This window comes from Sciurus carolinensis, chromosome 7 (genome assembly GCF_902686445.1).
Source record: "Sciurus carolinensis chromosome 7, mSciCar1.2, whole genome shotgun sequence".
Taxonomy (NCBI): Eukaryota; Metazoa; Chordata; class Mammalia; order Rodentia; family Sciuridae; genus Sciurus; species Sciurus carolinensis.
Genome location: NC_062219.1, coordinates 106,125,408 through 106,197,496, shown reverse-complemented (window position 1 = coordinate 106,197,496; position 72,089 = coordinate 106,125,408). Strand labels below are relative to the sequence as shown.

The 72,089-nt window shown below is 35.4% G+C and overlaps 2 protein-coding genes across 2 annotated transcripts; both read right to left on the bottom strand.

Moving 5' to 3' along the window:
* Nucleotides 1-26,170: 26,170 nt before the first annotated feature.
* LOC124988836 (phosphoglycerate kinase 2-like) lies at nt 26,171-27,424 on the bottom strand. The gene has a single exon (XM_047558617.1). It carries the CDS (start codon nt 27,422-27,424, stop codon nt 26,171-26,173), a length of 1,254 nt encoding a protein of 417 aa, XP_047414573.1.
* A 10,085-nt stretch (nt 27,425-37,509) lies between these two features.
* Nucleotides 37,510-53,916, bottom strand: LOC124988881 (cysteine-rich secretory protein 3-like). The gene is made up of 8 exons (XM_047558697.1): nt 53,869-53,916; nt 47,470-47,543; nt 46,716-46,832; nt 45,868-45,955; nt 44,189-44,334; nt 43,692-43,786; nt 41,498-41,586; nt 37,510-39,135 (listed from the first exon to the last, which is right to left on the bottom strand). Exons 1-8 carry the CDS (start codon nt 53,903-53,905, stop codon nt 39,008-39,010), a joined length of 774 nt encoding a protein of 257 aa, XP_047414653.1. The 5' UTR covers nt 53,906-53,916; the 3' UTR covers nt 37,510-39,007.
* Between the last annotated feature and the right edge of the window lie 18,173 nt (nt 53,917-72,089).

Genomic DNA, 72,089 nt, shown 5'->3' with positions numbered 1-72,089 from the left:
GTCTGATCCTAAGCCAACATGTTGAAGATTTGGACTTCCTTTTTCTTCTATAAGATGCAGGGTCTCTGGTCTGATTCCAAGGTCCTTGATCCATTTTGAGTTGAGTTTTGTGCAGGGTGAGAGATAGGGGTTTAGTTTCATTCTGTTGCATATGGTTTTCCAGTTTTCCCAGCACCATTTGTTGAAGAGGCTATCTTTTTTCCATTGCATGTTTTTGGCACTTTTGTCTAGTATGAGAAAATTGTATTTATTTGGGTTTGTGTTCATGTCCTCTATTCTGTACCATTGATCTACCTGTCTATTTTGGTGCCAAAACCTTGCCATTTTTATTACTATTGCTTTGTAGTATATTGAATTTCTGGTATTGCGATACCCCTGTTTCATTCTTCCTGCTAAGGATTGCTTTAGCTATTCTGGGTTTCTTATTCTTCCAGATGAATTTCATGATTGCTTGTTCTATTTCTATAAGGTGTATCACTGGAATTTTAATTGGAATTGCATTGAATCTTTATAGCACTTTTGGTAGTATGGCCATTTTGACAATATTAATTCTGCCTATCCAAGAACATGGGAGATCTTTCCATCTTCTAAGGTCTTCCTCAATTTCTTTCTTCAATGTTTTGTAGTTTTCATTGTAGAGATCTATTACCTCTTTTGTGAGATTGATTCCCAAGTATTTTATTTTTTTTGAGGCTATTGCAAATGGAGTTGTTTTCCTCATCTCCATTTCAAATGTTTCATCACTTGCATATAAAAATGCTTTAGATTTATGCATGTTGATTTTATAGCCTGCTATTTTGCTGAATTCATTGATAAGGTCTAGAAGTTTTCTGGAGGAGATTTTTGGATCCTCTAAATATGGAATCATGTCATCAGCAATTAGTGACAACTTAAGTTCCTCTTTTCCTATTCGTATCCCTTTAATTTCTTAGTCTGTCTAATTGCTCTGACTAGAGTTTCGAGGACAATGTTGAATAGAAGTGGTGAAAGAGGACATCCCTGTCTTGTTCCCGTTTTTAAAGGGAATGCTTTCAGTTTTTCTCCATTAAGAATGATGTTGGCCATAGGCTTAGCATAAATAGCCTTTACAATGTTCAGGTATGTTCCTACTATCCCTATTTTTTCTAGTGTTTTGAGCATGAAGGGGTGTTGTATTTTGTCGAACGCTTTTTCTGCGTCAATTGAAATAACCATATGATTCTTATCCTTAAGTCTGTTGACATGATGGATTACGTTTATTGATTTAAGGATGTTAAACCATCCTTACATTCCAGGGATGAACCCCACTTGATCGTGGTGCACGATTTTCTTATGTTTTTGGATACAGTTTGCCAATATTTTGTTAAGGATCTTTGCATCTATATTCATCACGGATATTGGTCTAAACTTTTCTTTCCTTGATGTGTCTTTTCCTGGTTTGGGTATGAGGGTGATATTAGCTTCACAGAATGAGTTTGGTAGGTTACCCTCCTTTTCTATTTCCTGGAGTACTTTGAGAAGTATTGGAATGAGTTCTTCTTTGAAGGTCTTGTAAAACTCGGCTGAGAATTCGTCTGGTCCTGGACTTTTCTTGGATGGTAGGTTTCTAATGGCTTCTTCTATTTCATTGCTTGATATTGATCTGTTTAAATTGTGTATGTCCTCTTGGTTCAGTTTTGGAGGAGCATATGTCTCTAGAAATTTGTCAATGCCTTCAGTAGTTTCTATTTTGTTGGAATACAGGTTTTCAAAGTAGCTTTTCATTATGTTATGTATCTCAGTGGTGTCTGTTGTGATATTTCCTTTTTCATCACGAAGTTCAGTAATTTGAGTTTTCTCTCTCCTTCTCTTTGTTAGTGTGGCTAAGGGTTTGTCTATTTTGTTTACTTTTTCAAAGAACCAAGTTTTTTTTTTCAATTTTTTGAATTGTTTCTTTTGTTTCAATTTCATTGATTTCAGCTCTGATTTTAATTATTTCCTGTCTTCTACTACTTTTGCTGTTATTCTGTTCTTCTTTTTCTAGTGTTTTGAGCTGTAATATTAGGTAGTTTTGTGGTTGACTTTTCGTTCTTTTCTGGAATGCTCTCCATGCAATGAATTTTCCTCTTAGTACCACTTTTATAGTGTCCCAGAGATTTTAATATGTTGTATTGTCATTCTCATTGACCTCTAAAAATTTTTTTTATCTCCTCCCTGATGTTTTCTGTTATCCATGTTTCATTCAATAGCATATTATTTAGTCTCCAGGTGTTGGAGTAATTTCTGTTTTTTATTTTGTCATTAATTTCTACTCTCAGTCCATTATGACCTGATAGAACACAAGGTAGTATCTCTATTTTTTTGCATTTCCTAAAAGGCTGCTTTGTGGTATAACATATGGTCTATTTTCAAGAAGGTTCCATGTTCTGCTGAGAAGAAAGTGAATCTGCTGGTTGATGGAAGGAATATTCTATATATGTCTATTAAGTCTAGGTTATTGATTGTGTTATTGAGTTCTATGGTTTCTTTGTTTGGTTTTTGTTTGGAAGATCTATCTAGTGGTGACAGCGATGCATTAAAGTCACCCAGAATTATTGTGTTGTGGTCTATTTGATTCCTGAAATTAGGAAGGATTTGTTTGATATACAGGGATGCATCATTGTTTGGGCCATAAAATTTACTATCATTATATCTTCCTGATTTATGGTTCCCTTTAGCAATACGAAATGTCCTTCTTTATCCCTTCTGACTAACTTAGGCTTGAAGTCTACTTTATCTGATATAAGGATGGAAACCCCTGCTTTTTTACTGAGTCCATGTGCGTGGTAGGTTTTTTCCCATCCTTTCACCTTTAGTCTGTGGGTGTCTTTTTCTATGAGATGAGTCTCTTGCAGGCAGCATATTGTTGGGTCTTTCTTTTTAATCCAATCTGCCAGTCTATGTCTTTTGATTGATGAGTTTAGGCCATTAACGTTCAGGGTTATTATTGAGATATGATTTGTATTCCCAGTCATTTGGGCTTATTTTTGTTTTTTAACTTGGCTTGCTTTCTCCTTTGAGTGTTTTTTCCCTAAGGTAGTTCCTCCCTTTGCTGACCTACATTGTTTTTTATTTCCTCTTTATGTAATATTTTGTTGAGAACATTCTGTAGTGCAGGCTTTCTATTTGTAAATTCTTTTAACTTTTGTTTATCATGGATGAATTTTATTTCATCTTCAAATCTGAAGGCAGGTTTGCTGGGTATAGGATTCCTGGTTGGCATTCATGTTCTTTCAGAGTTTGAAATATGTTGTTCTAGGCTCTTCTAGCTTTTAGAGTCTGGGTTGAGAAGTCAGCTGCTATCCGTATTGGTCTCGCCCTATATGTAATCTGATGCTTTTCTCTTGCGGTCTTCAAAATCCTATCTTTATTTTGAATGTTAGGCATTTTCATTATAATGTGCCTTGGTATGGATTTGTTGTGATTTTGTGCATTTGGTGTTCTGTAAGCCTCTTGTATTTGATTTTCCATTTCATTCTTCAGGTTTGGGAAATTTTCTGATATTATTTCATTGGATGGGTTGTTCATTCCTTTGGTTTGTATCTCTGTGCCTTCCTCAATCCCAATAATTCTTAAATTTGGTCTTTTCATGATGTCCCATAGTTCTTGGAGATTCTGTTCATGATTTCTTACTATCTTCTCTGTTTGGGCAACTTTATTTTTAAGATGAAATATTTTGTCTTCATTGTCTGAGGTTCTGTCTTCCAAGTGGTCTAGTCTTTTGGTGATGCTTTCCATTGAGTTTTTTATTTGGTTTATTGTTTCCTTCATTTCAAGGATTTCCGTTTTTTTTTTGAATCTCTATCTCTTTGTTGAAATGATCTTTTGCTTCCTGCACTTGCTCTTTCAGCTTATTGGTATTATCATTCATTGCCTGCATTTGCGCATTTGCTCTCTTATCTCATCCTTTGCTTTGTGAATCATCTTAATCATGTATAATCTGAAGTCCTTTTCTGACATTTCTTCTACCATACTGTCATTGGATTCTATTAATATAGAATCTAGACTTGTTTGGATCATTTTCTTCCCTTGTTTTTTCATGTTGTTCATGTATCTTCCCCTCTAGCTGTGCAGATCTGGGATATTGCAGATTTCACCCTATAGGCTAATAGTGGCCCTATAGGTTTCCAGAACCTTTTCTTTAAGGGAAGATCAATATTAGCAGTGCCCAATTCAGACACTATGCAATCCTAGACCAAATAGCCCTTATGAGGAGAATAACAATATTGTCATAATAAATAGAATGAGTTCACCTATTATCTTCAGTAATATGAACAGATTTGCAATAAGGTCTGCAATTTCTAATGGAGGACAAAGAAGATGCAGGGGGATGTAGAATGTAGCTGTTAATGGAATAAGAAAAGAATATACAGAAGTTCTAGATAATAGAAAGGGTAAGAATGTAATCAAAAGAAATTGGATGTTAGCATGCAAAAAGGGAGAAAGAGACTCTGAGGGAACAGGTAAACAAAAGGAAAAGAGAGCAAGAACAGTAAAGAAATAAAACTTAAATTTTTTCAATAAAGAGAAAAAAGAAAATCTACAGTATAACAGTCATATAGTATTCAAACCTCCCAGTCTTCAGTAGCCTGATGCATGAGAGGTACCTGACAATGAGCTTCAGGTCTACAACAGGATGGGATTTGCCTCACCTAAAGATCGGTGCTACGGCTTCCAGGATTATCCAAGATGGCCACTCTAGCTTCCAAATGTGTTGGCAAATGGAGAGCTGCAGCTCAGGGTGTGGATGTGGTCAACTGCAGGTCCTGGAGGCAGGGTGCTGTTGGTTAGGCAGGGGTCCTGGAGATTAGGTGTGTTTGGTGTGGTTGCGGGATTCTGGAGGCCTGGTGCAATCAGTCGGTCTGGGGTCCCGGTGATAGGGCACAGTCAGTTGATCTGGGGGTCCTGGCGGTAGGGAGCAGTCAGTCGATGTGAGGGCCCCAGAGGCAGGGAGTGATCAGTCGGGCTGAGGGATCCTGGAGATGGGGCTCAGTCAGTCTGACCAGGGGTCCTACGGGGCCTGGCTGTTGTCTCAAAATGGTGGCAGCCACGTGTAATCAAACCTGCAGATACTGTAACAGTGAACTTCCAGACAACAGCAGGCAGCTGGTGCTCCACTGGCAGTTGGCGATCAGTTTGCTGACTCTTGTCAGACGATCGGGAGGTGAACCTCATGTGGTGGGTGATGGATAGGTGTAATGCAGGCGATAGACAGGCAAGAGGCAGGCAAATGGCCTCAGGCATTTACTTTTAAAAAAGTTTAAAAATGTAGAAGTGGAGACAGATAAAAGAGGTGATAGGTGATTGGAAATGGTCATAAAATTGATATTTTTCAGAAAGAAATGGAAGAGTCAGCAAAATATTTGAATGCAATCTTAGGTAATAAATAACTTGCCTAAGGAATCCTAGGAACTTTCCTGTACCCAAAGACAAACAAGGTTTTGAGATCAGGCAGCGATGCCCATTGATGTTCCTCCCTCCTTCCCTCCCTCCCTCCCTCCCTTCCTTCCTTCCTTCTTTCCTTCCTTCCTTCCTTCCTTTTCTCTTTCTTTCCTCCTCCCTTCCCTGTCTGTACTGGGGTTTGAATCCAGGCCTTCAGAAGAACTTGCTAAACATGTGCTGTACCCTGAGTTACATCCCCAGCTCACAGCATCAGAGCTTCTAACAATCAGAGGCTTTCCGACCTAGGGACCCAATCCTTCTGGGGCCCTACACACCCACACACCTGGTCTCAAAAGAGAATGATTGATGTGGATTCTGGGATTATTCGAGGAAAGTAACACATTAAAATTGACAATAATATTTATCTCCTGCATGTCATATTTTTAAGATTATAGAACAAAATTCACAACACTTTTATAATTTTTAAAAATTATGTGCAGGTGTAATTTTTTTCACACACTAAACAAGAAAATTAGATAAAGCAATACCTGTTTAGAAGTCATGCTAATTTGAGATTATGTAAATATATTGTCAATTTTATGAGGGGATTATGTTGAAAGGGATTCATAAAAGCAAATTAGAAAAGTTTGGGGGTGTAATACATATTTCATTGGTTAAACACATAGGGCTGTACTGTCCAATATAGTTCATAATCAATTGCAATTATAAATTTTCAATAATGACTAAAATAGGTGAAATTGCCATCAATATTAAACTTATTATGAGATATTCAGCCTCCATTTTTTTTTGGACTGACTTTGAAAGTCGCAATATATCTTAAATAAATGACCTTCTGATGACTATTGTACTCACAAGGCTTGGGATCCTCCACTGGTCACAACAGATTTAAGCTGTGTCAACTGCTCTGAGCTGGTTATGTGCCAGACCCTCTAGTCCTGTTCACTTTTGGAGATGGATCCGGGAGCTGGCTGTCCCTCCTGGTTGCCTGAATTGTTCTGCCAAGGTGAGTGACCTTAGCCATAAGTCATTCCTTTGTGCAGGAAAGGATGGACTCAACACAGCAGCCAGGAACAGCAGCACTGGGAATGATGCCATCCCTGGGAGAACAGAACACAGGGAACAAAGACCTGCATCAATGTGCTCAGTACACAAACTTCAGGGTAACATAGGAGCAGGGGTAATGGGCTGCAGTATGCCAGAGTGGTAAGTAGGGGAACAAGGTGGGATTCACCACATGCAGCAGCAGAATGATAATGGATTGTGCTGCTGAATTTCATCTTCGGTAGGGCCAGAAAGAACAAGGGAAGTATTGAACTGAAGCCCTTCTAGCACACATATTAGTGCTAAGGACACGTATTCCCTGCCCCTCAATCAAAGACACACTGACCCGTGAAGCTACTCTCTTCTGCAATTTCTACAAAGAATTGATATTATTGTAATTATAGTAATTCATAGAGCAGAAAACCTTTATTAAAAAGAAAATTAACTGAAAACTAATATATTATTAAAATTAATAATTAACTGAAAATTAATATATTATTAAAATATATCTGACTGCTAAAACTAATTCAGTTACATTTCATGCAACCTAGTGAAACCAATGGTTTAAGCATTTTGATATTGATGTATCAGAATAAGCTGAGGGACAGAGGTACTGAGTGACTTCCTGATGACTTCCTTGCTAGTTAGTATATTTTGGGGGAAATAATCCAGGTTTCCTTTTAATGTCACAATTCACATCTCACTATGTTTTGCTCTTAGAGCAGGTGCTTATACAATATTTTGATAGTATAAGTCATATATCATTAAGATTTAACTAATAATAATGTGAAAAGGTTGACTTTGTTTCTTATAGGTTTTAGGAGGATCAGAGGAAGTGGTAAATCAACAACATGAAAATACTGAAGGCAAAAAGGAAAAGCATGGAAAAATTAATTTATTTTGTAGAAAGCAGACATATTATTTAATGTTCCATGCAGGTATTTTTAGGTGTCACAGGTACCTGATCCTATATTGATTAAACCCAGACTTTGGCATGTGGAAGCATCATGTGGGTTAGAACACTTTAAATATTTTTTTTTTGTGTGTGTGTGTGTGTGTGTTTTATTGTAAACAAATGGGATACATGTTGTTTCTCTGTTTGTACATGGCGTAAAGGCATACCATTTGTGTAATCATAAATTTACATAGGGTAATGTTGTTTGATTCATTCTGTTATTTTTTCCCTTCCCCCCACCCCTCCCACCCCTCTTTTCCTTCTACACAGTCCTTCCTTCCTCCATTCTTGCCCCCCTCCCTAACCCTAACTCTAACCCTAACACTAACCCCTCCCACCCCCCATTATGTGTCATCATCCACTTATTAGTGATATCATTCGTCCTTTGGTTTTTTGAGATTGGCTTATCTCACTTAGCATGATATTCTCCAATTTCATCCATTTGCCTGCAAATGCCATAATTTTATCATTCTTTATGGCTGAGTAATATTCCATTGTATATATATACCACAGTTTCTTTATCCATTCATCAATTGAAGGACATCTAGGTTGGTTCCACAATCTGGCTATTGTGAACTGAGCAGCTATGAACATTGATGTGGCTGTATCTCTGTAGTATGCTGATTTTAAGTCCTTTGGGTATAGGCCAAGGACTGGAATAACTGGGTCAAATGGTGGTTCCATTCCAAGTTTTCTAAGGAGTCTCCACACTGTTTTCCAGAGTGGCCGCACTAATTTGCAGCCCCACCAGCAATGTATGAGTGTACCTTTCTCCCCACATCCTCGCCAACACCTGTTGTTGCTTGTATTCTTGATAATCGCCATTCTAATTGGGGTGAGATGGAATCTTAGGGTAGTTTTGATTTGCATTTCTCTTATTACTAGAGATGTTGAACATTTTTCCATATGTTTGTTGATTGCTTGTAGAACACTTTAAATATTAAGAAGTTGGAGAATTTTCATTGTTGATGATGATGTTGTACACAACTCACCTCTAACTGTCTACCTGGAGCAGAGAATCTTTTCATGTCAAATAGGAATAAAGGTTTACAGTCACCCATGCTGTTTTTGGGAGGTATGAGGAAATATGCAATTTGAAAACATAAAATCATCATATATTGCAAGTATTAGCATTAACCTTTCTTACCATACTATTTGTCCCTCAGTCAAAAGGGATTTAAAACATTTCTTATTTCAAGTGTTTGTGTTTTACTATGAATTAGAGAGCTAGAGAAGAGCATATTTGGATCTACTTTTTCTTCTATAAGATGCAGGGTCTCTGGTCTGATTCCAAGGTCCTTTATCCATTTTGAGTTGAGTTTTCTGCAGGGTGAGAGACAGGGTTTTAGTTTCATTCTGCTGTATATGGATTTCAGTTTTCCCAGCACCATTTGTTGAAGAGGCTATCTTTTCTCCATTGCATGTTTTTGGCACCTTTGTCTAGTATGAGAAAACTGTATTTATTTGGGTTTGTGTCTATGTCCTCTATTCTGTACCATTGATCTATCTGTGTATTTTGTTACCAATACCACGCTGTTTTTGTTACTATTGCTTTGCAGTAGAGTTGAATTCTGGTATTGCGATACCCCCTGTTTCATTCTTCCTGCTAAGGATTGTTTTAGCTATTCTGGGTTTCTTATTCTTCCAGATGAATTTCATGATTGTTTGCTCTATTTCTGTAAGGTACGTCATTGAGATTTTAATTGGAATTGCATTGAATCTGTACAGCACTTTTGGTAATATGGCCATTTTGACAATATTAATTCTGCCTATCCAAGAACATGGGAGATCTTTCCATCTTCTAAGGCGTTCTTTAATTTCTTTCTTTAGTGTTCTGTAGTTCTCACTGTAGAGGTCTTTCACCTCTTTTGTTAGATTGAGTCCCAAGTATTTTATTTTTTTCGAGGCTATTGTGAATGGGGTAGTTTTCCTAACTTCTCTTTCTGAGGATTCATCACTTTTGTATAAAAATGCATTGGATTTATGAGCATTGATTTTGTAACCTGCTACTTTACTGAATTCACTTATGAGTTCTAAAAGTTTTCTGGTGGAATTTCCTGGTTCCTCGAAATATATAATCATGTCACCAGCAAATAGGGATAATTTAAGTTCTTTTTTCCTATTCATATCCCTTTAATTTCTTTGGTCTGTCTAATTACTCTGACTAGAGTTTCAAGGACAATGTTGAATAGAAGTGGTGAAAGAGGGCATCCCTGCCCTGTTCCAGGTTTTAGGGGGAATGCTTTCAGTTTCTCACCATTTAGAGTGATATTGGCCGTGGCCTTATGGCATAGATGGTCTTTACAATGTTAAGGAATGTTCCCACTATCCCTATTTTTTCTAATGTTTTGAGCGTGAAGGGATGCTGTATTTTATCAAATGCTTTTTCTGCATCTATCGAAATAATCATGTGATTCTTGACTTTAAGTCTGTTCATACGGTGAATTACATTTATTGATTTCTGGATGTTGAACCAACCTTGAATCCCTGGGATAAAACCCACTTGATTGTGGTGCACTATCTTTTTAATATATTTTTGTCTGTGATTTGCTAAAATTTTTTTGAAAATTTTTGCATCAATGTTCATTAAAGATATTGGTCTGAAATTTTCTTTCCTCGATGTGTCTCTGTCTGGTTTAGGTATCAGCGTGATATTGGCTTCATAGAATGAGTTTGGGGGGTTCCCTCCTCTTCTATTTCATGAAATACTTTGAGGAGTATTGGAAGGAGCTCTTCTTTAAAGATTTTGAAGAATTTGGCTGAGAACCCATCTGGTCCCAGACTTTTCTTTGTTGGTAGGCTTTTGACGACTTCTTCTATTTCATTACATGAAATTGATGTTTTTAAATTGTGTATGTCCTCCTGGTTCAGTTTAGGTAATTCATATGTCTCTAGAAACCTGTTGATGTCTTCAAGATTTTCTATTTTGTTGGAGTATAGATTTTCAAAATAGCTTCTAATTATGTTTTGTATTTCACTAGTGTCTGTCGTGATATTTCCTTGCTCATTCTGAATTTTAGTAATTTGAGTTTTCTCTCTCCTTCTCTTTGTTAGTGTGGCTAAGGGTTTATCAATTTTGTTTATTTTTTCAAAGAACCAACTTTTTATTTTGTCGATTTTTTCAATTGTTTCTTTTGTTCCAATTTCATCGATTTCAACTCTGATTTTAACTATTTTCTGTCTTCTACTACTTTTGGTGTTGCTCTGTTCTTCTTTTTCTAGGGCTTTGAGCTGTAGCATTAGGTCATTTATTTGTTGATTTTTTTCTTCTTTTAATGCATGCGCTCCATGAAATAAATTTTCCTCTAAGAATTGCTTTCATAGTGTCCCAGAGATTTTGATATGATGTATCTTTGTTCTAATTTACCTCTAAGAATTTTTTTATTTCCTCCCAGATTTTTTCTGTTTTCCATTCATCATTCAATAGCATATTATTTATTCTCCAGGTGTTGGAGTAGTTTCTGTTTTTTATTCTGTCATTTATTTCTAATTTCAATCCATTATGATCTGATAGAATACAAGGTAGTATCTCTATCTTCTTGTATTTGCTAACATTAGCTTTGTGACATAAAATATGGTCTATTTTAGAGAAGGATCCATGTGCTGCTGAGAAGAAAGTGTATTCACTCTTTGTTGGATGGTATGTTCTATAAATGTCAGTTAAGTCTAAATTATTGATTGTGTTATTGAGATCTATGGTTTCTTTGTTCATTTTGTTTGGAAGATCTGTCCAGCGGGGAGAGAGGTGTGTTAAAGTCACCTAGTATTAATGTGTTGTGGTCTATTTGATTTCTGGAATTGAGAAGGATTTGTTTGACGTACATGTATGAGCCAGTGTTTGGGGCATAGATATTTATGATTGTTATGTCTTGCTGATTTCTGCTTCCCTTAAGCAGTATGAAATGTCCTTCTTTATCCATTCTAACTTTGGCCTGATGTCCACATTTTCTGATATGAGGATGGATACTTTGGCTTTTTTGCTGAATCCATGTGCATGGTATGTTTTTCCCCATCCTTTCACCTAATTTAGTCTGCGTGTATCTCTTTCTATGAGATGAGTCTCTTGCAGGCAGTATATTGTTGGGTCTATCTTTTTAATCCAATCTGCCAGTCTATGTCTTTTGATTGATGAATTCAGGCCATTAACATTCAGGTTTATTATTGAGGTATGATTTGTATTCCCAGTCATTTGGCTCATTTTTATTTTTTGACACAACTTGGTTTCTCTTTTATTTGACTATTCCTTTAGACTAGTTCCTACCTTTGCTGATTTACATTGTTGTTTTTCATCTCTTCCTCATGGAATATTTTGCTGAGAATGATCTGTAGTGCTGGCTTTCTTTTTTGTAAATTCTTTTAGCTTTTGTTTATCACAGAAGGATTTTATTTCATTGTCAAATCTGAAGGTAAGTTTTGCTGGGCATAAGATTCTTGGTTTGCATTCATTTTCTTTCAGGGCTTGAAAAATGTTGTTCCAGGCCCTTCTAGCTTTTAGGTTCTGGACTGAAAAATCTGCTGATATCTGTATTGGTTTCCCCCTGATTGTAATTTGATTATTTTCTCTCACAGTCTTATAATTATGTCTTTATTTTGTATGTTATTTATTTTCATTATAATGTGGCTTGGTGTGGGTCTGTTGTGATTTTGTATATTTGGAGTTCTATAGGCCTCTTGTACTTGATTTTCCATTTCATTCTTCAAATTTGGGAAATTTTCTGATATTATTTCATTAAATAGGTTGTTCATTCCTTTGGTTTGTTTCTCTAAGCCTTCCTCAATCCCCAAAATTCTTAAATTTGGTCTTTTCATGATATCTCATAATTCTTGTAGATTCTGTTCATGATTTCTTACCATCTTCTCTGTTTGGTCAACTTCATTTTCAGGATTAAATATTTTTTCTTCAGTGTCTGAGGTTCTGTCTTCCAGGTGTTGTATCCTATTGGTTATGCTTTCTATGGAGTTTTTAATTTGGTTTATTGTTTCCTTCTTTTCAAGGATTTCTCTTTGGTTTTTTTTCAATATCTCTAACTCTTTATTGAGATGATATTTTGCTTCCCACATTTGCTCTTTTAACTGTTGATTGGTGCGATCATTCAAAACCTGCATTTACTCTTTCATCTCATCATTTGCTTCTCTGATTATTTTATTTATGTACATTCTGAACTCCCTTTCTGACATTTCTTCTGTCATGCTTTCATTGGATTTTATTGATTTAGCATCTAGGTTTGTTTGGGCCATTTTCTTCCCTTGTTTTCTCATATTGCTCAGGTATCTTCCCCTCTAGTAGTGAAATTCTGAGAGATTGTAGATTTCCTCTATTGACTTATAGTGTCCCTATAGATTTCCAATAACTCACCTCCTAGCCTTCAGTAGCCTGAAGTCTTGGAGGAACTTGATAATGCAGTGCTCCACAAGGAAGCTGCCCCTCTAGGGTTGGTGGCCTTCAGGTGGGGTATATTCCCTGCTAGTGTGCAGAGATGCTTCCACTTGTTGACCGATGGTCAGCCCAAGGGGGACTAGACTGAGAGCTGGGGCTTGGCTGGTCTGGGTCTGTGTCTCTGGTTCTACCACCCTGGTGGGAAAGCCTCGCCCAGCAGGGAATACTCACCTAGTGTGGAAATCTCGCTGGGTAGCTCTCCTCCGAGAAGTTCCCTTTGTTTCAGAACTACCACCTGGGCTGGGCAGCCCTCCTCTGTGATGTTCTCAGGGGTCCGGACCTACCTCCTGGGCCAGGGAGCCTCATCCTGTGAGTGAGTCTCTCGCTGGGCAGCCTTCCTCTGCCACATTCCCTGGGGTCCGGAACTACCACCCAGGCTAGAGAGCCTCACTTTGCACGGAATCGTCTTGCTAGGTGGCCCCTCTTCGGAGAAGCTGCCTGTGGTCTGATCCTGCCACCTGGTCCTGGGACTCTTGCTCTGCTTGGAAGCTTCTCACTGTGCAGCCCTCCTCTACAATGGCTCCCGGTTGTCCAGGTTCACAGCTCCAGCGGGGGAGTCTTGCGGGCAACTGTACTCCACAAAGTTCCCTGGATAGGGTACTGCCGCCCAGTCTGGGTTTCCTCACCCAGTGGGAAAGACTCACCTGGTGGCTCTGAACTGGTCCCGAGTCTCTCGATACCTCCTCTTCTTCAATCCTGACTCAGTTCATGAAGACGAAACAAACACTGAAGAAGGTACAAAATTTCAGGGGCGCCCTGGGAGGTGCGGCGTGCGGGACCTCAATGAGGTTTTAATGTTCATTTTTTTGATTGCCAGAGATGTTGAAAATTTTTTCATATATTTGTTGGCCACTTGTATTTCTTCTTTTGAGAAGTGTTTATTTTTTGGGTTATTTTCCTATTTATAGGCTATTTGCCTATTTATTTATTGAGTTATTTTCTTTTGTTGGTGTAAAGTTCATTTAATTCTTTATGTATTCTGGATGATAATGCCCTGAAGAGCAGGAGGCAAAGATCTTCTCCTATTTAGTAGGCTCTATCTTCACACTCTTAAAATCTACATGACATTGACAAATTTCTAGAGATATATGACCTACCCAAATTAAACCATGAGGATACAGAAAACTTAAACAGATCAATATCAATAAAGAAAATTGAAGAGGTTATCAAAAACTTCAAATAAAAAAAAACCCAGGGAGGGATTTTCAACTCTGATCTACCAGACATTTAAAGAAGAACTAATACCAATTCTGCTCAAATTATTCCATGGAATAGAGGAGGAGGGAACACTCTCAAATTCATTCTGTAAAACTAGTCTCACCCTGATACCAAATACAAAGAAACATCAAAGGGAAAAAAAGAAGAAAAAAAAAAAAACTTCAGGTCATTACCCTGATGAACATAGATGCAAAAATTCTTAATAAAATATTATCAAACTCAATAAAAAATACATTAAAAAGATAGTGACCCATGATCAAGGGGTTCCATCTCAGGGATGCAAGGTTAGCTCAACATTCATAAATTCAATAAATGCAATTTATCACATAAATAGAGTTAAGGACAAGAATCATTATTTTATCAATAGATGCAGAAAAAGCATTTGACAAAGTACAGCACCCATTTATGTTTAAAACACTTGAGTAGTTAGGATAAAAGGAACTTATCACAATAATGAGAAGGCTGTATATGATAAGTCCAAGGCCAACATCATACTGAATACACTAATTCCATGCAATCCCCATAAAAATACCAATGACATTCTTCACAGAACTAGAAAAAGCAGTACTAAAATTCATTTGGAAAAATAAGAGACCCAAAAATAGCCAAAGCAATCCTGAGCTCAGAGAGCAAAATAGGAGGCATCACAATACTAGATCCCAAATTATTCTATAGTAAGAACAGCATGATACTGGCACTGAAACTGAAGGGAAGACCAGGAGAGTAGAATAGAATACATGGAGACAAAGCCACATCAGTACAGCTATATGATACTAGACAAAGGTGCTAAAAAAATATATGTTGGAGAAAGGATAATCTTTTTAACAAATGGCACCAGGGAACTAGATATTCATATGTAGAAGAATTAAACTGGACCCCTATTTCTCACCCTGTACAACTAAACTCAAAGTGAAGTAGAGACCTAGGAATTAGACCAGAAACTCTGTAATAAGTAGAAGAAAATGAAGACCCAATATTCCAACATGTTGGCACAGGAACTGACTTTCTTAAAAAGACTCCTAAAGTGTAAGAAATAAAACTAAAAATTGATAGGTGGGGCATTATCAAACTTAAAAAATTTTCTGCCCAGAAAAGAAAATACTTTTTAATTTTTAGAAATTTAATTTAAAAAATAGAAAACCATTTTAATGAATACAATTAAAATTTGTATTGTAAAATGGTTACAACTGCACAGAATATTACATATAAATATATTTGTATACATAGTATATGCATGTGGATGATAGACAACTGTTTCAATATTCATACAGATGTATGTATGAATGTTTATTTCCAAATCTGCTTTTCATTGTTTTGCCCAATATTGTATTTGTAATAGTTGATTTGAATTGTCAACTTGATTGGATTAAGAGATGCTGAAGTTTAAGAGGCTTCTGGGTGTGTCAAATAGGGTGTGTCTAGGAATGATTGGCATGTGGGATAGTGAACTGAAATGGAGTCCCTCCCTAATTGTGGGCAGTACAAAAGGATCGTGGTTTGAATGGAATAAAAGTTGGAAGAACAAGGAAGAAGCAGCAGATGCAAGTCCAATTCTCCTTGAATGGGTTCTTGATTGTTTTTGCAATCATTTGAAGACACTGGACTCTCATTCCTTCACTCTTCCAAAGCAGATTCTGCCAGTGATTCCACAGGAAGTTTCCAGAAACCTTAGGTCGTGGAGTGGGGTAGCACTATTGATCCCTCTTGTCCTGAGACTTCAGATTCTTGGACTGTGCTGCTACTGGTTCCTCCAGCTCTCCAGCCTGCAGATAGCCATGGTGGACTATCCAGCTTCTGGTCATGTAAGGCAATCTAAGAAATTCCCTGTTTATAATCATACTTCCTATTGTTGTTCCTCTAGAGAACCCTGACTAATACGGTATTCCTAGTCAATAAGTTCTCTCATTACCAGTTCTCTTACTTTCTCCTTTTAACAATAACTATTTTGTACTAACATTTGAATCTGTGATTTTTGTAAATATCTTCGTCAGTTTATTTTCCATCTCAAATTGTTGTCATTTTCATTTTAACTATTTCAAGACTTTCCCCCCCTTCAATATATACTTGTTCTCTAAATGTTCTTCTTTCTTTTAGGGTAAATCATCTACAAAAGCATGCTCTCCATGGATCTTCCAGTGTATTGTAAAGTTTACAGAGATTCCTCTTTGGGCTACATTTTTAAATTCATGGAACTTTATTTTTCTTCCTTTTACTAACAGCTTTAACTTGGCCCATGAACACCCAGCCAGAGAATACGTTGCCTATCAGTTGGATGTACTTATATTACTGAGTTCAGGTGGAGGGCATGTAAGCACAGCTTATGTGGATGACATCAGATGCTCTTTCTTGAAGACAGGATGCCTGCTCTAGATCTCTTAATCCCTATTTAGTGGTGTGGAATATGTCAACATTCAAATTGATCTTCTTGCTTCTAGTGATGAAGTCAAGTACAGATGATAAAAGAGCCATGTTTTGTTCACTGGGTCTTTGAATTAGCCCAAGCAGTGTCTACTGACCCATAGCAACCTTATAATGTTACATTAGAAAGAAAAATTTCTATGATTTTTGAGAAATTTTATTTTTAAGTCTTTTTATTATCCTAGTTCAGTCAAGGTCAAGATTTCTCAACCATTATCACTATTGACATCTTAGGCTGACTAAGTCTTTGTTGTGGAAGGCTATCCTGTGATTTGTGGGGTTTTAGAAGCTTCTTAGACATCACTACTAGATACCTAGAGCATCCCTCTGGACATGACAAGCAGACACATTTCCAGAGTTTGACAAATGTCCTCTTTGGGAAAATTATCTTTGTTTTAGAACAACTAGTGTATAGACTGCACAATGTAGAAATTGACCATGTTGTGGTTTCTGTCTTAATAAAACCCACAAGTTACATTCACTTAAGGATCAGGTGAGAGAAGAAAAGTAAAGAGACATGGAAAGCCGGATGGTAGTGATTGCTCATTTTTCTGCTGGAACATTTATAAATCTTTGACCTGTTATGTCTAAGTAAGCATGACACATCCCCAAAGAGAATAAAGTTGCAAGTGAAGTGTTTAGAAAGTGGCCACATATTAGTATATTCTAGTTATAACTTTTTTTTTATTCTGTTGATTTTTTAGAAATTATTACAATGCAAAATGAACAGAGCTAGGAAAAATGAAGCACTTAGAACCAGAAATATATGCAATATAGTTTTGAATAAGAGAAAGAACATCACTCGTGCCTTTTCTAAAAGATTTGCCACTTGTACTTTTCAAACAAATTCATGAGGAAGTCACAGGCAAGATCACAGGCCTTCCTGCCTGCTTGTCAGATAACCACAGCTTGCCTGGCATTGAAGTACAAGGTAGTTCCAGCAGACAAATTAATTAAGTAAAAACAAGAGTTGGGGGGTTCAGAAGTATAATTAAAAGAGATTTTTGAGAATTTTGCAGAGGATTAGATATACCAGAAACTTGGATTTTTTTTTCTTGATACCAGGAATTGAACCCAGGGTCACTTTAACCTGAGCCACAACCCTAGTCCTTTTTATTTTGAGACAGGTTCTCTCTAAGTTGCTTAGAGTCTTGCTTAAGTTGCTGAGACTGGCTTTGAACTTGCAATCCTACTGTCTCAGCCTCCAGAGGTGCTGGGATTATGTGTGTGCCACCACATCCAGGTCCCAAAAACCTGGTTTCTTGAGAAAGTTAAGAAACCACTAGTCTGGACTTCCAAAGCTTTAAACTGTAATAAGTAAAGGCATCCTTGGTTTCCTTAAAGTGCACCAGAAGAAGGAATCTGGGAAATCTTTGCAGAGACAGATGTAGCCCAGGTCTCCAATATCTGCTTCAGAAATTGTATGGGAAGTTAGGACACACACAAAAAAACTTACCTGCTCATAGTAGGGTCCAGAAAAGAAAAATGAATAGGAAATTTCCTCCAGTCTAACCATGGAAAGTCTTCCATTCCCAGGTCAAGTGATTCCTGAAATTCTGGTCCACCATAATTTGTTACAGTTTTAATGTACCAATGGAATTGTTGTTGAGTATTTTTATCAAGGTTACTTATTTCTTTTTTACCATTTGGTTTGTACAGAGTAGGGAGAGTGAGGACCATGAGAATGATGACTCTGCTTTTCACTTTGCCAAACTATTGAGTTCTTCCAGAGACCTAAGTTTCAATAGCACGAAGTAACTAAATAAAATGTAGTATTGCCCCTCTTGACATAGTTATGTTTTCTTATGTGAGAAGTACAGTGAATACTTGAATGGTTATAGGACAGTCTGTCAGAAACTGTTAATTTTCTTTCAGTGTTTGTTCTCCGCCTACTTCCTGTTATTAATATATTCTACTGACTTTTACTTGGGTACAAAGTGCCCGGCTAAAGAGAATATATTATTAAGCTTCCCTTGTAAAATAGGCTTCATCTCACAAGTCATTGCCAATAGCATAAGTGAAAATAATTCTTGGAATGTTGGAATCACATGTTTGAAATAAAACAATGCAAAAACATGGCAGATTTTTGGCACTCATCAATTACCGACTGCTCCAGGAGACTGAGTCAAATCAAAAGATGTGAGACTGCATGATGAGGCAGGGGGCCATGGAGAGCACTGGCATGCAACTCAAGAGTCAGTGGCTGGATGGAACTCAGAAGTATTGGTTTTTAAAATAAAAAGAAAAATAATAAGTGAAATGGAGCACATCAGCAATGAGGGCCTGGTGCCTCTGTCTGGGAAGGGGCACTCCTTTTGGGGTGGAAGAGAGTTCCTTCCTCCAGGAACGCAGACAGTGCTATTGGGTGGATATGCAGTCTGAGCAGGCGGAGGACCTAGGTTCTGTGCAGTGAGTGGCATGGGAGGAGAGGTTTCCTATACTTCCCAGAGATTCAGATGGTGATGTATTTATTAAAATCCTTAAATGGATTTTTCTATTTATTTTCTTCTTTCTCATTTTTATGCCCTTCCTTTCTCCTTTTTCTTTCTTATTTCTTCTCTTTCTCTCCCCTCTTTTCTCTTAAATGTTAATATTGTTTACGTTCACTAATGCTCTGTTTTAGACTATTCCACGTCGTTCTTCCCCTTCCTTTTACTTTGGTTAGAGTTGCAGAGATTGTGTTTAATAATTTTTTAACAGTATGTTGAGATCTGTTTTGCATCTAACTTTTTACTGTTGATTATTCTCTCTTAGCAAAGTGGTGCTGGGGATTAAATTTGGCACTTTGGATACACACAGCGGATCCTTTATGCTGCTCTCTACCCATAGTCGAGGATACAAGAAAAGCCCAGAAGCAGATGGATTTGTGCTGAACTTTTCCACATCTTTGAAGAACTAACACCTATGGTCCTCAAACTAGTCCATAAAACAGAAAGGTAGGAAATGCTTCAAAATTCTCTTTATTAAACCAGTATCACCATAATATCAAAACTGAAAAATGGCCCCCAAAGATAACTAGAGGCCAATGTCATTAATGAACAGATACCAAAATCCTCAGTAAAATACCAGCAAAATAAATTCAGCAACACATGAAAAAGATCACATCCTATCATCAAGTTGGTCTTATTCCAGGAATACCAGAATGGTTCAATATATGAAAAACAACAAATACAGTACACAAAACAAATAGAATAAAGGATAAAATGACAAGTTCTCAATAGATGCAGAAGAAGCCTTTGAGAAAATTCAACAATCTTCATGATAAAAGTCCTGAAGGACTAGATTTAAAAGGATCTTACATCAACGTAATAAAGCTCTTTTTAGCATAAGCCTGAAACCAACTTCATACTGTTTGGGGAAAATTGGGAAGCTTTACTCTAAATTCAGGAATAAGAAAAACATATTCCATATCATCACTTCTATTTAATATAATACTTGAAATTTTAGCCAGAACAATTGGGCAAGAGAAATAAATGAAAGAGATATGACTAGGAAAGGAAGAAGTTAAATTATCCTGATTTTCAGATGACATGATTCTATATTTAGAAGATCCCAAAACCTTCACTAGAAGATGTTTAGATCTGACAAATTCAACAAAAATAACAATCAATAGTGAATGCACTGGGACAGAAGTCAAGAAAACAACTCCATGTACCATAATATAAAAAGAAAAATAGAAATAAACCTAACCAAGGAGATAAAATTATGAGATTTACAGTGAGAATTACAAAACAATGAAGAAGCCAGGTGTGGTGGCACATGCCTGTATTCCCAGTGGCTCAGGAAGCTGAGGCAGGAGGATCACAAGTTAAAAGACAGCTTCAGCAAAAGCAAGATGCTAAGCAACTCAGTGAGACCCTGTCTCTAAATAAAATTTAAAAGTGTTGAGCATGTGGCTTAGTGGTTGAGTACTCATAAGTTCAATCCCTGGTCCCTCCCCCCAGAAAAAAGAAAGACATTGAAGAAGAAATTAGAAGATAGAAAGACCTCTCATCTTCAAGGATCAGTAGAATTAATACTGCTAAAATGGCCATGTTACTTAAAGTAATTTTTATGTGGAGTCCCCCAAAAACTCACAGGTAAGACAATGCAAGAAGGTTTAGAGGAGAAATTATTGGACTGTAAGAGTCTTAACCCAATCAGTGAATTAATCCCCTGATAGGGATTAACCGAGTAGTAGCTGAAGTGGCAGGGTGTGGATGGAGGAGGTGGAAATTGGGGCATGACTTGGGGGTATATATTTATATCTGGCCAATGAAATATCTTTCTCTCCCTCTCTGCTGCCTCGTCACCATGATGTAAACTGCTTCCTTCTGCCACACTCTCCTACCATGGTGTTGTGCCTCAAGGAATGGAGCAGGCATTCTGTGGAATAAGACCATGAATCCTCAAATACACTTTTCCTCCTCTAAAAGTTTTCTGTTCTGATTTTTTTAGTCACAGCAGTGGGAAAGCTGACTAAAACAGAAATTGGTACTGAGAAGTGGGGTTGTTGCTGTGACTAACCTGACTATATGGTTCAAAAGCTTTTTGGGCTTTTTGGAATTGGTGGGAGGAATTTTGAGATGTTTAGCAGTGCAAACTGTAAATGCTTTAGGTTTTTGTAAATGGAGCTTAATGGCCAACTCTGTTGGGATCTCAGAAGACCAGAATGCCAGTAGGATCATGGATAGTGAAGGCAAGGCTACAGAAAGTTTAGAGGAAAAGAAGGACACTATCTGTAATTGGTCTAGAGGGCATTCTTGCTATGTTCTGACTGAGAAGTTATCTGCATTTTGCCTCTGTCCTGAGATTTTCTGTGAGGCTGATTTTAAAAGTGATGGACTTCTTAATCTGGGAGAAGACTTTACTAGGCAGCACAGCATTCATGTGGTGGAATGGATATTGCTAATGGATTTTAACCAAATTTATTGTGATAATCAGGAGCAAAAAACTGAATGAAAGATTTGAAAAATGTGGACTTGAAAGGCAGGAGTAAAACTAGGGCTAAGTAAGTTTCAGTTGTTAAAGAACTTACCACCACTAAAGAAATGCTAAAGGCCTTGCCCAGAGACAATACGAAAGATGATCTGAGAGCATCTGAGGAGCTGGTAAGACCACACCCATCTATAGCTCAAGGAAGTAAATGTGAAAATTCTCTTGAGAACGGACGAGTGGGGTACCCTTCTTGCATAAGGGGACCTAGAAAGTTTTTTCAACATGCTCAGCCACCCAGACACTCAGAGGTGGCTGCAGCAAGGGTCCCTGGAGACTTGACTACTACTCAAGATGGTCGCAGACCTTGGTGTCAACCACATGGTATTGCTGGTTCTACAGGAATGCAGGATGCTGGAGTTAGGAATTCATGGAGGCTTCCACCAAGACATAAAAGGAAAGTCTGGGAGGTCAGGCAAGGTGCAGTAGGGTCAGAGTCCCTGCAGGTAGTCTCTGAGAATTCAAAGTGTTGAGATGTGAAGAGGAAGCTGAAGCTTCAGTGGAGACTCCTGAGATTAAGAAATGCTGGTAACATAATCAGTCATGGTGGCACACACCTGTAATCCCAGTGGCTCAGGAGGTTGAGGCAGGAGGATCACCAGTTCAAAGCCAGCCTCAGCAAAATGAGGCACTAAGCAACTCAGTAAGACCCTGTCTCTAAATAAAATACAAAATAGGGCTGGGTTGTAGCTCAGTGGTTGTTAAGTGCCCTGGAGTTCAATCCCCAGTATCACTCCACTACCAAAAAAAAAAAAAAAAAATGCCAGTAATGTGGGACATCCTTCTAGGAAACTGCAGGAATTGATCAGAGACAAGGCAACAGAAAGGTCACTTAGGCTGCAACAAACAAGTCTAGAGGGGTGGAGCTACACAAGCCCTTTGGAGAGAATAGCATATTCTCCATGTGCCCCAGATGCCGGAGGTGGAGCTATGGAACTTGTTTCCCCAGCTGGATTTCAGTCTTGCTTTTGTCCTACCCCTTCTTTCTATGCCCCTAATTTTGTGAATGGAAATAATTATTCCATCATTATATATTGGATACTTGTAAATTGCTTTTAATTTTACAGGAGCTCCACAATGTGAGATTACATTGAGCCTTAGAGAAGACTTTGGACTTGAACATTGAGCAATCGTGGAACTCTTGAGACTATGGGGACTCTTGGAAATGGACTAAATGTGATTTTCATTGTCAGATGAATGTGAGATTTTGGAGGCCAGGGACAGAATGTTATGGTTTAGATGTGGGGGTCCCTCAGAAGCTCATATGAAAGATGATGCAAGAAGATTTAGAGAAAAAATGATTGGATTGTGATAGTCTTAACCCAATCAGTGGCTGATCAGGAACTGACTGAGTGGTAACTAAAGTTGCAGGGTATGACTGAAGAAGGTGGGAATTGGGGCGTGACTTGAGAGTGTATTTTTGTATCTGGTCAGTGGTCTCTCTCTCTGCTTTCTGAACACTGTGATGTGAGTTGCTTCCTTCTGCCACACTTTCCTCCTCTAAAATTGTTCTGGTTAGATCTTTTAGTTACAGCAGTAAAAAAGCTGACTAAAACAGTAATCTACAGATTCAAAGCAATCCAAACCAAAATGCCAATGACATTCTTTACATAACTAGAAAAAACACCCCAAAGCAAAAAAGACCCAGAATAGACAAAGCAACCTTGAGGAAAAAGAACTATGCGATAATATAACAATAACTGATTTCAAAACATATTTCAGAGTCATAGTAACAAAAACAGTGTGGTAACAGCAAAAAAGGGGGCGCATAGGCCAGTGGAATAGAGGACACAGATGTAAACCAACATACATAGCTACAGTCACCTGACACTTGACACAGGTGTCACAAGCTTATATTGGAGAACAGAGTACCTTTTTAACAAATGGTGCTGGAAAACTACATTTCCATATGTAGAAGATTGAAATTAGATCCCAATCATTCACTTTGTACAAAAATCAACTTAAAATGGATCAAAGTCCTAAGTACAAGGTCTGAAACTTTGAAACTGCCAGAAGGAAACAAAAGAGGAATGCTTCACATTATAGGCAAGAAAAATGACTTTCTGAAAAGAACTCCAATAGCTCTGGATCAAGAAGCAGCAAATGGGACTGATTACACTAAATAGCTTCTGCATGGTGAAGGAACCAAAGCGAGGAGGCAGTCTACACGGTGGGAAAAACAAACTTTGTGAGCTACGCTTGTGAGCCAGTCTTGTTAACACCGAAACCCTAATAATCCTATCAACAAAGGGGAAAAGACCTGGACAGACACTTCTCAAAAGAAGAAGTACAAATAGCCAACAATTTTATTAAAAATGTTCAATACCTTTAGCCATCAAAGAAATGCAAATAAAAACTGCATTGTGATTCCATCTAAACCCTGTCAGAATGTCTACTATCAACAACAACAACAACAACAACAACGAATAGCAAATCTTGGTGAGGATGTAGGGGAAAGGAACTTTTATACCCCATTGGTATTAATGTAAACAAGTAAAGCCACTACAGAAATCAGTATGGAGGTTCCTGAAAAACCTAAAACTTGAGTTACCACATAATCCAGCTCTACCACTCCTCACCTAAAGGAATTAAGGTCATCCTTCGATAGAGATATCTGTATACCCATTTTATCATGGCACAATTCACTATACTCGAGATATGGAATCAGCCTAGGTGTCTGCCAACAGATGAATGGATAAAGAAAATACAGTGGAGTATTATTCTGCCATAAGGAATGAAATAATCTAATGTTCAGAAAGATAAATGGAAGTGGGATCATTTTAAGCAAAAAAAAAAAAAATAAGGCAATTCAGAAGGACAAGTATTATTTGTTTTCTCTTATGTGTGAAATCTAGCGGGGAAAGAAGGTCCACATGAAAATAGAAAAGAGAACGTTGGAAACAAGGAAGAGGTTGAGAGGGAGGAGAGCAAGCAGAGTTGGGGGTATAATGGGATGTGGAAATGATGAAAATGTTACATGCATGTATGAATGTGCTGTGATGAAATCCATTATTCTGTATAATTAATAGGCAATAATTTTTAAAAAATCCTGATGGCCTCACACTTGCTTTCCCCTTTAAGACTTCCAATTCTGTAACAAAATCCCAGACAGACTCTACAGATAGAGACTGAACCTAATGATTTGAGGTAGCAGATTTGTTACAGGAGCTTGGTTTGCTACATTACCACCAGCTTTGTGTTATTGTGACCAAAACACCATATGGGAACGATTTAGAGGAGGAAAAGTTTATTTTGAGCTCAGGGTTTCAGAGATTAAGCCATACTTGAAAAACTTCATTCCTTTGCTCCGAGGTGAAGGAGATCACAGTGGAAGAGTGTGGTGGTGGAAACCGGCTCACAGCATGGCAACCAAGAAGCAGAAAGAGGGAGAAGTCAGGGGGCCAAAATATAATTCCTCAGGCCATGACCTAGGTAACACACTTTAACACCATATCCACTGACCAAGAATGATCACCCAGCAAAGTAGTACTTTCAAATTAGGATGAACCCACTACGTTACAGTTCTCATAATCTAATAATTTCACCTCTGAACATCCCTGTATTAACACAGAATCTTTAAGAGGACGCCTCATATCTAAACCATAACACATATGATCTCATGGAGAAGGGCCTACATTCCACCATCAATGTTTATGTGAGAAAGCAGTGTGCTTTCAACTTGTTTCCAACTATGAAACTTCTTCTCTCCCTCTCTCTTTTGACTTTTTGAGCTTTTATCTTATGAATCTCCTCCTTCAGAATTACCATAGCATTACTAATATTCTAATTTAAAATAGGTTGAAATTTCTGGTGTTTTAAGATTTATATTTGAAGCTCAATTATTCAAGTTATTGAATACATTAATCTTGGGTTATAGGGACATGGCATATTATAGCTGGGAAAAGTTACTCTGTACATTAGTCTTTGATAATAGCATCACCCTCTAGGGCCCTTTGTTCATAGAGGTAGGCGGAATATTCTCCAATAAGTACTTTTGTTTTTATGAATTATTCCATGTTCCTGTTTTCTAATAAAAAGTCTTTATAGCTTTATCTTTCATACATACATGTTTAAAAATTATATACATTCTTTTAAAAAGTTTTAGAATTTATTGCAATTCAATTAAACAATCAAATCTTTATTTACAAACCAGGTTTAATTCATAGGTTTTTATATAACAAAGACGTGTACATCCACAAGCACACAAAAATTAATTCTTTGTATTTATTTCCCTTTCAACTTTTTGATTTAATCAGAATTTTTCATTTATATTTTTCTTATTAAGACATTTTCTCATACAGCTCTGATGATAATGATGAGTTATTACATATGATTATTTCTCTCAGTTTATTTGGACACTTTTATTGTTTAAATATTTTAAAACTTTACCCTATTGTTTCCCTGTAACTAAGTATCTAAAAAAATGACAAATGAGAGATTCAGCTTAATTGACTCACTTTAATGGTCAACTTAAGAATGTATTCTCCCTATGAGGCATGGCGTTGAAGTCCAAAGGTCCAAAAGAGATCTTGAAGAGACTAGGCAAATGCATGACATAGCTAAAGTGAAAAAGTTGATTCTCTGATGTTAGGAGTTCCTGATGGCCCACTGACTGCCCATTTCCTGGATCCCAATATCCAGTACATTTTAACCAAAGTCAAGCTGAGATGTTAGAGCACTGAGTTAACCTAAAGGCTGAGGATGGAAAACAGGTGGAGGGGACTGAGCTACAGGTTGCTGAGGGCCTCTACTCCTGGGAGGGCTTTACCTTCCAGCAGCTCCAGGCTGGCACCCCCTCCTGTGCTCACATGGCTGACTTTATCTTCAGTGTCCCATTTGGCACAGCACGTGGCAGTGTCCCCGCCCCCTATAATGGTGATGCAGCCCCTGGACGTGGCTTTCACGACTTCATCCATCAGGGCCTTGGTTCCCTTGGCAAAGGCTTCCCATTCAAAGACTCCTAAAGGGCCATTCCAAACGATGAGCTTGGCCTCGGACACGACTTGAGCGTTTGTTTTATTGCTCTCAGGGCCACAGTCCAAACCCATCCAGCCGGCGGGGATGCCAGATTCTACGGTGGCAGTGCCAGTGTTGGCGTTCTCATCGAACTTGTCAGCCGTGATGAAGTCCACGGGAAAGGTCATCTTGACACCATTCTTCTCTGCTTTGGCCATGATCTCCTTGACAATCTTGGCTCCCTCTTCGTCAAAGAGGGAGGCACCGATCTCCATGTTGTTGAGTACCTTCAGGAAGGTAAAGGCCATCCCGCCGCCAATAATCATCTGATTGACCTTGTCCAGCATGTTTTTGATGAGCTGGATCTTGTCTGCCACTTTGGCGCCCCCAAGTATAGCCAGAAAGGGTCTCTCTGGGTTTTCCAAGGCTCTGGCAAAGTACTCCAGCTCCTTCTTCATAAGGAATCCGGATGCCTTGTGGGGCAGATTGACTCCCACCATGGAGCTGTGAGCCCTGTGCGCAGTGCCGAAAGCATCGTTGACGTACACGTCCCCTAGCTTGGACAGGGACTCTCGGAAGGCTTGGATCTTGTCGGGCTCGGCCTTGAGCTTATTCCCAGAGGGATCTTGGCCCTTGCCTTCCTCCTCCAGGTGAAAGCGCAGGTTCTCCAGCAGGATGACCGACCCGGGGGCGGGGTCGGCGCAGGCTTTCTCCACTTCTGCGCCCACACAGTCCTTGAGGAACGTCACGTCCCTGCCCAGCAAGGATTTCAGCTCGGCAGCCACGGGCTCCAGGGAGTACTTGTCGGGCATGGGGACGCCATCGGGCCGGCCCAGGTGGCTCATCAGCACCACCGACTTGGCTTCATTGTCCAGGCAGTACTTGATGCTGGGGATGGCCGCCTTGATTCTCTGGTTGTTGGTGATGTGGTTCTTCTTCATGGGAACGTTGAAGTCCACTCTCATGATGACGCGCTTGCCTTTGACGTCCAGTTTGTCCAAAGTCAATTTCTTAGACAGGGACATCTTGGTGGTGGGAAGGGCTAGGCGGACAGCTGGATGCAGGTGCTGAAGAGCCGGCTTAGAGGGGCGGCCGGGAGGCTAGTTGGTGGGGCGGCCTAACGCCTCCCCTCGGCCCGCCCCTTCTTGGGTCCTGAGAGTCTCACGAGGCAGGTGTGGTCCAGGAATGCAATGCAGCCCGGCCATTGGTCCAGGGTTCTGCCAATCTGAATTTACAGCCTGTTGCTAGGTGCCCATTGAAAACGCTAGTGAAGGTGAAGTAGAAGCACAGTCCAAGTTGGGGAAGTGAAGAACATCTTATAAGAATGGTCCGTAATAGGGCTGGGGATATAGCTCAGTTGGTAGAGTGCTTGTCTTGCATGCACAAGGCCCTGGGTTTAATAAAATATAAGAAAAGGACTGGCGATGTGACTCTGTGTTTAAGCACCCTTGGGTTCAATTTCCAGTCCCCCACCCCTCCCCCCAAAATAGTCAAGAGGTATCTTAAGTTCTTCCCAAATTCTCTTTGACTTTTGCTCTTGTTCTTAACGAAAGAAAACCAAATAATAACATTCCCAACACCCTGCCCTCAAAGCCTGAATCCTCCTGCCTCTTGTTAAATCTTAATTATATTGATTTGTAATACTCTCCACAGAATGAAACAAAGAAATCTTGTTTATTCAAGGCAGCAGAGTATGGTTCTGTTCTTCCTCATCTTGCTAATTATTTTTGGTAAGGGTATAGCTTGGTGTTAGACTTTAGTTTACATGTTGTGTTTGGTGTGAATGTTTTCATTATTTGCTTTATCTTTCTTAGACTACCACGAAAGAATTCTCGGTGAATTCTGTAGGAGATTCCCATAAAATCATAACAAAGAGAATATCAGTAAAAATACTGAAAAAATACTGAAAGCAATACTGACATTTTTTTTCCAGGCTGTAACAGTATGAGGCTCCTTACCTATTCTATCTTCTCTACATAATTACATAAGATAGAAACTGAGCTGAAAAGAAGCATAATATTCCTAAGATTGAAAATTTCTAATAGAAATAAAAATTAATGAGATATCTTTTTTAAAATTGAAGCTTTATAGTTATGCATTGTAATTGAGTTTATCCCAACAAACTCATACATGCATGGAAATTGGTTTGAGTTCATGATTCCCCTTCCCCCCATTTCTCTTCCATTCTTTCTCCCTTTTCCCCTTCTTTTTCCTTTGTTCTTCTAAACTTTCTTTCACTCCTCTATTAACTTATATTCGATTGGTTCCTCATGTTATCCTATTCTTCTCTCACGTCTTTCTTTTACTCAAGTATATGAGAGAAAACATTCAAGTTTTGAGTTTCTGAGCTTGACTTATTTCACTTAGCATGATATGCTCCATTTTCATTAATTTGCTGATAAATGCCATAATTTCATTCCTTTTTGTGACTGAGTAGAACTCCTTTGTGTGTGTGTGCTTGTGTGTGCGTTTGTGTGTATACGTACCACAATTTATTAATCCATTCATCTATTGACAGGCATTTGGGTTGATTCTTAGAATTAACTACATTATGAATCTAGCTATTGTGAATTGTACTGCTATAAACTTTGAGGAGGCTGTATTGCTGTAGTATGCTAATTTTAGATCTTTTGGGAAAATGTCAAGGAGAGGATAGTGGAGTCATGTGGTGGTTCCATTGCTAGTTTTGAGGAATCTCCATACTGTTTCCAGAGTGATTGTACTAGTCTGCAGTCCCATAAATGTACCTTTTCCCTCACAACCTCGCCAGCATTTATTGTTGTTTATATTATTGGTCATCACCATTCTGATCAGTGAGATGAAGTCTTTGTAGTTTTGATTTACATTTCTCTGATTGATAGAGATTTTGAACATTTTTCATATATTTGTTGGTCATTTGTGTTTTTTCTTTGAAGAAATTTCTGTTTAGTTCTTCTATTCATTTGTTGATTGAGTTGTATATATGTGTATATATATATTTTTGGGAGCATTTTTTGTTCTTTGTATATTTTGGATTCTGGACATTAATAACCTACTGGAGTAATAGCTGGCCAAGATTTTCTCCCATTCTGTAGGCTCTCTCTTCATGCTCTTATTTATTATTATTATTATTATTATTATTATTACTGTACAGAAACTTTTTAGTTTGATGGCATTCCACTTACAATTCTTGCTTTTATTTCTTATGCTTTGGGGGTCTTGTTAAGGAAATTGCTGAAAAGCTCCTATATGATGGAATGTTGGCCCTATGTTTTCTTCTAAAAGTTGTAAAATTTCTGGTCTAGTTTTAAGTCTTTGATGCATTTTGATTTGAGTTTTGTGCAGGGTGAGAGTGACCTAGTTTCATTTTTCTACATGTAACTATCCAGTTTTTCTACCACCATTTGTTAAAAATTCAGTTTTTTCAACAAAGTATATTTTGGCACCTTTGTCAAATATCAGATGGCTATAGGTATGTGGTTTTATCTCTGTCTTCTGTTCTGTTTCATTGGGCTTCATGCCAATTTTTTTGCCAATACAATGCTGTTTTTGTTACTACAGTTCTGCAGTATAAGTTCAGATCAGGTATTGTGATGATTCCTGCTTTGCTTTTCTTGCTTGGTATTATTTTGGTTTTCTTGCTTGGTATTATTTTGGTTAATCTGGGTTTCTTATTCTTCCAAATGAATTTAAGACTTTTTTTTCTAATTTTGTGAAGAATGTCATTCATATTTTTATTGGGATTGCATTAAACCTATATATTGCTTTTCATAGTATGGCCATTTTGATAATATTGATTCTGCATATCCAAGAACATGACATGTCTTTCCATCTTCTAAGGCCTTCTTCAGTGTCTTTCTTCAGTGTTTTATAATTTTCATTGTAGAACTCTTAATCTCTTTGGTTATATTAATTCCAAGATTTTTTGTTTGTTTTTTGTTTTTGAGGTTACTATGAATGGGATGGTTTTTCTGATGTCTTCCTCTGCTGAATCACTATTGGAATATAGGAAAGCTATTCATGGATGTTGATTTTGTATCTTGCTACTCTGCTGAATTCATTTATAAACTCTAGAAGTCTTCCAATGGAGGTTTTTTTTTTTTTTTTATCTTTTAGATACAGGATCATGTCATTGGCAAGCAAAGATAGTTTGACTTCTTTTTTTCCTATTTGTATCCCTTTTATTTCCTTTTCTTTCTTGATTGCTCTAGTTAATGCTTCATGGGCTATATTGAATTGGAGTGGGAAGAGTTGTTAGCCTTGTCTTTTTCCTGATTTTAAAGGAAATTCTTTCGTGTTATCTCCATTTAGTATGTTGGCTTGAGTTTGTCTCTTTGACAATCTTTTTGTCAAAGGGATTGAAGTAAATCTCTTTGAGTAGTAGCTTCTCCAGCATTTTAAGCATGAATGAGTATTGAATTTCTCACAAGCCTTTTCTGCATTTATTGAAATGAATTATTTTTGAAATAATTCTTTTAAGTAGTGAATTACATTTATTGATTTGTATATGTTGACCCAAACTTGCATCCCTGGAATAAAACCTATGTGATCATGATGCATTATCTTTTTGATGCGTTTTTAATGTGATTTACTAATATTTTATTAAGGAGTTTTGCATCTTTGTTCATCAGGGATATTGGTCTGTAATTTTCTTTTCTTGGTGCATGTTTGTGTAGTTTTGATATCAGGGTTATACTGGCTTAATAAAATGAATTTTGAGGTATTCCCTTTTTTTCAATTTCATGGAATAATTTGGGAAACACTGTTGTTAGTTCTTCTGTAAAGGTCTGGTAAGACTCAGCTGAGAATCTATCAGGTCCTGGGATTTTCTTTTTTGGAAGACTTTTAATTGACATTTCAATTTTGTTACTTGATATTGGTCTGTTTAGGTTTTCTATATCTTCCTCATTCAATTTGGATAGCTCTTATGTATTGAGAAATTTATCAGTGTCTTCCAGATTTTCCAGTTTATTGCAGTATAAATTTTCAAAATAGGTTCTGATAATCCTTTGGATTTCAGAAGGATCTGTGGTGATATCTCATTTTTCATCTGTGATCTTGTTGAAGGATCTTTTCGCTCTTTCTTTTGTTTAGTTAACTAAGGGTTTGTCAATCTGATTTATCTTTTCAAAGAACTAACTTAATTGCATTGATCGTTTGTATTGTTTTCTTATTCTCAATTTCCTTGATTTCAGCTCTTATCTTGTTTCCTGTCTTCTACTGGTTTGGGGGTTTGTTCTTTTTCAAAGACTTTGAGGTGGAGTAAGCTATTTTATTTGGGATCGCACTAATTTATTTAATGTGGGCACTCGGCACTTTAAGTGTTCTCTAAGAACTGCTCTCATACTCTTCCAGAGATTTTGATATGTTGTATCTCTCTTCTCATTTGTTTCTAAGCATTTGTTGATTTCTATTGTAATTTCTTCAAGCCATTCTTCATTTAAGAATACTATTCAATGTCTATGTGTTTATGTGGTTTCTGTTATTTTTCTTGCTATTGACTTCTAGCTTTACTCCATTATGGTCTGATAGGATACATGGAATTATATCAATCTTCTTTTTGTATTTGCTAAGATTTTCTTGGTGGCCTAGAATATGATCTACTTTGGAAGAAGTTCCACATGCAGCTGGGAAGAAGGTAAATTGTTGGGCTGGAATATTCTGTAGATGTCTGGAAATTCCATTTGATTTATATTGCCTTTTAGGTTAGAGATATCTTTATTGATTTTGTTTTGATGACCTGTCTATTGGTGATAAGGGTGTATTCAAAATGCCCAGTATTATTATGTTGGGTTCAATGTAGGATTTAATGTCATGGAATATTTTTTCCATTTAATAGGGTGTGTTGACATTTGGGGCATAAATGTTTACTATCATTATGTCTTCTTATTAGATTGTTTTCTTTACTAGGATGTAATGATTTTCCTTGACTCTTTAATTACTTTTTGCTTGAAATCTACTTTGTCAGATATGAAAATATTTCAGATATAAGAATATCTATTCCAGCTTGTTTACTTTATCCACATGCATGGAATATTTTTTGCCATCCTTTTACCTTCAGCCTCTGGATGTCTTTACCTATGAGATGAGTCTCTTGCAAACAGCACAGAGTAGGATCTTGGTTTTTGATCCATTCTGCTAATTTGTGTCTCTTAATTGGGAAGTTGAGACTGTGAACATTCAGCATTACTATAGATATATTTTTGTGGTTTCCAACTGTTTCTTTTTTTTTTTTTTGCTATATTTTAGCCTCCCTTAATTATCATTTAGTGGGTTATTCTTCTATTGAATTTTCTGTGTTTGAGAGCTTTGGGAATTGATTCAAGTTCCTCTAAGTGCAATTTAGATTTGAGTATTCTTTGTATTGCTGATTTGGTACTCATGAAGTCGTTTAGTGTATTCTCATTGTGGAAAGTTTTATTTCTCCCTCAAATTTGAAACTGAGTTTTGCTAGGTATAGTAACCTTGGCTGGCAGTTGTTTTCTTTTAAGGCTTAGAATGTTTCATTTCCGGACTTCATTGATTTTATGGTCTGAGCTGAGAAATCAGAAGTGAGCCTTATTGGTTTGCCTCTAAATGTGATCTGATATTTATCTCTTGTGACTTTTAGTATTCTTCACTTATATTCTATGCTAGGAATTTTGATTATGATATGTTTTGGTGAACTTCTCTTTTGACTAGGTATGTTTGGGGTTCTGTAAACATCCTGTATGTGGGTTTATATTTTATTTCTGACATGGAAAATGTTATCTGTAAATACTCAATTGAAAGTGTTCTTTATGCCTTTAGTTTGTATTTCCATGTTTTCTTCCATTCCAATGATTCTGAGGTTTGATATTTTAATGTTGCCCCAGAGTTCTTGTATATTCTGATTATGTTTTATAATTTTTCTATATTTTTCCCCTTTTTTGCATTCTGATCATATACCCTGTCTTTAAGGCCTGAAAGTCTGCCTCCAAGGACTGAGGTTATATTTTATATGCAATTTAATTTGTTAGTGATGCCTTCAAGTGATTTTTTTAATTTGAATGATCGTTTCTTTCATTTCTGAGTTCTTCTTTGTGTTTTTACTTGATTTCCATTTCTTTATTAGAGTTGTCTTTCATTACCTATAATTGTTCTCTTAATAATTCCTTCCTTACATCTTCTTTTAGTTCATTGACTATTTTAATAATCAGTTTTTAATAATCTTTCTCTGGATTTTGTCCACCTCACTATCAGTGGGATCCTTTCTTGGGGATTATGAATTTTGGGGAAGACTTGTTTGCTTGTTTTCTAATGTTTTCAGAGGTTTTGGACTTGTACATGAAAAATAATTTTACAATTCATTCAGAAGAATTAATACAGTTCATGCAGATGAATGTATTTGAAAGGTAAAAAATATTAGTGAATTTGTCAAATGTGCTGTTCATAATAATTTTACTAACACAACTCTGTTAAACCCAGATCCTTACTCTTTGTTCTTCCATTAATAATTCTGGAAATAAGGTAATATATGATGTTTATTTTACTCCCTCCTTTTGCTAAAAATTTGAGGCATCTATGAACTAATAATGTGGATTCAATTTTGCCTTTAAAAATGTACACCTATTACTAATAAAAAAATTTAACAATTTTAAATTAAATGTGATGATTCTAAGAAAACTGTGGAGGAATTAGGGTATTTCTCATGATTAATTTATTGGCATATAAAAATTGCCATTTATGTTTTGTCTTTCTGGACTGAGCCACATTGTGGCATCTCAAACCCTATTTAATATGCACTTTTTTCTCTTTTAAAAATGCCAATTTAGATATAATGACTCCTCTTGTACAAAATAAGGAAAAGAAGTTGTCAAAACTTGATCAAAAAATAAACAATATTGGAATATTACCCAATGAATGAAATAAATGCTCATGAATATGTATATATATAAAATAATAAAATACATGAATAAATGGAGGAAAAGGGACAAATGTGAATTAATAGTTGTAGATTTTTTCCTCAGTTGGAAGTGTAGCTTAATGAAAATACTCCTTCAATGTGGAGTGGACTTAGTGACTTTTATCTGAAGGACAGAGTAAGCAAAGAGGAGTAAAAGTAACTTAGCAACACAGAACTTGGCCGATAGCACCATGACTGAATGACCAAGGTCAACATCAGCAATGTTGTCATGTGAATATCAAAAAGCCTGGACTGTACCTCTATGATAGTTTTCCTCACGCATATAACCCCAGTCCATTCATGAGAAATGTGATACAAACCAATGTAACAATCTACAAGTATTTGACCAGTATTCTTTAAAATTGTTAAGATTATAAAAGTAAAGGAAATATTGAAAAGTCATCACATATCATGTATGAGTAAGTAAAATATGACATTCTGGATTTGAATTCTGAAACTGACAAAAAGAACATTAGTAGAAAAATTGATAAAATACAAAAGAAAAATAGATTCTTAGTTAATATTAATGTCTCAATGTTAATTATTTTGTTCAATGTATTCAACATGGTTTTATAAGATAATAATGGCAAGTGAAAATGGGTGAAGAATCATGTATATTGAATTATCTAAAATAAATCTAAAATTATTTCCAAACAAAATGTTAATTGTCAAAGGGGTATGAATTATGGGTTTGAGCCATCACAAGGCAGGGGAGTTGCTTTTCTGGGAACTCTTAGTGAAAGTCCACCAGTCAAGATTGCTGAGATTATGCGGACACCCTGCCTTGGCTAGGACAACCCTGGGTTCAAACGCAGCCATCGAGAGGTAGAGAGGAGGTGGGAGTAAGCTGCCAAGCTCCAAACAACTTCTTTTTCCCATCTTTGTCCCTGTTTTCCTCAAGAAGCCTATCACACCGAAACCCTTTGATGTTCCTACCTATAAAAATAAAATGCGGGCTCTTGTTCTTTGTTAGACCCAGTCTCCATCAGAGCTGGTCCCCATTGGATCCCACTTTTAAATTATTTCCATGTCTTGTCTTTATTTCTTAGATTTCTCAAACCTTTAATATTTGTAGTCTGACTCATTGCCCCAGCTCGGGGAAACAGCATAAACATCACATGGGTAGTGACAAGTTAATTAATATAAAAATCAATTTTATTTATAACAGTGTCACAAACCATTAGATATTTATTAATGATTTTAATCAAAGACGTACAAAGCCTCTGTCTTTCAAACTAAAACATTTGTTACAAAATGTAATGACTATCTAAGTAATTAGAAAAATATATCATTTTTATTGATTGGAAAAGTCAATGTCTCCATGTCAATTCTTTTCATACTCACATATTGATTTGAAATGACCTATAAATTCAAGACAAGAACAACTTAAATATATGACTCCTTATGTAAAATCTAATAAGCAAATTCTAAAAAGTATATAGAGATATAAAGGGCCTAAAATATCCAGTCATCTTTAAAATGAAGAACAAATTTGGATATCATGATTTTGAGAACTTTAATCTACAATAATCAAGGTGATATGATAAGATACAAGGAGCAACACATAGATCAATGGGATATAATAAATTCAGAAAGAAAGACACACTTAGACAATCGTCTGATTTCCTAAGATGGTGCTGCAATAACCCAATAAGGAAAGAAAATTACTTTCAACAAATGAGGCTGGGATAGCTGGATATCCACATGGGAAAAAAAATTTGACTCATATAGAAAAGTTGGTTTATGATGGATTGTAAATCTAGAGACATTCATAAATCATTTAGATGAAAATGTAGGATATATTTTGATTTAAAAGTAAGCAAATATTGTTTGGACAGGCCACATCAAGTAATATTCGTAAAATAAAAAGTAGAAAAATGAGCTCCATTAAAATAAAATATTTTAATCAAAAGATACCATGAATAAACATATAAACAAGTTATACATAGGGAGAAGTTTTCCATAAAACATGAATATGATGACAGAGTGTTATTTGTTAAATGTAATATGCATTTGGCACTTGAAATAAATGATAGATATTGCATAATGATTAATCTAGCTGTTAGCTGAATTGCAGACTGATAAAGTTGATAAAGCACTCTTTTATGTGTGTCTGTAAGCATGTTTCTAGAGATGATTGGCATGTAGAGCCATAAGTAGAGGGGAAAAGACCTGACCTGAATGTGGGTGGCATGAGACAATCGGCTATGGGTCTAGATGAGACAAAAAGTGGAAGAAGAAGAAAACATGGTGGTGTGTGAAACCTTGATTTACCTTGGATGTGTAAATTTTTTCTTTCTTTCATTTTTTTTTTTTTTTTTTTTTTTTTTTTTTTAGTAAAGCAGCGGTGACGATGTTTATCAAGAAATTCTTTAAGAGAATGGGTGGGGCACCCACTTGCTCACCCCCAGACCTGAGCTGTGCAGGCCAGCAGCACCACAGGTCTTTTAGACCTAGTGGTGGCTCTGAAAAGAGCCTTTGGGGTTGGCTGCTTAGGGCACCCAGAGGCAGCTCACTGGCAGTGATGTGACCTGCTGATGGCCCTGGTGGCTAACTCCTACATGGCCGTGCTTTCTCCAGGGAGTTTCCAGGCCTTTACTCTCAGACTTGAGTTAGGTCATTCAGAGACTTCCAGCTTCCTAACCTGAGCAACTACTAAGTTTCTCAGGTCTCTGGCTTGCAGTATGCTGGGAAAATACAGCTTCTGATCATGGTAGCCAATCTAATAAATAATCTATCATAATTATATATACATTGCATTGGTTTTGTACCTCTAGAGAACCCTAGTACACATCACAAGTTTTAGGTTTAATATTTTAAAGGAACAAAAAAATTTGTATAGACGTATTACAAAGAAAATATGACATTCATGAAAATGTGCTCAATCTCAATAGTATCTAAAGAATGAAAACTAAAACTACACCGAGATAAAATTACATGTGATGAAAATGGCTAGAATTGAAAAAATTGTTAACACTGAACATTGGTGATGTCTATGGAAAATGGCAGAGTAAGAAACAAAATGCCGATGTGATAATGAATGTCAAACATACATTTTACTATACCAGGAAGAATTTGGGGTGCTGAAGTGACCAATAATCTGTAGTTATGTTGGTCATTGTAGTCACGGATTTTGATGCATTAATAACAAACCAGACTCACATTTAGAGAGTGTTTTTAATTCTTCATGAATTACTGAATCTCCTTATTGATTACAGCAGCAAAATACTAAGTTGCATTCTAAAAAATGGCCAGTAAAGGTAAACTAGGGATTGCTATATAATTTTTACACAGTGCAGTATTAGTTGAAAAACAGATAATCCACACAGTAATATTATGTATAGAAGAGACAATGCATATATTTTAAAGTATATATTTTTGCATGTTTTTCTACTTTTCTTTCCATCTGCTCAGTTTTCTTTCTAATAGAGAGCCATTATATAAATTTCAGATAAAATTTACTATCTTCATATTTTGTTTTTATAATCTATTATTTGAGAAAATACAAAGAACTCATGCTGATATACCCAAAATTAAATGATTGTTATCCAAATTATGAATAAACAATTTCTTTAGGATACATCCATGCCCAATACCCACAGATCTCTGCTACTGGTTATTAATTTAGATAAGTACTAAATGTGACAAATTCATGCTGTAAGTGTTAGAACTTTAATGTTATTGCAATGTCATTACAAAGACATTATAAGTATTATAATATTACTTTATTAAAAAATACTCATAAGTTCAAACTAATTCTTGGAGAGGATTAACATGTTGCTAAGATTAACTTTCATTTTGTTTCCTCTTCATAGTTCAAATTGTTAAAGTAGTTATTCTGAATAAATTTTTTTCTATTCTAAAAATTATATTTTGAAAGTGTTTCAAGAGAGAATACTTCATTTGAAATATCAACAAAAGAGTTTGGAGTTCAGGTCACTTGGGTGGGATGACATTTGCTAGATTTATCCATTGTAAAGTGAGTATTATTCCCTTTCCATTGTCTAGTCTTAGAAAGTGAATCAATGAATTCAGTACAGACTCAAAAAGGAAAGGGACAAAGTTCTAACTTCTTGAGGGGAGATTGTATGCATAAAGGATTTTGAATTCTTTTTAAAGGAAGACTTGTCTAAGAGAAGAGAGATTTAGAAAGGAAAGTGTGACATCTTCTACTATAAAATTTATGAAAAAGAAGAATCAAGATTTTGGCAAAAATGAAAGTCACTTACCTGAGGATAACAGTTTTAATGTAATTATGAGAATGAGATCCAGATTAGTGGGAAGAAGAGTAAATTAGTGAGGAGGAGTTAAAAACAGTATATGTGGATACTTCTATGGAGATACTTAGGTAGGGGGAGCCCAGGATTCATGTGATGATGACAATCACATTCTGTTTTTGAGTACATTGTTTTCTGGGAACATAGTTCTCAATTTTAATACAGAATTTTAGTAACTTTAGTCATAGGAAAATACAACTTTCAGAATCCCCAACTAGATTAAATTCGTTAAATTTAATTTTAAAAATTTGTATATCAAAATCAAAAGTTGCTACCATGAATTTTTCTTTTTAATCATCTGCATGAGTAAGACTTCTGTAAAATAAGAAGCAGATCCAAATGAAAAGGATTCTTTACTGTTTGGAATAAAATTCGCAGCTAACCTGCCCCAAATTTTCCTGATCCCCTTTCTCATGAGCATTGAGAACTTAATAAATTTTGTTCTCGCAATTGCAGGAGGCCTTGCAACTGTCGTTGATCTGTGTATTTTCACAGGTTAGTACATTTTTCAGGTCTCCACAGTTAGCGAAACCATCTTCATAATCACAACCATTGGCTGAAATAAAAAGAAATCAGACACTTTACTATCACTTTTTTCCATAGCAACAAGACATACAGTAAATTCAACGTGAATTGGGAGAAAGTGTGCTACCAAGTTGATCTTTGTTATGATGTTTGTTTCACTCTTGAGAAGAACAAACTTTGCTATTTTAAATTTGAGTTTTTAAAAATGTTTCTAAGATGAATTGGGTTATTTTTCTGATTTACAAATGCACAGTAGGAAATGGCTAGTGAGTGATATTGATCAAGTTATATCATTATATTGTATGCATGTGTGCATATGCAAAAAATCCCACCATTAAGTACAACTATAATGCACCAATAAAAAATGTGGAAAAAATAAAATATATTCCAAATAAAAAATCAGAGTAAAATTAACATACGTGAATCTCTCTAGAACTGCATTATCCAAAATGATAGATACTAGATATAAGCTTGTTTAATCTTACATTTAATTAAAAGTAATATTTCAGAACTATGGCAACACCAGTTTTATCCCAAGAACTCAATAGTCACTGAAATGTAAAAAAAGGGCTACCTTACAGCACAGTGAAAATATTGAACACTTTCATTATTGTAGAAATTATTTTGGACACAGTTGACCTAGACTCTAATGTCACCAGACTTTCTCCAAGGAGTAATTTTATGGGAAGATAAAATACAGAGTATTGGACATTTCTATTTGGACATCCCTCAGTGGCCAAAAATTGAACAAATCTCAAATTAAATTCATCATCCTATCTACAAGCTTGACATTTCATTGATATCCCAGGGGCCCACAACCTTCCATTGATCTGGTTCCAGAGAAATGGCATTTCTACTGAATAATCCAAAATGGGAACTAGGAAATAACAGGATCATGTTTCTATTTACATTTTGTTTTAGATATTTGAGAGAGGGTTTGGCCATGTTGTCCAGACTGGTCTCAAACCAATGCATTCACGTGACCCTTCTGCTTCAGCCTCCCAAGCAGCTGGGACTTCAGGCATGCACCACCATAGCCAGTACTCTTTACTTTTTATCAGCACTCAGCAAGCACAGCCAACAATAACTAACACTTCTACTTTCTTCCTCTCTCTCTCATAACTGCTTACTACTTTTCATTCCTTTGGCACTAATGCATGAAAAGATTTATATTTGTTTTTGAGTCCATACTTTTCAACAGTCTCATAGCTAACTTTAAACCAATTATTTCTTCATACTACTTCCAGGAACTTTTTATAAAACACAGTCCTGATCATACCACTTCTGTGTAAAATCTTTTGGTTAGATACTCATTACTAATGGATAGATTCAAACCTCCTTAGCAGAGGTATGAACACTTGGATTTTACTTCTTGTAGTTAATTTATAGCTTTTATATCATCAAAATGCTAAAGAATAGTTTTACAATTCATTCAGAAAGGATTGATACTATTCACTCAGATGAATGTATTTGAAAGGTAAAAGTTCTTAGTGAATTGGTCAATTTCATTACTCATAATACTTTTATTAACATAACTTGGTTAAACCCAAATCCTTACTCTTTGTACTTCCATTAATAATACTGAATGTAAGGTAAAATATGATATTTATTTTACTCCTTCTTTTTGCTAAAAATTTGAACTAATACCATATATGAATTTGATTTTAACTTTAAAAATGTACACACATTACTAATGAAAAGAGGCATATGTAACTTTAAATTAAATGCAATGATTCTAAGAACACTATGGAGGGATTAGGGAATTGTGATAAATTCATTGGCATATAAAAATTGCTGGACCAAGCCATATTGTAGCATATGAAACCCTTAAATATGTGCCTGTTTTCTCTTTTAAAAATGCCAACTTTGATCTACTGATATTGGCTTTAGTTTTTTTCCTTTCCTTTTTCTTTTTTGGTACTGGAGGTTGAACCCAGGGTTGCAACTGAGCTACATTCCAATCTTTTTCTTTTTTTTAAATTTTGAGACAGGGCCTCATGAAGAAGCTTAGGGCCTTGAACTTGTGATCTTCTTGCCTCAGCTTCCTGAGTTGTTGGGATTGCAATCCTCTGCTCCTGGCTAATGATATTAATCTTGATGACAAGGATGAATTATTCCCATGGAAACATTTTCATAGATGCCAATATATGACAGGCCAAGTGTAGTTATAAATACACATCAATTATAGATAATGATTCATATATAGTAACAGGATTTTCATTACAAATAACACATAGATATGAACAGTATAAAATTGTACTTAAAAACACTCTTATGTAATTGGTTTGCATGAAGGAATCACTTAAGTTGATTATATTCAGATTTCTAAACTCTTTAAAAATAAAATGCCATGCTCTTTTACTATACTAACAAGTTAATCACTTTGAACTTACTGCACAGTCCATCATCACAATGACCAGGACAACTGCCACAAGGTTCTCCTTTGTCATAAGGGGCATATATTCTATTAAGATGATTACCACTGCAATTAGAAATGAAAAATGTCATTTTTAAAATTTTTCTGTGTAGTTTACACTCTGAGGTTAATGTCCATCACCAAAAATACATAGATATTTATTAAATGTTTTTAATTATGTTAAATGACAAATACACACTACCATTACCTAAGTGTGTTCAGAACAATACAAAGTAAGGGAATGACTCATCATTTCACTCATTTCCTTGACTGTAATCTCAGAACCTGAGACACTGAAATAGAATAATTAGAGTCTAAAGTGTAGAGAGTGTATTTCAATGAGGGAACACTCTCTTCATTTCCCAACAGACATGATGGAATTATTAAGATGAAGTACCACAGGGTTCTGGCTAGAGGTAAAACATATTCCCAAGAGAGAAAGAAGATTCCGGATTTCAGAGGGTACAGTGTGAAAATACTACTTACATACATTTTGTAATTAAAAATGGAACAATGTCATAGTTTCTATAATATGAACCAGGATAAGTAAAGTTTCAATGTAGTTTTTGGGTTCCAGATTGGGTTGTTGATCCCGTCAAATAGTTTTTGGTATATGTTTGTGAAAGGGAATGGGTTTAGGAAGGTTTGGGAATGTATATAGGTAGCATGCCTGTGTTGTGAAATTTTTATGTTTACCAAAAATGGGAATGTTAGAAAGAGATTAAGGATAATAGTCTGTGGTTATAGCTCAGTGGTAGGGCACTTGCCTAGCATGTGTGAGCCACTGGGTTTGATTCTCAGCACCGCATATAAATAAATAAAAAAAAAGGTTAATTCACAACTAATGTGTGTGTGTGTGTGTGTGTGTGTGTGTACATACATATATATACATGTATGTATATATATATATATATATAGTTCATATATGGTTCATCATATTATAAAAAAGATTAAGAATGACAATCTCACTCTTACAGTGACTGTGAGTGTCCTGCAGCTCATTATAAATTTTATCCTCTTGGTCATTAACATGTGAAAGTAAAAGAGTCATTTTCTCCAGTTCATCAAGAGTGACAAGGGCCGGGGCAATGAAGCTGTCTCTGTCTATGCTACATAGATGTGAACTCTTGTGACAATTGTGAAATTGACATAATGTTCAGGAAGTTCCCCCCCTTGCCTTTATTCATTATTCACTAACTCTTATTTCAGGTGTCAGGCTACCAGTGTCTCCTCTTGGTCAGGACATTTGGATGCATTCTCTTAGGGTCTTTTAATACTCTTGACTTAACACTACTAGGACTTTACTGAAAAGTGACTTGTCAAACTGGAACACCACATCACCTGCGTTATCTAAAACTTCAAAAAGAATCATGTTGGGCACTTAGTTGATGATACACTCTGCCTCCAGTGTAAAAAAAAAAATCCATGTATTAAAAAGATATTAAAGCTAACATATAGTGGATATGTCTTCATTATATTCACAGGATTGCATTTTTATTTTTGGAGCATTCAAGCATATTTCTCTAAGAAAGGATTCGTTTCTGGCTATACATTAAGATCATAATGAATTGTTCCTACAGTGGTTTTTGTCAAATTCTGAGAAGCAAAGACTTAAGGTATTATCTTTTTCCTGACAAATTGAAAAATTAAAAAGCCTTTAATGCCCTAGAATCAATCATTTCTTAATGAAATAAGGCAGGGATTTTAGATAAGTAGAAGTAACAACATTGAGCAGAAAGAACTGGAATCACTAAATCAGTGAAATACTTCCTTCCCCATTTGTCCTCACCTTTACCCCTGGATCTGACATCAAGCTTTCTCTTTTGTGTGTGAACTTAGCAAGATATGAGAGTACAAATCCAGAAAACTATACATCACCCACAACTACACATGTACTCACAATGTAACACTAAGTCTGGAGAATGGTGACACAGAGGGAAAATAAATCATGGTAGGCAAAAGACCCATGCTTCAGAATACCAGGAACTGGGAAAGTGGTCTTTATGAGAATTTGGTTAAGTATGTCTCAACTTTAGAAAGTCTTCTAAAATTCATCTCCTTCCCCTTATCTCAAATAACTGTTAGTTCATTTTTATTTTATAATTAAGTCATTAATTTGTGTTTGGCATTATTTGGTATTACTGGCAATAAACTCTAAAATGTCTACTTACGCTGGACAATACTGGCAAACCATGAAGTGTTTTAACATTTCGTTAGTGCAGAGGGCAAACCCACATCCAATATGGAAAGACGAGTACCAAACCACCTACATACCGGTAAGTGAAAATACGAGTACATTAGAGAAGAAGGAAATATAAGACAGGAAGAAATACAAACCTGAAAAGAATGCTACTTTGTTTCCATATGCCTTATGGGTATATTTTATTTATGGAATCAAACTAAAGCACTTTAAAATTATTACATTTCCTTGTACATTCACTCTCCTTTATCCATTTAGACTAATATTAGAAAAATACAGAGATCTTTTTATTTTTACCAAAAGCCTGTGAGCTATTGAAAAATGACAACTCAGATACCCAACAAAGGTCTAGACTATTCTATATCTATTTAAGACCTTCCCCTAAATTCAATATCAGAATCAGTCAAATGTAGAAAGACTTTGCTTTTAGAATATATAGAGCAGTGGGTGTTCCAGTTCTTTTCTTACCTGAGTATAGTGTCCAACTACTGCAAAGGGTGTTGTTTTCCCCACATCATAGATAAAATCCTTGTTCTCATCATACCAGGTTTGGATTACTTTTGACCATGAAATGGGGTGGGTTGACATAAAGAGATTCTCACCACAGCTTGTATCTAAAACAGAAAAAATCTTTCATGAGGGAAGTAATAAAGTATACAATACACATATAGAAGCTGGCTCACACACAGACTCACACAGAGTTCATATACTTCAAACATGGTGCCTAAAGTCATTGACTGCTGGATGATACATAATGGGGGCAGTACCTAGGGTCCTCAGCAGCTATGGTTGAATGTTGGCAGATGTACCCAACACATCATACACTGGCCCCACATGCAAAGCTTGGGGCAAATGGAGAAGTCTATTTGCTGTCTACTCTCCCTGGACTCACTTATTTATACAGGGAATTCTGCAAGGTGTTTGCCTCATGTGGGTTCAGATTTCTGCGGTAATCATACTGAAAGTAGACACCAACTCCTGCGATTTCTCTCCTGCTCTAGCCCACACTCACTAGAGATTTTCATATATAAAAATGTGAATAAATGTTAAGGATTGTTATTTTGTGTACACTTGGAAAGAAATCTTACAGGCAGTCTTTCAGTGCCCCAAACATGAAGCCAAGGATATGAGAGAGGACCATCTTTTCAAAGTTGCTTGGGTGTTTTTCCTGTAACCAGTTAATCAGAACATCATAGGCTAAACTCTCCTCCTAGACTTAGGAAAAAAGTGTCTTGCAGCCCCAAAATATCTCAGTGGATGTTGAAACGTAACGTCCGCATCCTGCTTAACGAGAATGTAAACTACTCTTGGAAAGCTTCTTTAAAAGGGACAGAAAGATTTTTACAGAAGTCTGGGATCTTTAAGGACAATTCTTTAACTCTTGTACTGAATATAGTCATGCTTTTTCATGATTTTATAATTTTATTATCAGTAATACAAATAGCAACGAGGTCCTAACTTAAAACTTGTGACATATATACTTTCCAGTTGAGCTTGTTTATTCATGTCATTTTTGATAATTCAAAAAAATGCTATCTCATAGTTCATTTATGTGATATTTTATGCCATAGTTTCATGTTCCTTGAGGTAAAAGTCATGTCTTGTCTGTTATTTGTCTTAGAAAACATATTTGGTTTCTAAGAAGACACAAACTTTTTGTCATCACAAATTAAAAAGGAAATAAGTGTAAATATTTTTTCAATAAAACAGAAACAATTTGATCAAATCTAACATATTTTATATTTATATATTTTTGTGTTATTAACACACAAAGAGGCTATATTTTTCATTAAAGGAATACTGGGATAGAATTCAGAAATTCGAATTTCAGGTTTCTTATGTATGACACTAATTACTAATAATTTTACTCCAAACAGTTGGTTTTCTTATTAAAGTGAAGAAAGGTGATCCATGACCTGCTTTACAACCAAGCTGGTTTATAGGTTCAAAGATGATAGTGTGTGAGTGTTTATGAAACAAAAACAATTAGTACAAGGCAGTGTCTCTCAGTGTTTTCTCTACTACAGAGATAAAAGGCAGAAATAGAAGCCATATTTATTTTAAAGTTTCTTAACAAAACTTCATAAAATGATCCCTCATTATTTTACTTGTCCATTTGTCCAACAAATATTTACTAATATACATACTGGTTGTTCGATCCCCTGGGGAGCTGTGTCTGTAATAGCATCGGTTGGCCCAATTTTGGGCATTGACTGCAGCATGTTCACTCCATTCCTAAAAGAAGGAAAGAAAAGAAGATGTGCACTTAACAGCTCCAAATTTGAAGGTGCATGATCTTAGCAGTCAAATAGGTAGGTTGGTTGGTTTTTCATCATTACACAATTTTCATAGAGGTATCTTCCAATTTTTTAATCAGAAAAAAAAATTATTTGCTCTTTTTTTTCTTTTGCTCCAAAGAAATATAGATAGTATGTCTACCCTAAGTAACTGGACATTCTAAGACAGGTATTGGTTTACTTATGATGTCACAGCAGGCACACCTTAGTCACATTAGCCATGTTATACACGAGAATATTTTTTCCAATAGAAATGATCAGGCATACTTCATCCTAGTTCTTTCCGTTGTCTTTGTTATTTTTTTCCTTATTGATTAATTTAGGGAGACCTGTGACCTTTGGTGCTGGGGCCAGAAAAGTAGACTATTTCATTGATCCTAAAAGGAATCTTCTTGATCCTGCTATACTAAGAGTTAGAGAGTGAGCAGGAAAACAGTGACCTTTCATTGTATGCCTAAGGATTTGGTTTCACTTCTCTTACCGTAAATTAAATTGCTCCAAAAACCTGACAAATTATTTAATCATTATAAAGGGAAATGAAGAAATTCTGCCCTGAACATAACACAACTCAAGTGAAATGACAAACGAGAGGCAGCACTTCCTAAGCCACAATGTTAGGAGATGTCACCTGCCGGCTGTCTGCTCTTACACAGCTCAGAGTGTCTCAAGTCACCTTCCTTAAATTACTAAACTCTTACCATTTTTAGCATGTTGCTGGCGGTGGGAGAGACTGATTTTCTTAGTTCATTGTGTTTATTTATAATCTCCTTTTGAACTTCCTCTCGAGTGGTTAACAAAGCATTCAACTCTTGATTCTAAAGGAAACAAAATTAGAATTTTTTTAGCATATTTGAAAATTACATATAATAATAATAAGTCCACCTATAGTAATATGTGAATGTCATGCTATGTATGATGAAGTTGTGCTAATTTGAGACTATGTACATATATTATTCATTTTCTATGGGGGTAACATTGAATTGGATTAAACAAGAACACTTCTTGGAGTAGGAGGAATTTATTAGCTTAAACACATACATGTGTTGTCCTGCTAGACACAGAGTTCAGTCACATGCAACTTTAATTTTTTGGTGGTCAATTTAAAAAGAAAGAAAATAGGTGAAATTAACAATAACAGATATTACTAAATGTATCTGATATTTAATTTTATTTTCATAAATGCTAACACATTTCTCTCTCTCTTTGCCCTTTGAATTTTGCTGTATATTTTAAGTTTATGCCCATATTGAGTCAGAGGAAATGTACATCCAGTGCTCCATACACTCATGTTGCTTGCCCCCCACAGCTCTAAGGTGTTTCAATTACCCTGAGCTACCAGTGAGCCCTTGGCCGTGTGCCAGACCCTGTTCAGTTTTGGAGATGGATCCAGGAACTGGCCATTCCTTCTGGTTGCCTGAATTGTTCTGAAAAGGTGAGTGACCTTAGCCATACCTCATCCCCATATTCAGGAAAGGCTGAATGCAGCACAGCAGCCAGGAACAGCAGCACTGGGAATGATGTCATCGCTGGGAGAACAGAACACAGGGAACAAAGACCTGCATTAATGTGCTCAGTACACGGACTTCAGGGTAACATGGGAGCAGGGGGTAATGAGCTGGTATTAGCATTAGCACTAGTATTTTCTTACCAAGTGGCCTGCTTGCTCCCTCAGCCTGCAAGGAATCCCTTAGCTGGCAGTCTCTCCAGTGACTGCCTGTGCTAAAGACAGGTTCCTGGCCTCAGATCATCTCTCTCCCTGTGCACCTTCTTCCTGTGTCTAGTGGGATCAGGTAAAATGTTCTGACCTCTTCATCCAAATGGAGAACTCTGAAACCTCTCCCAACCTTCGAACTGTGTTTTAGGTGGTTGAAGCCTCACCATGCCAAATCTCCACTTCTACTTTTGTCTGGCTTCCTTCTCCACCCTTCCTTGATAATGAATTCCAATCTGTGACATAATTCTTCAAACAACCCTTTTTCCATAACTCTAGTCAGGACAGTCTGCTTACTTACATCTTCATTATCCTTTGATCATGTGCTCCCTAATGCCTTTGATCATGTTAATCCTTAGACCTCATAATAGCTACTTCCTTCAAGAGCATTGCTGTCTTTCTCCCCCCAAAAACTTATAAGTGAACTCAAAAGTACTGATCTTCTCCCTGGATAGGGTCATTTAAAGTCTGTATAGTAAACTTCTGATTATTTTGTGTTTTATTTTATTTCTCTTAATTTCTTCATGTGCATTTGACTTTTATTCATAAATATATTGTAAGTTTGGAAAGGTTAGACTACCATCTTCACCGTCTTTCCGATGCCCATGATTCGGGATTTTTCATTCTGTACCTGCTCAGTGGTGAAACTTTCTAAATTTCCAGAGGACTCTCTATTAGCCTCATTTCTTTACACATGCAAATCCCTCTAACAGTGGCTTCAAGTGAGCCTTCTGTTGATTTTGAGAGCAAAAGAGAAAAAATGCATCTATCTTCTTCCTCCTTTTTCAAAATCAAAGACAAATATTTATTTTTTCCCTTAACAGACATTGACCATGTTTTGTGCACTTCACCCAGGTAGCATATAAAGCATTGCTAACATGATCAAGTAAATCAGACCCATCCGTGACCTCCATTTTCTAGTATATTATTAGGAGAGCCTGTCATTCATGTACTCACAGTGTGAGCTGGATGTATTTTATCATGTATGCAAAAGTGAAGAGCAATGTTTTATTTTCTCTGAAGCCGACCCATGTCTGGTGAGAGATGGGACAGAATCTAGACAATTTATGAGTTTGGGGAATCAACATTTCTAATGTGGCAAATATGATAAAAATGCTACATCATCTTCATCCTCTTCCTCCTCCTCATCATCATATTTAGCCCCACCTATCCTTTTTTCCTAGGGCAGCTGCAGATCCATTTGCAGAGTTTGTTTTGTTTGGTTTGTTTGCAGATCCATTTGGTAGAGTCATGCAAGAAGACTTGAGAAGGAATTAGGACACAAAACTTCTCTTCCTGTCTTGCATGCACTTTCTAAATGTGTGCAATGCAGTTGTACATTTCCTTTGAGATTTGCTCACAATAGACTTTAGATTGTTTTAAACTCTCTCACATTAAAAGTTATTTTGCTACATTCATGTCTCTGAATTTCTCCTTTCACATAGTTTTCTGTCTCACCTTGGATCATTTTCTGCTTCCAAAGAGATTAGCAATTTCTCCTGGTAAGGAGAGAAAAGCCCAATCCAGGAATTTCAAAAGTTTTCAATTTCAAGTGTTGATGTTTTACTACTAATTACAAATCTATGGAAGAAAAAATTTGTCTTTCTACAACATATGTGTGTGTGATTCAACTACACTATCACGTTTTGCTCCTTCTTCACATTGATGGATATTAGGAACAACACCATCTTTGAAACACTTAAGTAAGAAAAGGAATTATTTTCTCAAGGCAGGTTATCATTGCATATTAACTGATGAAAACATGCACAAAGACTCATAGAGACACACACACTCATCCACACACAGCAGATGTGTGCATGAGCATGTGTGTGCATGAGTGTGTGTGTGTGTGTGTGTGTGTGTGTGTGTGTGTGTGTGTATGTGTGGAATGTGAAGTGGATGAGAATGTTGTATTTCAGGGTAGGGGGACAGGCCTGAGGTTGTAATGAAAATTATTATTTTAGCTCCTGTTCTCACCTCAAGACTATCATGGTTTCCCTTTTTGTCATTGCAAATTTCAGCAGCAATGGAACAGTCACTTTGTCCGCTATCATAGGTCAGCAAAAAAACATGAAGGAAAAATAAAATCCATTGTGTGAGAGGAATTGAAAAAGAATAAGATATATGTAATACAAGTGCTATTACAGTTATACCTCTCTTTCCTCCCCAAACCTATGTTTGTTTGATTTTTAAAAAAATCCTTATTTTGTATGAATTTTTAGTCTACTATTTCTGCCAAATGATCAATTCCCTCTAATTATTTTCTATTCTTTTAAAATATTCTATGTAAGATTTAATGTATATTTTTCATATGATTTATTTTTAATTTAATGAATTTCATTAGTGAAGTTTCTAATTTTGGACCATCCTTGTAGTCCTGATGTAACTCTATTTGATCAAGATATTTTTTAATGTATGCTTCAGATTGATGAGTTCAATATTTTTACATTGTCTTTTCATTTCATTTATGAAAATGGGCCTATTTTATTTACTATTTTTCTTATCCATTTTAGGAATTAACTCCAGAATATTTCCATTTGTTGCCAATCTTCAGGATACATACACATTAGAAAGAAACAGTGTTTGGAGGAAGTAGTCAGAGTAAGCTAAAAAGTGGCAGAAAATTTAAATGATCCAGGGATTAATTATTAAAAAAGATGAGGATGGTGTGGTTTGGATGTTGTCTGCCCTCCAATGACTCTTGTGTTGGGAGCTCAGTCTGCTAGGGGCACTACAGGCAGGTAGTGTGCACCTTTTAAGAGGTGGGTCCTAACAGGAGCTCCTTAGGTGACTTGAGATCACCCCTTCAGATAGGATGAGGTAGCTCTCTTATACTACCTGTATAGTTCTCTGAGAGCCCACCCCATTCTGGCTTCCTGTCTGGAAATGTGACTGACTGCTTGCTTGCTTACTCCAACATGCACTCTCAATATTGCCATCCCACCACTGTGGGCCACAGAGATGAGGTCCCTCACCAGAGCTGAGTCAGTGCTGACACCATGCCCTTGAACTTCCCAAACAGTAAGTAAGATAAACCCCTTTGCTTGATGTTAGTCTACCTCAGGTATTTCATTGCAGTGGTGCTTAATTGTCTAATGCATAGAACTATACTAAATGATACATAGACCTTTTTAATAAATGCAATGCAAACAGTCCTAACACACTATTAACTCACTAATTTAAAAAATGAATTAAAAATAGCATGAGCAAGTAGAGTTATAGCAGGTATGCAAAGATGATTCAATATTAGTAAATTCATTAATGCAATTTTTACACTGATAGACTAAAATATATGACAAAATATGTTATTAAATTCAATCTATATATATAAAAAAATAATATAATATATAGCTTTAAAAAGACTGGGAGAATAGAGGAGATTATTGATTTGGTGGCAAGAATATTTTAAATATCTATAGCAAATATAATTGTTATTAGAAAAATTCTAAGTGCTTTCCATTTAATATTGGTAACAAAAAAAAAGAATGACTAATGGTATAATAGTACTGAGACATCAGATAAAAATCTTAAGAAGAAAAAAATTGTGATATTTGTAAGTTATAAAAGAAGAGATTAAATATTGTTTTCAAAGAACATAATCATCTATCTAGAGAATAGGACATAGCAACTTGGCTAGAGGCACTGACTTACAAATCACATTGTTATATGCTAGCACAACTCACCTAAAAATAAGGTTTTAAGAAAATCACTCATAATAGTAACAAATCTATAAGTGTCCAGGAAACACCTAAGACTTTAAAAAACTGTTTTATGAAGAAAACTTTAAAACTCTAGTAAAGAACTGGAGAAGATTTGAACAAATTGTTTTCATGCTCTTAATTGGTATGTGCTAACATAATAAATTCATCAAACTTAGTTAAACTAATTTTATAATTCTTTGTAATTGAAATAAAAATCCAGACTGGTCCATAAGTAACTAAGTAATCTTTTATAAGAAGAGCTGGAGGCCATGGTATATGCCTGTAATCCAAGCAATTCAGGAGGCTGCAGCAGGAGGACACAAGTTCGAGGACAACCTGGGCAATTTAGTGAGACCCTGTCTCAAAAGAAGAAATAAAAAGACTGGGGATGTACCTCAGTAGCAAAGCACCCCCGAGTTCAATGCCCAGTACCAAAAAATAAATAAATAAATAAATGAGACTTAATTGAGGGATTTTTCTTTATTGCTTATTACAATGGACTTCGAACCTTTGTTGACAAAATTTAATAATTTTGTGATATTGACTGGTGGAGATGACAAGAAAATTTAAGTGATAGACCAAATAAAATAGCATTCAAAAGCACCAGAAGAAGAACAGATTATCAAGCATATGAGATGGGTGAAAATGTTTCATACAATTAAATAAATAAATAAACCAAATCTTATTTAAGCATTACCTATAAAGGTAAATGTAGATGGATTATATTTATAAATGGATAGTATAACTTACATACCCCTTTGTCCCAAGTTAGTTACAAATATAATAACAACAGAGATATGGTAATGGCTGTTTTGTGACAGGCACTGTGTCACTCAATATGGGCTTCATTTCAAACTAATAAAAACCTGCGTGGTAGATAATGTTACCCATTATCCCAATTTAGAGATAGGAAATCCTAGAATCAGAAATGTAATCATAAAATACCATAAACTGTCTAGTAGCAGAACAGAGTGATAAACCCAGTGTGTTTGGTTTGAAAGGCTTCACTCCTCAAAGAGGGTAATAGAGATGTTTTAAAGGATGATGTAGACTGGGAAAAGATGTCATTAAAAACATCAGCACATGTGCATGGAATGGGTGCATTACAGGTGTTGACTTATTGACATACTAGTCACAGCATAGAGAAGTATCAGAAGCAGTGTTTTCTAACTTTAAATGGTATTTAATCTTGACTCTGGTCACTTTCTTTCATGCCATCATCTGTCTATGTGGCAGCAAGCAGTCAGTGCCAATATCCAAAGTTTGCAAGAATGCTGAACTTGATCACATGAGAATCTTTAAAAAATTCTAAATATGCATAGCTACCTTACTAATTCATAAAATGCATGTTTTGTTTTGAGTATCACTGGAATTCTTAGCTGTACCTGCTTTATACTACTTGAGAACACCAACCCTTTTTTCTCTATCTACATCTGCCTCTTGCAAGTCTGAGCTTAATTCAGGGTCACTGATTCACTTCACCACACATCATTATAGAGCAGCTTCCGGGCTTAAAACTTCTCATCAGTTTAACTTCTTTGATCCGCCTTCAGAAGTTTAGTCATACAGGCAGACACTCCAGATTTTGGTTTTAACTAGCAGGGGAAGCAACACTGATCCTCTCTGCCAACGTGTAAACACTCCCAGAACTTCCTGGACAGCACTTAGCCACAGGAGAGGAAAGCATTAATAAATACTTTTAAGTGAAATGTTCTCTATAGTGGTTTATTACTTCTCTCATGTTGGCTTTAGGTAGTTCTTCAGTATCCTAATATTCTCCAGAATCACTTCTTATGTGACAAGTATGAAGTTTTATGTGGAAATTGTCTTCTCAAAATATACACAATAGATATTATACTTAAATTACCTGTATATATGTGACAGCCAGAGTAGATGAACTTTTGATCGGAAAACTTCTGAAAGTCTTTTTTCTTTTGTAATTGGGTGCATTTTGTGGGATAAATTATATTTTATGTTGATGATCATTATTAAACTGATTTGACCAATTCAAAAGGATGAGCAAAGATGACTTCTCATTGTTATTCTAATAATGTCTATATTAGTGCATAGCCACATGTGTTTGTAGGAGTAAAAGTTACTGATGTGAAATTATGCACAGGCATATACCATAGTTTTAAATTTTTCTATTAAATAGTTCTAATGTAATTACTTGCAAAAGTCATAGAAAATGAAATATATTACAAATTTTGGAAAGAAAAAATCCATTAAAATATCAAATGCACTTTTGAAGTGACAGAGCTATTTATGTATTAACTTCTTAGCTTAAAAATATATCAAGATAATTACTCAATAGAATTTATTAGCTTAATTTTGAAAATCATAGAGAAATACTTCAATTATATCATTTTGCCACTAACAAGTTATACATCTATTGGCATAATAAAATACTCACCCTGAAGTAAAGGAATTATCACTTACCGTTGATTCTCAGAGCAGGATGAAATACTTGTTTCATCTGTTCTACAAGGAAGATGGAGAGGGAGGGAAGTCAGACTTGTATATATATATTACACCTATTTCCTGCCTTGGCCAAGTCTGGTTGTACAAGTAAATCTTGGTCAACAAGGTCTGAAAAAGGATTTGTCATACCAGTGGTTTCAAATTTCATTGCTATTTGTCTCACTGAAATTTTGACATTATTTGGTGATTCTCCATGGTGCTATTAAAAATAAATTTCTATAAACTTTTACTAATGTACATTTGTAATTCAATGCATATATTGCTATAATCTGTCTACATTTTTGTCAGTCAATACTTTGAAAATTCTTAAGCAAATTACTCTCATTGTAATATCAGAGTTTTGTAAGAGTAAAGGTAAGCTTTATTATTAAAAACTTAAGATTTATAGTTAGATGAACAGGGTCTAAATTTCTGTACAAATGTGTATGGGGAAGTCATTTTTCTAAGTTTTGAAATATGCAAATGGGAATAATATTTTTAAGGTGAAAAAAGATGGAATACATTCAGATGCTTATCATGTATTATGAATTTGTAAATATTTATTCCTTGCTACTTTACATGCAACTTTTCTTCTGTGTCTGCAAGAGCCTGCCTCTAACATTGGTAAACTAGGGATTGTATTTGACTTTTATGAGAGGTTGTTTGACCTACTAAGTTAGAGGTAGAAATCCCCATGCAAAGTGTATCAAAAATGATTTGAAAAGGAAAAATACATATTTAACTTCTTATTCACACTTACTAATTTTTCTCTAATTTTATACTTATATTTTTATAATTATTATGTGCACCATGATACATAAGGTATTTTGCTTGCCAAATATTAGCACTTTTATTGTAAGCTAAATAAATATATGTGTTCCCTTTGAGTCACAAAGTACCATACCCATATTCTAATTACAAAGCAACAATCTTCCATGTGGCTCTTTCTCTTCACTTTGGTTCCCTTATCTCCCACATTATTTTCTCTGTGTTTAATACACTATGGTCATTGTTGGTTCTTCACAACATGTTCCCTAATTTTAAGAGCATCCTGAAGCTGTTTCCCATTTGTTTATCTAAACTTTGTAAAACTACTCCTCAGTTTATATCCAAAGGACTTAAAATCAGCATACTACAATAATGCAGTCACAGCAATGTTTATATCTGCTCAATTCACAATAGCTAGATTGTGGAATCAACATAGATGCCTTTCAGCAGATGAATGGATAAAGAAACTGTGGTATATATACACAATGGAATATTATTCTGCCATAAAGAAGAATACTATTATGGCATTTGCAGATAAAGGGATGGAATTGGAGAATATCGTGCTAAGTGAAATGAGCCAATTCCAAAAATCCTAAGGCCGAATGTTTTCCCTGATAAGTGGATGATGATATATAATCAGGTTGGGGTGGTGGGGGGTGAGAGAAGAATGGAGGAACTTTAAGTAGAGCAAAATGAGAGGGAGTGGGGGGTATGAAAAAATGGTGGAATGAGACAGACATCATTACCCTATGTACATGTATGATTACACGAATGATGTGAATCTACATCATGTACAACCATAGAAATAAAAAATTGTGACCCATTTGTGTACAATGAATCAAAATGCAGTTTGTAAAAACAAGAAATTAAAAAAAATAAATTAGAAGAAAATGCAAAAATAAAAATAAGTAGTTTGCTTTTATGTTTTAATTAGTTTCAACTAGTCTTCTAATGAAACTTCTCCCTGAGCCTCGTACTGAGTATTGCTATGAATCATCACACTCTATTTCAGGAATGCACCTTTTATTACTTCTTGAGGTTTCTTTTGCATTCCTGGGCTTTGCACAGTACACTCTAAGCAGACAGGCTATGTGGGGAATAAATGAAGTCTGTCTTCCTTCTTAGGCCACAGAGTTAATGTGCTGTAAGACTGTGGCATCTGGATACTACCTTTGTGTCATTTTTATGCTTACTTAATGCAAAGTTAATCAGAACCCCTGTTTTATAATTAAATTATCACAGTCCTAGCTTTTGTGAAGTCATCAACTACTGAGTGCTTACTGATTAAAAGTAGTCTTTGGAAATTGTCAGGTCTTGGAAATCCACAATGTTTCTCATTGTAGACATCTCAGGTTTCTTATCTCTAAAATATGGTTTTTCTATCATAGGTTTTCCTTGATGAATAAAAGGCATAATATATGTATATTGAATATATAACTAAACCCTTAATTTAATGCTAGGCATATGATAATAAATAGGATTATTATCATTTCTATTTTTATCCCCTCCAAAGCACATATAATGAGCACATATAATGTTTCCATGAATATATTTTGAATTGTTGATTCAAGTGTATTTTTGGCAGGCATGGGGCACATGCTACTCAGGAGACTGAGGCAATAGATCACTTGAACACATGAGTTGGAGGTCAACCTGGGCAACACAGAGAGAACCCATCTCAAAAATAGACAAAATATATAATGTTTAAGATTTCAGGAGCATTTATAAGGGCTCTTCCTCTCTTAGTTATTATAGGAAATAATCAGTATAACTTTCTGAGAAATTTAAATGTTCAAGCTCAGTTTATCAGAGTCCAACAGGGTGACTTTAGGAAAATGATTAATCAGCTCTGGTCCTCTGTATTCTCACCAAGAAATGGAGGGGCATGGGCTCAGGTGCATTTTAGAATTAGCATTAATTTCACTATGTACTCTTGAATTAATAGTAGGCTTATAAATGAACTGTTACTTTGTTCAGTTGGCCTTTAAAATAATGGCTTTGTTTGGTGACAATAATTTCTAGGAAAAGGATAGTTTATATGTTAAATCTACTTGCATTGGTCCTTTGTTTACTAGGTTCCAATGGTTAACTCCCTTTTTTCTTATTATCATTCATATATCTGATTATATGAGCAAAATATCTAAATTGTAAATTATTAATATGTTCTGTGTTTTAGTGTAAGATCCATTTACACACACACAAACACACACACACACATGCATGCACACTTATTTCACAGGTCAAATTTTTTAGAAGCAGAAATTATGGATGAAGTGCTCTTCAGAAAAAAGCTGTACTGGGGTGAATCAGGACAGAGAGAACAAAGAAGTAAGGAAGAATGTTGTCTTCTGGGAAGTCCAGACTTCCCTGGTCAAAAAGGGGCAGCAGTCCAGACAGCCATTTTTAAAAAGTATAATTTTAGTTGTTAAATTCGCAGGATACAGTATTTGAATTCAATACATGTATATGGTGTGTAATGATTGAATCATGGGAGTTAACATTTCCATTTCAAACATTTTGTGAAAATTTTAACATAGTAATTGTACATATGTGTGGGTATAGTATAATATTTCAATACAAGTGAGGCAGGAGAAAAGGTTAAAATGGGCAGTCAGGAAACTTGGGCCCCTTCAAGATTATGTTTCTGTGTAGCAGGATTGAGAATCTATAGACTTGAGTCAGGCTTCATCAAGGTCAGGCCAACTCTTATATAAGTAGAAAAAACTAATAGTGAGACATCTGTCTAGTACCAAGACACTCATAGAAAAAAGGCAGAGCAACTGATTGGACCAAAGAGTGTGTGAAGAGCTTGTGCACACTGAGTGCCTTCCCAGGACTGGGTCAGAGGCTAGCTTCCTTAACCCTGTAGATTTATTTAAACGTATAGACAATAGTCACTCTGTAGTATCACTTTCTTGGAACCCTGTCCCCTTTGGGAGGTCCTTCTTTCTTCCTCCTCTTTCTCTCTCTCTCCCTTCCTTCCTTCCTTTCAACCATCTTTCTTTCTTCCTATTATTCTAATAAATCTTTTTACTTTACTCTCACCCTTGTGTTCGTGGATTTCATTCTTCAAATTCACAAGACAAAGAACACAACCCCAAACTCCATGCTATACAAGTATAAAATATGTGCTGATCCAACTGGGGTAATTAATATTTCCTTATATTTATCATTAATTTGTGTTTGAGGATTTTGATTTACTTCCTAGAGTATGTGACAGGTTATGTGAACTGTTGTTGCTCCGCTATTATGCATACTGCTGAAAGTTATTACTGCTTTCTGTTTTGGTAGCAGTTAATCCTCGAAAACCACTCTGCTTTCACAAATCTAGTAATCACTGTTCTATATTCAAATGGACAATGTTTTAGTACGCATATGTGAGAGATAACATGTGAAATTTTTGAACTTTTATAGTCAGTCATTAGTGGAAGTTGAAGCTTCCCTGGCAAGGTGGCTTCCATTGGTCACAAGCAATACTCTTTATGGAGGACAGATGTGGGCAATTAGTAGCCAATATCCACCCTACCTGGAAATCAGGGGAACTTGCCCCAGAATGGAATCTCTGTGATACCTGAACAGCATCTACCATATTATGGAGCATTTGAATTATTATAATAATGCATATTTAAAAGTGATGTAGAGAAGAGTTAAGGCATTTATCTTACACATGACTCATGTGTGTCATCTGGAAAATGAGAAGGCAGATGAGTGCATTTATTTAATTAAGTCACTGATTTTTGCTAACCTTGGTTTTGATCCAGTTTTCAGTTTTTGCTATAAAATAGGGATTAAAATAATAATGTTGAGAGGATCAAATATATCTGATGTATGGAAAACAGTTTTCATTAGTCTTGTGCATAATAAATGAACCATAAAAACTAGCCATTCATAAATGTATACAAAGTGGTGAGGTTATAATAACTGGTGTTAGAAGATTATTTAACTAGTATTTTATTGAATAAAATACAATTTTGAAAAAAAATTCAATTTTGGTATATGAAGTAATTATTCCTCAGTATAAAGTTCATAAAACTAATAAATAACTTTTAAATTTTATATATATGTATATATATACTGACTTTACAACTCTACAGTGGGAAGTTAGTAAAGAAATATAGAAAACTGGGGAGAAGAATATTTATTTATTTGTCAAACAATTTTTCTCTTTGATATTCTTCTACTTAGTGTAAACAAATACGTATGGGACAAATTTTTCACAAAGAAATAAGTATTTTTTTCCATGGTAGAAGGAGCTGAAACATGTGTATCAACTCTTATCATTGTAGGAGATAATCGGAATTTGATAAATATTTGTTGAAAAATTTCTAAGTAAACTGTGAGATTGATAGAATAGGTAGAAACATGTTAGGCAATTACTCCTTAAAATTGCTCAAGCTCTTCATTTATAAAACTGAAAGTTAAATTTGCTGTTGTTTTTATAACAATGATCCTACAGGGCATTCTATGAAAATGTATTTGGAAACACATTTTTAAAAAGATCACCTATGATCTTACCACTCAGAAACAAACAAACAAACAAACAAAAAGAGTAAATATTTTTGAGCAAGTTTTTCTGTTTCTTTTGTATATTTTGTTTCATATGTTTTAGTTTGGGGAAGATTCAGACTTCTTTCCCAAAGTTAACACAGAAATGTTACATGAGCTATCTAGAAGAGGAACATCAAGGGGGGGGGTGCTCATTTTGTAACAGTCTATACTTGTGGTAACTGATTCAGTCTCAAGACAGTGAGAACTCACTCCCACAAGAAGAAAAATGGACCCGCATAAAGTCCCCAACACCTCTCTCACAAAATTCAAGAATTTTGAAAACCATCTGTCACTGAATGATTTTTTAAAATGTGTTTCTTCCCTTTAAAAAAATAGCAGCTCCTCAAGTTGTTCAGAACCGCTATGGTTTCAACATGGTTGAAATCAAATTTCATGTTGAGGGTTGACCTTCAATGTTACAGTGTGAGAGATGTTGGGGACTTTATGAGGGTCCATTTTTCTTCTTGTGGGAGTGAGTTCTCACTGTCTTGAGACTGAATCAGTTACCACAAGTATAGACTGTTACAAAATGAGCACGGCACCTCCCCTTGATGTTCCTCTCCATGTGACCTCTTCCACATAGGCACACATCCTTTCTACTTTTCAACGTTAAGGATCTCCTGAATCAACAGGATGGACTTGCTAGCCTCTAAAACCATAAGCTGAACTGAACCTCTTTCCTTTATAACTTACCTGTCTCAAGTGTGTTGTTTATAACAACAGAAAATGAACTAGTCCAAAAAATAAAGATGCAAAATCTCATGACTTCAGTTTATTGAGAAATAATAATATCACTACATGTTATTTGCATTCTGCTTTCCAACCCAGGGGAAAAAGTGAAAATTTAGTAATCTCCCAGGAGAGTACAAAATAAGAAATTAATTTAGGCATTTTTAGAGAGATACAGTAGTTATCCTATGAACTCTGGTCCCAAGAATCTGTTTAAAAAAAAAAAAAAGACATACTGTGGAAGAATAGAAGCAGAAGAACTTACACAAAAATCTATGAAATCCAAATGCCACATTGACATTATTTTAAGACCCACAATGAGAAATTCAACCTCACAAAAAAGACTATGTCAGAATTTCTTAATCTCATTTTCCTCTAAATTGACTTGAGTATAGTGTAGAAGAAATGTTTCAAAAATGAAATGAGTGTCATAGAATCCTTTGCAACCCTGATGCTCTCTTTTTGTGATCTTCGAACACTAGAAATAATATATTTTAAAATAAAATTTATAGGGGGGACCACTATTTTCTTCAAAATTCTATTGATGCAGGATTTTTTTTATTGTGAATTTTTCAAAATAGGTAACCTAAAATTTTAGCTTGAAAAACCTTGACTCCTGGGTCCTACACATGAACCCTATGATTATTTGGTCTGGGGTATGTCTTGGATATGATGATCTTTCAAAGTTCCACAGATTGTTAAAATATAGGTTTCACTGCCACTTTTCTAAAGAATGGAGTTATTGGAAAACCAGATTAGTCAGCAAGAATTTTCTAATTACCTACAACATATCTAACATTAGCATAAAAACTATGAGCAATGCAAAAAATCTATCCTTAGTGGCTGAAAAGACAAAACTGGTATGTGAAAAAAATATACAATATACGAACCTACACAATTGATGACAATATGTGTGATGTCCATTGAAATGGTTAAAGAATTCAAGAAAAGGAGCATGTTTAGTAAACAACAGATATTTACTTACAGAAACTTGAAAATGAACTGACAACTGGATAAATGTTGTGCTTAATAAATTACAAATCTAACTTGGATTTTATGTCTTCATTTCCCCTGTAAAGGTGTCTCCTACTAAGAGAAAAGTTATTCTGTATTTTTCTCTCTTTATATGTATACTTGGAAGAGAAGCAGTCTCTGGTGCATAGGGCTTATATTAGTCATTTGCTAAATGTCAGGTCATTAAGGTGAAAAAATTTGACATTGCATACACATTACTTACTTAGTACCTTAGCCTAATAAAACATCATAGCCCTAATTTTATTTTCATTTTCAAATACTTTAGTTTATTTGGTATAATCAGTCTGTGACAATTTTCTCCTGTAATAAAATAATTATGTTAGTTACAAATGACCTCCATGTAGCTTATTTTGCATGAGACCAAGAATAAACCACTATTTAATAAATCTTCAAAATTAGAACTGTGTTAATTCTTAATGCTCTAAAACAAATTTTAAAATCAGAACATTGAACTAATGCTTGAAATAACAGAGCATGTTACTAAGATATTTTATTGCTGTGACAAAATACCTGAGAAAATCAACTTGGAGAAGGAAAGATTTATTTTGACTGATAGATTTCTGGGTGTAAGATAAAATCTTCAAGGGCATACCCTCAGCTAGGGTTCCCCCTCCTACAACTTCCATCACCTCCGAATAGTACATTCAGCTGTGGATCCCTCAGTGAATTAATCTATTGATAATGTAACAGCCCTATGATTCAATGATTTCCTAAAAGCCATACCACTGAACTTACTTCATTGGAATCAAGCCTTCAACATATGAGATTTTGGGGGAACAGATCCAAAACATGAACAGGCCTTGGGAAGGGCACTACAAAACTGAAGTCCTGAGTTCAGATGAATGGGAAAATAATTTAATCCCACCTTTGCAAACTTCAACCTGTGTTATTGACTGTGCCCATAATCTGGGTATGGATATAAGTATCACTATAATGAGTTATAAAACCAATGGTTAGAAACAACAGACATTAATTGCTTGCACTGCATTTTCTTTAAATATCAAGTACAATTCGCTGTGTGTGTGTGTATAATTAGTAGAGATTAAATATTCACTGTTGCAGAAAAATATGAGGAAGGAAGATTATGTCTTTTGTTACTTGAGGAGGAAGTTTATAGGTTGAGAATGCTGTGAGCAATTAAAAGATGAACAGCATAATTTATAATGATGACATATTTCACCTTTGACCGATAAATACAGCAGTGATTACACATGAAAAAAGCTTGTAAAAATCAGAAATTAATGATGCCTAATTTGTAAATAATCTTTTAGGTTTTTTTCCCAATGAATGGTACCAGTGTTTTCCACTGAATATAACTTTAATTGAACAGCCAGCTTCTCCAGGTGTTTGTATGAATGAAAGACATTTTAATGCCATGTTTAAAACTATTAATGTATTCTTTGATCAATGTTACCTAACAAGAAATGCTCTGTATCCTTGACAACGAAAAAGCATTGTAAACTGTTCACTTTAATGACAATCAAGAAATGGTTTCTTTCTGTTGTCATTTACCTTTGCTACCTTATTCAATATTTCAAGATATATTTATCTTGAAAAAAGTTAATTATCATTCTCATTTGTTTTGCAACCATTAGTCTAAATCCTGATTAGTTGATTTTTCATAAATTGAATTTTTGTAGTTATGAGAAGTTTTTCTTCTGTTCAGCATGAGAATAATACCTGTAAATTAAAATATTTGATAAAGATCTCCAAATTATGTGTCATATCACGTATTCCAAATGCTCATGACTAGTTTCTAAAAAAATTCAAAATTCAAATAAAAAATAGTCATTATTATACTGAAATGGCTGAATACTCTTTGAGCAATTGCCTACAGCTGTGAATTTTTTAAAATGGCTATGTTATCATCTCTTCAATTATTAGGAGTGGAGTATGTGAATTGGAATAGATAATTTGTTTTAGACAATCTATCTTGATAAAACAGCTGATGTTTCCTGAGAAGAAATTATTTCTTCAAATGAGGGATAAATACCTGTCAGCCATGATTATTTTCTTCTTAGATCATTTACTTCCTTTCAGTTCTTGATCTCCATAATTTCTTTCTGCTCCTTATGCCACAAATCACACTCTACCTTCAGTTGCTCACTGTATTTCTTAACTTCACTTCCTAATGCTTTCATTGAAGTTTTGTTAAGTCCAATGTGATGGTTACTGGTGCTGAAAAATAACTTTAATTATCTATCTATGTATAAACACACACACACACACACACAGGTTACCAGATTTTAAAAAAATGAGATAATTTGGTTCTATTAATCTTTATGGTCATTAAAGTGTTATCAAGATAGATTTTGATAAAAATATGGTGATGTAATAATTTTCTGGACCTCAGGCTGAGAAGGGCTCTAGTTTCTCTAATTGTGCTAAATACTTTACGGGGCAGACCAGGAAAAGATTAAGAGCTGGATACATCATTTATTTCTACCAAGTCACCCTTTCCTTTATTCTAGAAGATATTGTGGAAAACAGAGATACTCTTGCTGAATAGCAAGAGAAGTTTTACTTGTACACAGGAAATGGAAGAGAGTGAGAAGGGAAAAAAATAGTTTGCTCATCCTGTATCCTGCTTCCTAGTTTGCATAGTTCACTGTTGCAGGGTAAATTCTGTTAACAAAAGTTCAAAAGTCATAATGACCAAACACTCTTTAAAGACTAACATGAAGCTGGGCAAGGTTGCCCACGTCTATAATCCCAGTGGCTCGGGAGGCTAAGACAGGAGGATCAGAAGTTTGAGGCCATCCTCTGCAATTTAGCAAAGCCCTAAGCAACCTAGTGAGATCTTGTCTTAAAATACAAAGTAAAAAGGACTGGGTATGTGGTTCAGTGTTTAAGCACCCCTGGATTCAATCCCCATTACCATATATAATGAGGTTTTATGAAATCTCAGAAAATCTAAGTGGGCCTGTACAGTAATTCACACATTAACTTAGTGAAAATGCAAATTCCTTGTTTTTGAAATTCTCCTATATGACAGACTGTTAAAATTCCATTGGCAGTAGACATGTAGTGTGGATGGCAAATATGCATTGAGTGGGGGATGGTACAAACTGTTGGTTTAAATCTGTGCTTGTCCTTTGATTTTGACTAATTTAGTCATTTTCCCATGAAGAAAATAACTAATTGCATAAATTATTGTCAAAGGAAAAAAATGTTTGCAAGCAGGTATTTTATAAAAGCACAATTTTAAATCAAATAATATATATACTCCTCTAAAAAACGTTATATAACAAGAAACTTTTCCAGTTAGAGTAATATTTACAAATATTTAATATTTTCCTTAAATAAAAAGTGAGTTGTCAAAGGCAAATTTTCCAGAGAGTAATTTTATCCAGGGGTAATTCCCTTTGTTTATATTAAATAATTCAAATCCTAACTGGAGAGCTTTTACCCAGTCACTTTTTCCTGAAAATCTCCATTTTTTTAAAAATCCCTATCATATCCCTGTTAGATCCAATTAACTCCTAGTCATCCTTATTGGAATTGCACATTAGATAGTGAACATTAGACTACAACAGAGAAGAGTTTCCAGGAGATCCCCGATGTTATTTAAAACTTCGAGACTGCCTTAGAACACTATTTAGAAAAAGCCTTCTTCAAGGTTTCATTCAGGGTCACTGTGTTCTTATTTTCCTCTATCCAGTTCTTTTGTCTCTTACATCTACCACATGTTATATCATTTCATATTTTATTATTTATATTAATATTATGCACCATTGGTTAAAATATCAGTTCTCAAATTTCCACTGCTCTTACCCCTGTCATTCCTTTTGCCCTGCTTCAGAATCACCCTGATTCCTGCCTTTAAGACCCACCTGGACTCCCCCTCAACTGGAGAAAATTCTAAATTTGGTACAGCTGTTCCCTCTTGAACATAGCCCCAGTGCTTGACTTACAAATATTCTAATCATGAGTCTTGTGTTGTACTGATTATAAATATTTTGAACATACTTCTTGAAAATAAATCTCCTTTCTGGATTAAGAAAATGCTTCCTCCTGCTCTGTGTTCTCCCCGCAGCCATCCTATAGTCCAGCCTCTCCCAGTTTCTCATCCATGCCTCCTCATTTTTGTTCCTGCTCCATGGACTAATCTTTTCCCCTATTTTATTCCTTCTAAACTCCTACACATTATTTATAACTCAGTTTAATTAATATTTTTTTCATGACAGTCTTACTTTGTTTCTGTAGGAATATTTGAGTGCTTTTTTTATGCTCATGTTTTCTTTTGTACACATTTTTACCTCAGTAATTTCCTGAATATGGCTCTTTATCTTATGTATATTTCCCTTCTAAACAGTAATATTCTTGACCCTTGGGCCCATATGTTTTTGTATATGTTGATTTCTATTTCTTAGTACTTTTCCTGAATGCATATTGAGTAAATGGATAAAAAATATTTATTTGAAGTTCATGAATGGAAAACAAACAGTTGGTTAAGATGGTCAGATGAGATTCATGAATGTAATATATTTTGAGCTGACTTTGAAGGAAATAATGGACATGGAAAAATGGAGATGAGGTTGATTTACATTCTCACTGAGGGTAATAGTGAAAGCAAATACAAGAAGAAAATTGAGGACAATGGTGTTTGAAGTATGACAATTAAGTGAATGAGACAAAAGGAAGAAGAATTGTCTTATAGCTTTTTAAAAAATATATCAGTTTGGTGAATTTATAGCTACATTTCTAAAATCAGTAACTTGCAGGTTGTATTTACTTTCAACAACCATGAATATATATAACAATTGACATCTTGTTCTTCACGTGGCTTGGTTCCAATGCCACACAATATCACCATCTATACCACAGAATTCAGCAAATCCATGCTGAGGACTCACTAATCCTCTTGTGCATGTACCTTTCCTCAGCTCTTCTTGTTCTTTCAAAGGTCAACTGATGGTTGCTTTGGCCTCCTGATTCCTTGTCCCTTAAGCAGGTGGATTTTTCCAAAGGTTAACTCCCTTCAAAATAAGGTGTAAGGAATAAAGAAATCCATTTAGTGATTTATCTGGATATTGCTACAGATGACTTTGGTATCTCACTCATTGACATATGACATTTTTATATTTGTTTAGTAATTCACCAGTGTACAAAGATCTGCTTGGACCAAATAAAAGTCAATTTTTTTTGGCTGCGAAACTATTTCTAAACCCTCATTTAAGAATATACCTAATTTACTTTTGATATGGAGTTTGGAGATACACTGTAGTTCTCTCTTTCTAACTTCGAAAGGTTAATAATTATCTCTGGGATATGCACAAATGGGGAAAATCTAGCTTTCATTAGGTTGTTTAATTCCAGTTTAGAAATTTAATATTTTTTCCAGTTACACACAAACACAGATAACTCGTGATAATTCTTTCATTGGAGTCTTAAGTCAAAAGTAAAATTTTTGACATGCCTGGGTTTAAAAAACAAATTGCAATTATGGATTTCTACATCCTCATCACATTGTGTGATGTTAGATCATGTTATTTACTCAAGCGATGTTGTTCTTGGCAAATTTCCTTTATTCATAAAGTAAAGTAACTTCTGCCCACTGGAGAACTTTTTAAGTATGATGACCACATGCTGTCCTCCAGGTTTCAAAACTATCCTCTGTCTGGGGATCGGCTCAAGCGTTGTTGGTTATTTATCCACATGCTACTACTTCTTAAAGAGATCTCTCCATCCAGGGAAACCTTGAAAGGACAGCTTTATTTCTATATGGATGACTCTCAAGATTTTTTAAGCACCAGCCTCCAACTCACCCAATGCACTTCATTTGATAGGCTCATCTGTCTTTTAGACTTTCCTCCTATCAACTCCACTCTCCAGAATGCTCTTTTCTACCCATAGTACCTTGTATTTCTCAAGCAAATGATAATTCTCCTCCCTGATGACAATGTTCTGGACATGCTCCTTCCTAATATTTCTCAGTTCATTCCCCCTCCAGGAACTTCAGATATTCTGAACTCTGCCTACATTGTTTTGCCCTCTCCCCTAACTCCATGGCTTTCTGGTGAGCTTCCTCATATCTATTTAGCCTTCTCTAAATTTTTCCATATAGTAGACCTTTCCAGGCTCCTCTGGATTTTGTTGGATATTAAAGTTCTTCATATATATTTGTTGAATAAGTAACTGAGTCTATCATTAACATATTTTATTGGCAGAACTTTATAGATGCTGAAAGTACAACAAATATATGTGTGGATGAGATAAGAAAGATAAAAATGAATATTATTAACAATTGCTTAACATTTTAGAGTTTAGAAAGTAACTTCACATATGTTGTGCATTTGAACATTTTTACCATTGTTAAAGAAAAATATTGGGTTAGAAAGGTCAATATAGATAATAAAATAGGATAAATTAGAGCTACGATCTTATTCCCAAGTGTAATGTTTTGTCCTGTATATGTTGGATTCACCTGATTTAAACTTTAGATTGCTAACAATACATGTTCTAGATGACATGCCAACAACATTAGATGAATGACTATCACAATTTGATTATTTTATGGATATTCAAATATCTTTCCTTCCGTAGGAAACAAAAAATACTTAAATTTAGCTCTATGTGCTATGTCTAATTGAATCTCTTTCTAGTTGTGTCACCATTTGGTAACTCTGCTGTAATCTTCTCTTCTATAATGAGGCAAATTATAGTACATATTTTGGAGGGTGATTAAATTACTTGTTAAAAAAGTTTAACATTGCCCATCATAAGAATTTATTAGTATATGAAAACTGCTAATATGATTATTGTCATTATTAGTAGTATTCTTTAACATGCTTACCAAAGAATTTCAACAGAACACTGAAAATATAAAACACATGGGTTTTATCAGTACTTAATTTTTTGACCTTGCCTAGAGGAAGGTTCCTATATAATCTCATATGTTGATTAAATGTGATTTGATCCTTAACACTTTTATTTTGAGATCCCAGCTAGTCTTATACAGAAATTATTAGACTGCATGTGTCCTGACTGAACATGGATTTGGTCTACAACTGGAAGTTACAAAAGAGAAAGGTCTTACTGTGAAATGCATCAGAACTTAAGTAGAATTAAAACATGTAAATGATTAAAAGGAAGAAAAAATTTCTTTAGTAGAAGACAGGAAATAATGAAGATGGGATCTGAAACTAATGAAAGTGAGACTAGGAAAACAATAAAAAAGGTCAATGCAATGAGGACCTGATTCTTTGAAATGACATAAACAAGATTGATAATGTTTAGTCAAACTAACCAAAAATAATAGAAGAGAGAGAGAGAGAGAGGCACACCTTCACACCCACATAAACAAAATTAGGGATGAAAAGGAAATATCATCACAGACATTTCTGAAATCCAGAGGATCATTAGAAACTAGTTTGAAAATTTATACTATAATATATGGGAAAACCTAGAAGATAGTGACTAATTTCTACACACATGAACTACACAAATTGAGCCATGAGGATATATAAAACCTAAACAGATCAATTTCAATTTTAAACAATAAGATTAAAGCAGCAATCAAAAGCATTTCAGCAAAGAAAAGCCCAGGACCACAGGAGTTCTCAGTCAAATTGTACCAGATCTCCAAAGAACTAACAACAATATTTTTAAAATTATTCCATGAAATAGAAAATGAAGGAAGAATTCCAAATTCATCCTATAAAACCAGTATTACTCTGGTACCAAAATCAGACAAAGACACATCAAGGAAAGAAACCTACAAACCAATATCCCTAATGAACATAGGTGTAAAAATTTTTAATAAAATATCAGCAAACCACATTTAAAAACACATTAAGAAAGTGGTGCACCATGATCAACTGGGTTTCAATCCAGAGAGTCAAAGTTGTTTTAACATATGCAAATCAATAAATGTAATTTACCACATAAGTAGAGTTAAGGACAAGAATCCCTCACTAGATGCAGAAACAGCAGTTGACAAAATCCAGCACCCATTCATGTTTAAAACACTAGATAAACTAGGGATAGAAGAAACTTACCTCTATATTGTAAGTTTTATATATGACAAACTCAAGGCCAACCTCATACTGAATGGAGAAAAACCGAAAGCATTCATTACAGAACTGGGAATAAAAAAAAAATCTTAAAGTTAATTTGGAAGAATAAAAGAACCAGAACAGCCAATGCAGTACTGAGCAAGAAGAGCAACACTGGAAGCATCACAACACCTGGTCTCAAATTACCCTATAGAGTTATAGTAACAAAAACAGCATGGTCTTGGTATCAATATAGATATGAAGACCAAATGAATGAAAGAGAAGACACAAAGAAAAACCCATGAACACAGTCAACCATCTTTGACAAAGGTGCTAAAAACTCTGATGGGGAAAAGATAGCCTTTTCAATAAATTATGCCAGAAAACTGGATATGCATATGTAGAAGAATAAAACTAGATCCATAACTTTCACTCAGCAAAAAAGTTAATTAAAGACCTAGGAATTAGACCAGATACTGCAACTTCTACAAAAAAATCATAGTATCAACCTTCAAACATATTGATGCAGGCTCTGATTTCCTATAAGGCCCCTAAAGCTCAAGAAATAAAACCAAGAATCAGTGAGACAGCATCTAATTTAAAAGATTTTGTATAGCAAAGGAAATGAGATCATAAAGACAGAACCTACAAAATGGGAGAAAAGTCTTTGCCAGCTACTCCTCTGAGAGCAGATTAATATCCAGAATAAATGAAGAACTCAAAAAAGTTAACAACATAAAAACTAAAAAAAAAATGGGATAAGCAACAAAACAGATACTTCTTGTAAGAAGAACTACAAATGAAAAAATATGTGACACCCGTAGGAATCAGGGGAATGCAAATCAAAACTAAATTGAGTTTTCCTCTCACTCCAGTTAGAATGATAATCATCAAGAATACAAATAATAATAAATGCTGGTGAGCATGTGGCAAAAAAGAAATATTCATACATTGTTGGTGAGACTGCAAATTGGTACAGCCACTCTGGAAAGCAGTATGGAGATTTCTCAAAAGACTAGAAATAAGAGTCAACATATGATCCAGCCATTCCATTCCTTGGTATTTATCCAAAAGAACTAAAATCGTGGTATTGGTATGAATATAGTGATACAGGCATATCAATGTTTATAATGGCGGAATTCACAATAACTAAATTACAGAACCAGCCCAGGTTCTAGTCAAGATACAAATGAATTAAGAGAATGTAATGTATATACACAATGGAGTTTTACTCACTTATGAAGAAGAATGGGATTATATCATTTCCCAGTAAATGGATGTAACTGGAGTTCACCATGCAAAATGAAAACAAAAAAAAAAAAAACCACACACACACACACTTAAAAAGTCAAGGGTCCAAAGTTTTCTCTCATACACGGAAGATAAAGGAAAAACGGGGAGGATACCTTAAAAATAGAAGAAAAATCAATGGAATAGAGAAAGGGGATAGAGGGAGAAGGAGGAGGGAATGAATTGGCCAAATTATACTGTGTATATATATGAATACACTGCATTGAATTCCACTTTAAGTGTATGGAAAAGGGACCAATTTAAAAACAATAAATAAGTAGAATGAAGAAAAGTAGAGTAGAGGTAGAGGAACAGGTGGGAGGGAAGAGGGGAGGGAAAGAGGAAACCCTGGGGATGTAAATGGAACAAATTATAATCTGTGCATGTATGATTCCATCAAAATGAACTGCACTGTTAAATATAACTACAGTGCACTAATACATAAATTTTAAAAAGAAAAAAAAGAATCACCTGGGAAGCTGATAGATTCTTTTAATATGAAGACATCCAGATCACATCCTCAGCAATTTTGATTCAGTAGAAATTTATATTTTAAACATCATTTCAAGTGTTTGATCAAATTATGTGCATGTATAGATATGGTGCAATGAATCACACTACTATGCATATTATAATGCACTGATAAAAAATAAGCAAACAAACAGAAGAAAGATGGGTAGAATAGAGGAAAGAGAACAGAGGGAGGGAGGAGAAGGAAAGAGGAAGTACTGGGAAATGAACTGAAGCAAATTATATTCCATGCATGTGTGATTATATCAAAATGAATCCCACTATCATCTAGTGGCAGATGCCAGTGCTGTAACTAGTAGAGAGTGCTTGGTCAATTTCCAAGGCAGAATTCCAGTTGCAAAACAGTTGCTAGGATTCTTGATAAAAAGAGTGGTTATATGCTCCTTAAAGACTTTACACTCAGAAACTTCTTCCCTCCATCTGACCTTTCCCTATAATCTCCCATAACATTGCAGAGGTAAGAAGAAATGTCTTCCTATGCTTAGTCGTATACAGTGACTCTTAAACCTACCAGAATCAATGCTTCCTTCTTTTCACAAAAAATTAAAACCCCATTTTCCTATTTTGAACATTATTTCAGGAATTAAATTTTTTTGGCTTCCGCCCTACAGGGTGCAAGGTCCTGAGAACATAATTTTTTGAAGGGTGGTCTTTTTTTCATTTAAAGCATTTTAGTGTCCCGTTATCATTTGATTATTAAAAAAAGCACCATCCCACCAGGCAGCACCAGGCAGCCCACCTGGAACTGAGGCCTTGCCATAGATCTGAGATACTTCATAGATTCAATAACCATACTTTGGGGCATGTCTATACCTCATATGAGAATTAGGGAGTGGAACAGTCACCCAGTGGAGAGCAACAGAGACTAGGGCCACACCAGTCCTGGCCTCATGTTAGAGTACATCTCTGGGATAACATCACTAGCCCCAGGCTATTTGAGTCACAGAAGGGAGATTTAAATCTTTTCAAAAATGTTATTCTAAAGAATGAAAGTCCCCTGCCACCCAGGCACAGGTGCAATCATCCTGCTTGACTGAAGATAATACTAAACATATTTTTTTAAACTTTGATATTAATAATGCCCCAATGTATAGAAAAAGAAAATAAAATAATTTGTAATAAAATATATGTGCTTTGTATGACTATGCCGGAAAACTTAATGAAACTGTCAGATGCTTTTGGCCTTTTTTAATGAAAAAATTTGTGTTTAAGAAAAAAAGGCTATTGTTAGCTATTCTATACAAGTTGGGAAAATGAAAGGGAAGAGGAGTAAACAGATTCTAGAAATAATAGGATTAGAAT

Bases quoted from the DNA above. Each gene is read 5' to 3' on its own strand.
- LOC124988881 (XM_047558697.1), bottom strand. From the start codon at position 53,905: ATGAAACAAGTATTTCATCCTGCTCTGAGAATCAACG. The intron at 46,833-47,469 runs GTATGGCTAAGG...TGTTTCCTTTAG, and splicing joins TTCCTGAATATGGGGATGAG to AATCAAGAGTTGAATGCTTT. The intron at 39,136-41,497 runs GTAAGTTCAAAG...TTTTTATTTCAG, and splicing joins TTGTGATGATGGACTGTGCA to CCAATGGTTGTGATTATGAA.
- LOC124988836 (XM_047558617.1), bottom strand. From the start codon at position 27,424: ATGTCCCTGTCTAAGAAATTGACTTTGGACAAACTGGACGTCAAAGGC.